This window comes from Eschscholzia californica, unplaced genomic scaffold (assembly GCF_041429995.1).
Source record: "Eschscholzia californica isolate CP2 unplaced genomic scaffold, dmEscCali1.0.p SCAF_2, whole genome shotgun sequence".
Taxonomy (NCBI): domain Eukaryota; kingdom Viridiplantae; phylum Streptophyta; class Magnoliopsida; order Ranunculales; family Papaveraceae; genus Eschscholzia; species Eschscholzia californica.
The window spans coordinates 38,309,617-38,381,705 of NW_028238309.1; the positions used below are offsets into that span (position 1 = coordinate 38,309,617).

The following is a 72,089-nucleotide window of genomic DNA, read 5'->3' on the forward strand; positions in this document are numbered from 1 at the left end:
TTCTATCACGAGAGATATGCATGCCAAGAATTTGTTTTACTGGGCCCAAGTCTTTCATATTAAAATACTTGTTTAGTTCCTTCTTTAACCTGCTAATTTTATTAGCATCCTGACCAACAATCAACATATCATCAACATAAAGCAGAAGTATAATCAAATCTCCATCAGGAAATTTATGAACGAAAACACAATGATCTGAAGCCATCCTGTGATACCCTTGATCCTTCATGAACGATTCAAACTTTTTGTACCACTGTCTTGGTGCTTGTTTTAGCCCATATAAACTCTTCTCTAACTTGCAAACCAAGTGTTCCTTACCTTTAACTTCAAACCCTGTTGGTTGTTTCATATACACATCTTCCTCCAAGTCGCCATGAAGGAAAGCGGTTTTGACATCTAGTTGCTCAATTTCTAGGTTCATACTTGCAGCCAATCCCAATACTAACCATATAGAGGATATCTTCACCACCGGGGAGAAAATCTCATCAAAATCAATACCCTTCTTTTGCCCAAATCCTTTCACCACTAGGCGTGCCTTGTACCGTGGTTGTGAATTTCTTTCTTCGGTTTTGATTTTGAAAACCCACTTATTTTTAAGAATTTTCTTATTCTTAGGTTTTTCAACCAACTTAAAAGTGTTGTTCTTATGCAATGATTCAATCTCATCTTGCATAGCTTTCAACCACTCCTTCTTGTGTTCATCATCAAGGGCTTCTTCATAACACTGTGGTTCTCCACTATCTGTTACCATCACATACTCGTTTGGAGGATACTTGGTAGATGGTGCTCTCTCTCTAGTCGATCTTCCAAATTCAACTGATGGTTCATGTTGAACTTCCATTCATTGCTCAACATCATCACCCATATGAACATCTTCATGAGCTTCATCTTCATGATTTTGTTCTTCACCTGCATTATCATGCATAACCATAGAAGAGATATGTGGATCTACATCATCAAGCTTTGTTCTTTGATCTTTAGGTATATGCACAAAAGCTCTACAACCAAACACCTTCAGGTGTCCATAACTGACTTCTTTCCCAGCCCACACTCTCTCAGCTACATCTCCATCTAATGGTGCTCAAGGTGATAAATTGATCAGATAACATGCAGTACGCATTGCCTCACCCTAGAAGCTTTTAGGCAGTTTTGCATACATCTGATCCTCTCCACAATAGTGTGGTTCATGCGTTCTGCTACACTATTTTGTTGTGGAGTTTTGGAAACTGTCTATTCATGTCTGATGAGTCATGAAAATGCCTCATTTCAATCTCTTAATTGGAGCTAGTTAGTCCATATCGAGCCGTTACTCTGATGAACTGCTTGATTTTCTTTCTCAGGTGTCTTTTCCGGAGTTTAGTGTGAAAAACAGGCGAAATCGGGAGAAATTGATGTTAGGGGCATTTTGGTCATTTGGTGACAATGGTAGCATGGTAAGTTTGGATAATGTTGATGCTCGGATGAGAAGAGGGGTCCATGACGAGTCCGTGGGCGAAAACGGGAGTCAAATCGGAGTTCGGACGAGCAAATTAGCCAAAGTCAAAGTTGGAGTCAAATTTGGTTGACCAAATCACTTAAATACACGTGGCGTGCAATCTAACGTAGGATGGAATTTTCGGTACACAGTTGGGCGTAAATGAGACAAATTTCGGGATTTCTCCAAGCGGCTGCTAGCACGCATCTCAGCGCAAGATAAGTTTGTGGCCTTGACAGATCTAGCGGTCAGCTTCATATCAGGGACACGTGGGACCATTCGATGATCTGTTGTAACGTTTTCTACACGGCTGCGATGTACGGGATCACTCCTATAGCCAGCTGCACTTAACCAACAACCACTGTTTAGTTCCACATTAAGTGGAATCGTATTCTCTCTCTCTTATCTCTATTGATAAATCTTAGAGATTTGAGAGAGATTTCTCTCCTATAAAACAAAACAGAGAGACCCGAGAGAGAGGGATTGAAGGAGGATATTGTGGTTAGGATTGTAGAGAGAGAGAGAGAATGCTGGTTAAAATAGAAGGAGGAAAGAGAGAGACCCGAGAGAGAGATAAAGCTGGAAATCGAAAAGCCGAGATTGGAGGAAGATGAAACTGAATTGGGAGTCGGTTAGAGGAGATATTCGACTTGTCTTCAGGTCTATAAAAACAAAAGAAGAAGCAGAGAGAAGGGGACGAGTTTTATAAAAGAGAACAGTAGAGAGAGAAAGAGAGGGGGCAGCTTATCATTTTCAGTTTGTTTCTTGAATTTTTGATTTTCTTCTTTGTTAAACTCTGTTTCTTAGTGAGAAAGAGAGAGAGATTACAGAGGAAGAGAGAAAGTTAGAGAGAGAGACAGAGAGATATTGTAGAGAGAGAGAGACTCGGTTGTGAAAATTAAGTTCATCTTTATTTTATTTTTGATTTTCTCTTTCTTTTTGTTTCCTGTTTCTAGTGAGAGAGAAAGAGATAACATAGAGAGAGAGATTAAAGTAAGAGATAAAGAAAGAAACAGGAGGTTAGAGAGAGAAAGAAAGTTGAAGAAGATGAGAAAATAAATTTCCCAGAGGGAATCCATTTCCGGGAAGACGAGAAAATCGTTTTCCCATGCGTTTGGCAGAATTCTTGGAAAAACAGAAGGAAATCACTTCCTTAAGGCTCTGTTTGGCTGCAAAATCAGTAAGAAACTCAATTTTTCTACTTTTCTCCCACATTCTATATAGTTAAACTTCCATCCTTTATCATGAGTAGCTAAATCTTATCTATCTAGGGTTTTAGATGAAGTCCATACTGAGAATGTTATCGTTTTGATTTATATGCAAAGTCAATTTTTAGATTAAATCTTCATATCTTTTAAAGTTCTTATTGATTTTAATGACAACATCTTCCGGATTCTAGAACGTTCATGTGATAGAACCCGAGTAAAACAAATAACTTAGTTGACTAAGGCAAATACATCATCTTTAGGATTATCATGTGGACGGATTCGAAAACCCTAGGTTCCCCTTTTCTGAATATCAACTTATTTGTTTTCTTTTGAGTTATATTTGCTATTCTTTTTATTTGAATCATATTACCAATCAAACCACTTTTGAAAATCACAATAGTTTTAAGATTAAATTGAGTTTGACTTAGTCTCTGAGGAACGAACCGGTCTTATCGAAAAATTACAACTTGACACCCGTGCACTTGCGGGTGTAGACCTATTTAGGGTAACCTTTTAGGCCCATCATGTTTTTGGCGCCGCTGCCGGGGACTTAGTTTAAATTTAAACTAATTTTATTTATATTTTTGGTAAGTTTATATTTTTGGACACTTTTACTTACTTTTCCGTTTTTGGTGTAGAAAAAACACTAAGGAGCAAAGGAGAAGGCGCAACAAGGAGAGGAGCTCAAAAAGAAGAATTTACATTTTTTGTTATTTTTTATTTTATTTTTTGGTGAGAGAGAGACTTTTAGACTTTCTAGTTTTATTTTTTTATTTTTTTAAGTTTTGACCCTAAATTGGAGGGCTTAATTAAATTGTAACCGAAAACCAAAACGAAGCCTCGGGTTGGAACACTCGCGGGTCATCTACAAAGGTCATCGCCCGTCTTGAACGGGAGGTAAATTTCTTGAACACCCACGAATCTCCTGTCAGTGGGTATTTGTGTGAATTCGTGTGCTTAATTGCTGTGACCGAACTGTTTAATGTAATCATTCTAGTAAGGGCACTAAACCCAGTTACAAGATAGGAGACAGATTTCATCACCGTTCTCTTGCCCACATAGGTAACAACATTCACGATCCTAAACCTCACTTAAAAAGCTAAAATCTGATTTAGACATTAGCCCCTAAGATCTCGAGCTCATAGGATCTTTGAAACGATTCAGGGACTTAATATTTATTTGGGCATTCCTAAAGGGAAAGTTCATTCAACTCTTTATAAGGTCGCCTCAAGAAGAGGAAACGTTACCAGGTTGGACGGCTATCACAACGTTTATCGTTGGTCGTCTCTAGGAGTTGTTTGATCGTAGTACTTGGACGGAGTAACCCTCATAAACATTATAGTTCAAGCTTCGTTACGAAGTAGGAGTTGTCTAGATTTGTAGGGTGAATCTGACAAACCTGTCTATTGTCTAGATTTTGTTTAGGTTGCTTGGTGGAGTCAGCCTGATTGTGTTTGCTTTCCTATAGGTTCCTCGTAGTGATTCTTTGGTTCGAATATCCTTGGTCGTTGGGCTCTAGTTTATGCCCAATAGATATCGTGATAAGAGAGGTTGTTTCATCAGTAGAGAAGCACATTTAAGTAATCTTTTAGCAAATCTCTCTTTAAGTGACACTATGGGTGAAAATCTAAACCAAGCCAGGGATGGAAATCAGCCTATTACACTCAGGGATTACATGAATCCCACTAGAACGTGCCAACCGTCATGCATACAGTTACCCCAATGCACGACTCAATTCGAGTTGAAACCGAGCACTATTCAAATGCTCCCTGTTTTCCGTGGGGTTGAGAACGAGAATCCCTATTACCATGTTAGGGATTTCGAAGAAATCTGTGGGACTATAAATTTCCCCAATATGCCTGACGAAATTTTGAGACTTAGGTTGTTCCCTTTCTCACTGAAGGAGAAAGCAAAATCTTGGTTGTATGCCTTACAACCTCATTCCATTACTACATGGGAAGAATTGAGCAGTGCATTCCTTCTGAAATTCTTCCCGAAACACAAAACTACCTCTTTAAGGCAAAGTCTTAACAGTTTTGTGCAGCAAGAAGGACAATCTCTCTATAAATATCTTGAGAGATTTAAATAAATCTTACTACAGTGTCCACACCATGGTTTTGAAAAAATAAGATTAGTCCAGATTCTTTATGACGGACTAGATTACCCAACTACATCCATGGTAGAATCATTCTGTAGTGGCGGGTTCATCAGTAAAACCGCCTATGAGTGTATGGCATTTCTAGAAGAGTTGGCTGAGAAATCCCAGCAATGGAAAACTTCTAGAGGACCTCCTACTAGGGCTAATCCTACTCCGAATAAAGGTGGCATCTATAGAGTTGATGAGTCAGATCTTAAACTCGCCGCCATGACGAGAAGGATAGAAGCCCTAGAACTTGGTCAGCCTAAAGCATTCAGGGAGGATCCCACTCAAGCCATGAGTGTTGGAAATGAATCCATCTCTTATCCGTGCTCGGTCGGTGGAGACCCATCTCATACTGGAAATAAGTGTACCCTATTCTTTGTTCCTGACGAGAAAGAGCATGCTAATGCTCTTTATCTAAACTCTAGGCAAGATAACCGTCAGAAATATGATCTTTATTCGAACACTTATAATCCGGGTTGGAGAAATCACCCCAATTTTTCTTGGTCAAAGGGTCAGGGTCAGGGTCAGGGTCAGATTAGTAGTTCAATGAACCCTCCTGGGTTTAATGCTCCTAGGAATCCTTATGCTCAAAACCAAGGTCAATCTAGTACCCAATATCCTCCCCAGAACAAGGAGTCTTTAGAGGAAACCATGAAGCAGCTAGCTAAGGCCCAAATGGAGTTTGCACAACAGACCAACCAGACTATATCTAGTCTAAGAACCGAGGTAGGTCAACTTACAGAAGCCCTTAGGCAGAGAGAACAGGGTATATTTCCTAGTCAACCAGAGCCAAATCTGAAGGGTAAAATGACGATGGACCAGGCTAATGCAGTAACCACCCTTAGAAGTGGTAGGGCAATTGACAATAAGGTAAGAGTTCCCGAAGATAGTGAACCACCAACGTTACCAAATAGTACCCCTAGTAAAGAGCCTGTGAAGGCTCCTGAGTCTGAAAACCTACCCATTGTGCCTGAGCCATATGTTCCTAGAGCCCCTTATCCTCAGCGTCTGGTAGAACCTCAGAAGAAGTCTCAGTTTGAAGAGATAATGGAAATGTTCAAACAGGTTAGTATTAACATTCCATTATTAGATGCTATTAAACAGATCCCATCTTACGCTAAGTTCCTTAAAGACATATGTACTAGAAAGCGTAAGATGAACGTGCATAAGAAAGTCTTCTTGACTAATCAAGTGAGTTCTATTATCCAACAAACCCTTCCATCTAAGTACAAAGACCCAGGAAGTCTTACATTACCATGCACCATAGGGGAACATGAGATCGAACAAGCATTATTAGATCTAGGTGCTAGTGTTAACCTTCTTCCTTACTCTGTGTAATTACAGTTAGGTTTAGGAGAAATAAAACCCACTCCTGTGGTTCTCCAGTTGGCGGATCGGTCTATTAGGCGACCACGTGGAATAGTGGAAGATGTTTTGATAAAAGTTGGTGAATTCATCTTTCCTGTAGATTTCATCATCTTGGATACCGACCCAGTTCGTGATACCCAAAGTCAAATTCCCGTCATTTTAGGACGACCATTCTTAGCTACATCTGATGCTGTCATATATTGTAGGAGTGGACTCTTAAAATTGTCTTTTGGAAACATGACTGTAGAGATGAACATCTATAAAGCTGGACTTTTTCCAGATGATGTTGAGGATTTTACCGAGTTGAATCTGATAGATATGTTCGTTCAGGATTCTTTACCTGAAACTTTATCTGAGGATCCCTTAGAAACACTGTTGGCTCATTTTGGCTTAGACTTTGATGAGGAGGGAAGTATCAATGAGGTAAATGCTTTGCTGGATTCTACCCCATTACTGGATACTGATAAGTGGAAAGCGAAAGTTGAACCCCTCATTTTGTCAAAGCCAATTGACTCGCCAACTTTAGAGACAAATCAACTATCATCTACCAATGAGTCATGTGGTCCATCTATCCCAGAGTTGTCTACATCCACAGAAAAACCACCTTCCTTAGAATTGAAACCCTTGCCTGACAATTTAAAGTATTCGTTTCTAGGCCCATCTGAAACTCTACCTGTCATTATTGCTTCTGAGTTAGAAAAAGAACAGGAGAGTAGACTGTTAGATGTCCTTAGAAACCACAAAGAGGCCTTAGGGTGGTCAATATCAGATTTAAAGGGTATAAGTCCTTCTGTTTGCATGCACCATATCTACCTAGAGGAAGATGCTAAACCGTCAAGGGAAATGCAACGTAGACTTAACCCTCACATGAAGGAGGTAGTTAGAGCTGAAGTCCTGAAATTATTAGGTGCGAGTATCATATATCCTATTTCAGATAGTACTTGGGTCAGTCCTGTTCAAACTGTACCCAAGAAATCAGGCATTACTGTAGTCAAGAACGAGTCAAATGAGTTAATACACACAAGGATGACCACTGGGTGGCGTGTTTGTGTTGACTACAGGAAATTGAACACGGTCACGAGGAAAGACCATTTTCCTCTTCCTTTCATTGATCAGATGTTAGAGAGACTAGCTGGGCATAGCTACTACTGTTTCTTAGATGACTATTCTGGCTATAATCAGATCCCTATAGCCCCTGAAGATCAAGAGAAAATCACTTTCACCTGTCCATTTGGAACTTATGCTTATCGTCGGATGCCTTTTGGGTTGTGTAATGCACCCGCCACTTTTCAACGATGTATGATGAGCATATTTTCAGATATGGTAGAGAGGTTTCTCGAGGTCTTTATGGATGATTTTTCAGTCTTTGGCTCATCATTCGATCAGTGTCTGCATCACCTCACACTCGTGTTGGTTCGATGCAAAGAGAAGAACTTAGTTCTTAATTGGGAGAAATGTCACTTTATGGTTCGCTCAGGAATAGTCTAAGGCCATGTCATTTCTGAAAATCAATGAGAAAAGTCGAATTCTTCCTCCATTTTTCTCTTATTTATGTTACCATTTTAAATCTCGATTGATTAGCTAACCATCTCTATCTAGGGTTTAGATGAAACCTTGATCATGTTTGATATATATATCGCTTTTTCATCATAACATCGTTGTTTAAACTTTTACCATAATCTTAGTGATTTCTTTCATTGTTTATGCTTCTAGGCTTGATCTACCATCATTAGATTAAGTTCTTTTATGGTTGATGCTTGATAGGTTGATAGACAATAGTTAGTATCCATGATGTGGTTGATGAATTCCAACTTGTCGAAGATATAGTTTTCATTAGTTATGACTCCGATTTGATCTATCATCATTAGGTTAGATTCTTTTATGGTTGATACTTATCAGTTGTAGCTTAATAGTTGACTTATCATCGTGCGAGAAATTTAGTTATGTAATGTCATTTGATGATTAGGTTGGTATTTGACCATGATTAGGCGGATTCGAAACCCTAGGCCTTTCCCCCATTGACCCATTTACTGTTATTATTTGTCTTTATTATTTTAACATCTATCACCAAAAACAGTTTTGAAAAGAAAACATTTTAGTTCTAGGTTTAGAATAGGTTTCACTTAGTCCCTGCGGATCGACTCGGTCTTACCGGAATTATCACTTGACGCCCGTATACTTGCAGGTGGAGACCTCTTAGGGTAACATTTTAGGCCCATCAATTAGGGACGTGTATTTCTATCCAAATGACAAGGGTTTGGTTCCCTCAGCCAGCATACTTTTTACTGTTTTGGGTTTATAGTTCTTGGTTGGGTGGGATCTATAGGAGCCATTAACTATTGTTTCTAGCGCCTCTTTAACTACAAAATTTCGTAATTAGACCGTCTAAAACAACTTTATAGGGTAACAAATGTTAGACATAAACTCAAAAAATTCGGAAGTCTTAAGTTTGATTTCCACGCGAGGTGGAATCCATGGTGTTGAGTTATTAAAGGTATAAAATAATGTGTTAAGTATATCGGACTTTAGACCTCTTTCATGTTGGCGGGGTTTAGACCTCTTTCATTATAAGTTTAACTTAGGCGGTTATCGTGTTTATATCACATCTTCATGATCAGAGGCGGAAACAGGACCCGAAATCGTCGGGGGCCGATATTAAATATTCTTTCAAAAATTGTACTCTAAAGAAAGTTTTGGGTTTACGATTTTACTTGGATCGAGGAAAACATTGTCGAACTATCAAAATTTTGTAACTTTAAATGATTCTTTTCATTTACTTTTGGATTCATTCATGAGATAAGATTAATTAATGTCATCGATTAAAAAGTGTCAACAAAAATACCATAAAAAGATGGTGATCCCGGTTTTGAACTCACGACCCTCTTGTTGCCAAAGAGGCATAGCTACCACCCGGCCATTCCTGCTATCGGTTTACCTTGGAGTTTAAACAATATTTAATGCCATAATAATACTTCTTAATTGTAAATGCAGCCAACCAAGGGGGGTCATGGCCCCTCTTGGCCTGGCTGTAGATACGTCTCTGTTCATGATGTATCAATGTCTTTGTAACGACTATTGTAGCCGATTTCTCAGAAAAAAAAAACAACTATATGTGGCGCTTATAGACGTTTCTTTTAATTTTGGCTCCTTGTGAGATTAAGGGTACAATGGTTAAATCAATCTTTATTTATGCTATGTTACACTGTTTCTTAACCATTTTTTATTTTCGATTCGTTTCTTTCAACTTTTTATGTTTTAAGAAACAAATATCTAAACTATATATCTTTTACTATAAAAGTTTATTTCTTTTTATCATTTTAGGCTGACCATGTCTATCTATGGTTTTCATTTACCGACTGATAAATTATCTTGCATTTTTTTTTTATCTTTTTTTATAAATTTTATTACACGAAAGGCCCATATTCAAATTTCGCACAGGGTCCCTGAATTCTCAGCCACGGTCCTACTAGTAGGTGAATAACGAGAATGTTTTCTCAAAAGTAAAACAAAATTAATACTATCCTACAACTCGTTTGAGAAGTGCGATCACTATTTTCTTTCTCTAAAAATAAACTTTGTAGAGAGATGAATATTTGAACCAAAAAATTGGTTCATTAATTTCAATTAACAAGAACCTCTACCATAACAACATTAAGTACTGAAAAAACATATCCATTTCTTCTTTATACCATGAATCAATTAAACATAAAATAGAGTACTCACATAGTTGATGTAGAAAAAAAAAAAAGCTTTATAGAGAGACAATTTGGATGAGAAAACTGATAGTTTTTGAATCTTCAATTAACCAAAACATGTAAAATCATCAATGTTGGACTTTGAAGAAAAAGTAATTTTTTCTCTAACATTAGCAAAAAATCAAGAACGTAGTTCTTTTTTTTATCTAATGTAGGTTACCAAGACATAAAATCATGAAATATTGAATTGTTTTTATTGTAGTCACCAAATCAATGTTTCCTTCAAGAGATTGAAGATCAATATCAACCTTCTTAAAACCATAATTAGTTGAAATCGTGAATAAGAGAAAAAAGGAGAGAAGGGTGAAAACCCTAGCTGAAGATTTTTACGTTTTGAAAGAAATCTGTCTATCTAATATATAAAAACAGGTCAGTCGGTTATTTTGGATAAGTCTGGTCGTCCATTTTTGTTGGGAGCTTGATAGAGTTCACCTTCTGCTTATTCTGCACTCTAAAATAACTATAATTACTGCCCCACTTTCTTCTCATTCTGCTCCAACAATAGAATTGTAATTCTCTCCCTATTGTCTGTAATAATATTTCTCTCTCTATTCTCTGCAATTCTCTCTTCTCTAAAATTATCGAAGTTTTTAATTTGTAGGAAGAATTGAGAATGTTACGGTGTTAGCCAAGAGGGATCTGTCGCGCACCTAAAACCCGGTGGGAACCTAGTTCACGTAAATCAGCGATACATCTCGAAAAAGCTACACGCAGCAAGGCAGAAATTTGTGGCTTTTGCTTTTGAGGTAAAATGGGCTTTTTGAGCCTAAAATGCAAGCACGAATAATTTTCTATAAGCGCTTAAATAAGCAGCATCATATGTGGGGGCGCCTTTAGATCTATCTTCCCTTAATTGATTCTTGAAGAAGCAGAAGGGAAGCTAGCTTCCCTTCTGACGTTTTCCCGCGAATCCTCCTTGCAACAACCATCGACGGCTCCGTCTTTCTCTGCCGGCGATGACAAGGTTTGTGCATGCTTAACCCCTTTAACCAAACTCCTCTTCGTTTCTTTCAAGGGTTTCTGTGAAGGGTAATAGTGATCATTTTCAGATTTATATTTTACTTACCGTCTCTCGTTTAAGATTTTAGGGATTTGTGTAAGAGGAGAAATTTGATGATTTTCTTCAGTATTGTGTTCACTGATTTGTTTACTAATTCTTTAGTGTTTGTCTGACGAAAAGAAACACATTTTTTAGTCTTAGGTGCTGTTTGTTTTTTTATATTTTCAGATCTGAAGATGTTCGTTTTTTAATTTAATAAAATCTGAAAAACTTGGCTGAATTAGAGTGAGGTCTGAATTGGCTGAAAAGTACCCTACATTTTTCAGACTTCAAAACAAGTCTGAAAATAAATGTCCATGGCTGAAATATGTTAAATGTCAATTATACCCCATAAATGAGAAACATTCTCATACTCAAATATTCTATGTAGCACCACCGCCGCCACCACTACCGCCGCCACCACCACTACCGCCGCCACCACCACCACCACCACCACCACCAATCAAACACCCACTGCCACAGGTACAAACCACCAAGACCACCACCAATCAGACAACCACCACGATAGGTATGAACCACCAAGAACACCACCACAGGAACACACCACCACCACCTGCCAGACAGCCACCACAATCACAAAATAAACACCACTGCATCAGGAAGCTTGGTTGTGGTGAACCATTTGCCGATCTACTGTTAGAGAGAGAGCGAGAGAGAGAGAGAGAGACAGAGAGAGAGAGAGAGGGAGAGAGATAGAGAGATAGAGAGAGAAAGCAACTGAGAGAGAGAAAGCGATTGAGAGAGAGAGAGAGAGACGAAACCTTTGTTGAATACTGTTACAGAGAAAGAGAATGATTGAGGGACGGAACCCTTCGCCGATTTACTATAGGCAACTCGACTGAGAGAGAGGGAGAACGATTGAGTGAGAGAGAGTGACTGTAGAGATGGAGAAAGAGGGAGGCAGAAACTAGGGTTTCTTAGAGAAAGAGGGGGGCAGGAACTAGGGTTTCCTGGAGAAAGAGAGAGAGAGAGAGGGTAATTAGGGTTTCAATTTCCTTTTATTTAGAAAAAGGAGGAGTAGATAAAGCTTAAGGGGATGTTTGTTAAAAATACTATGAAATAAGGGTATTTATGTCAAAGTACAAATTCAGATATAGTGCTTCAAATAGGGAAAACAAACATTCTAACTTGTTAAACAATTAAGCTAATTCAGATTCAGCTAATTCAGTTCAGCCAATTCAGATTCAACAATTTCAGATTCAGACATTAAAAAAAAAAAAAAAAACAGCACCTTAGAGTTTATCTGAAATCAAAATATTTGGAGGTTTACGAGTTTGAGTCAAATTATCATTGTCATGAATTTACAACCGTATAAAAGAAAATGTTTGTCCACCTCTGTTGAAATCTGGAAGCCCTTCTCACACTTGTTCAAAGCTAATAGTAGATGTCATTTTTAACGACCCAAGCTCATTCCCTGCAACATCTCTATGACCCGTTCACATGATAACCCTCTAAGAGTCGGATGATATCCATAGTCTTGCTGCTTCAACTCTTCATTCGATTATTTTAAGTCTCCAATATATGTTTTGGGTTCTCATTTTCAATAAACTTTGATCTTTTTAGCAGAATCTGGACCAAAGACGAAGATTGGGGCTTCGAGTTAGTTGATAGCAATACAAAGAGGCAGGGGTCAATTTTTGTTTGTCTCATACAATAGAGGTATAGGTGATGATTTTGTACTATCGAAGGAAAAAAAAAAAAACTTAGCAATTTCTTTTCCTCTGTTAGAATATGTTTCACTTTGTATGTGTCCGCCAGATGTTCACTCAAAATCGTGTACCTCGGAATTTTTTTTAGGGGCAGAGAAGAAACTTAATGTTTATGTGCTTAATTTTGGCCGTATGATAGATCTAGGGTTTAGAGCATCCTTTGCAGTTTATGCGTTCAAGTTCAAGATGAAACTACCTTATTTCAATATCTTGATTAGCAATAATTTGTGAAAAGTTTGGTACAATTATAAAATTCCTTGGTTGAAATTGTGGCCCCAGTTGGTTACTTACTGTTTCATAAAGCAGCGACAAAGTTCAATGGGTTACTTGTGTTGTTGGAATGGGACACTCTCCTCTAGTGAATTTGGTTTTGCTGCAAAAACTCTTTCTGAGAAATGGGAAGTTGTGAATCCTGGACTTCCACCATGGAAATGGATACCTTGTCCGAGATCCTTTCATCTCTCTTCACCTGAGGTAAGCTTTGTTGTTTTCTTGCCAACGCCGACAGTTAGTTCCTATTTTATATGTTTTTTTATTTGTTTTCTTCCTCTTCTAGGTTGTTGGGGAAGAGGGGTACTTATCTCTGGAGAACTTACATCAGCTCAGTTCTAGAGGGTATGCAAGTTCTTCTCCGCCTGAGAAACCAGAGAATGAGGATGAAGAATTTGTTGATAGTGCAACCTTGGTATTACTTCTTTAATCCCTAGTTCTGGCCTATAGTCTGTCATTACACATCTCATTTTGAATGGAAAAGTTTGTCGTAGATTAGACATGGAAGTAGTCTTTAAAGAGGCAAACGGCGTATAATTGGTTTCTTTTAATACATCTTTCTCCTGTAATATGCACCAGGTATGCGAGAATGTTTCCAATGTTTCGCCCCGTGTGAGGTGCGAAAGTGCCCCATTACGGTGCCGAATCGCACCTTTGCACGTGGGTTTGTGGTATCAATTCTTACATAAACCTTATTCATAAATAATTAAATATACCTGTATTACCTAATAAAGGGATCAAGGGAGTGATGACTTACATCCCGAACTTTAAAATCTCTCCCAAGCAATGGGTAGAATGTCAAAGAGAGAAAGAGTTAAGAAACAATACCTGAATAGATTGAAGCACTATTAAAAACAAAATCTACTAGTGAAGAAATGACCAACCTCTTTGCTTTGTTTCCGGTCTTGTTTTTCATATGTTTTCCTTTGTTTTTCTTGGGGGTGTACTATTTCTGGTGGAACCATGCTGACTTCTGATTTATGAAGTTGTCATTTGTAACTTGTACCATGATCCCATTTAGCGTATATTCTTTTTGCTGTTTAGAGAAAAAGATGACCTGCTTTTCGTCCGTTTTAAAGGTTCAGAGTGATGATAAAGAACTACATTCCTATGATTTCCACATTATCTATAGCAGTTCATACAGGGTGCCCGTGCTATATTTCCGTGGTTACCGTTCTGGTAAGTCCTATCATTTGAACTATATCATTTATAAAGTAATAGAATTCTTACCTATAAATGGTTGAAGTTGTTGAAGTAGTAATTATTAGGAATCGAAAATTCTAATCTCAGTTGTGAAAGTTAACGGGTCGGCTTGGCAATTATGCAACCTCTAGAGTCTTAGAGTATTCTAACTTGGTAGTCCACTTCTGGCAGAGGAGAGGATTGAAGTTCCAAAATCTACTTGCTAGAAGACTTTTAGAGAAAACTAGCATCCTTTTGATATTTTACTGAAAAAAAGAAAGTATTTGGGCTATCCCGCATTGGTATATTTTATCTAGTTCTTTAATTGTTATAGTTTCTTAACACACTTCCCTTTTCGTCGCTGCTTCTTCGTTCTATAAGTCGCTTTGACAATTGTGTTGGAAATACTGGATATTGCATTTTAATAATGTAACTTTTCTGGACACAGTAGATTTAGAATTTTGGTTCAGAAAACTCTTCTATTCCAAGAAATGAGCAGGTAGTTTCTAGTTAGATCTAGAATTTCATAGATAAAAAGTTCAAAAGGGACTTCCCACTATTGTAGTGTAATCAGTGCCCTTATTTGTTGTAATTCTCACTGTCTCTGTATATTCTTCTTGATATTCAAATTGCTTGGTTGAATGCATTTACAATATCGAAGTGAATATTATACACTAAGCTGCTGTGTGTGTAGATGGACAAATTTTAGCATTGGAAGAAATTGAAAGCAACCTTCCTGTGAACTCGTTGGAGAGACTAAGAGAATCAAAGTGGACATTTATGACTCGAGAGGTATGACACCACTCTCTTTCCCTCCCCATCGTCTTATAGCTTTTCTTTAGAAGTGCAATCACTATGTATCAGTCGAGAACTCTAGAACCAACATTTGTTATCTAATTCGTCTCAGGAACATCCTTATTTGAATCGGCCATGGTACACATTGCATCCTTGTGGTACCAGTGAATGGATGAAGCTAATGTTTCGAGGTGGTGGTGATTCACTCGATCAAGAAGGTGTAGCTTCGCAATATTTAGTTTCTTGGTTATCAGTTGTTGGTCAGGTTGTTGGTCTAAGAGTCCCTCTTGAGATAAATCTAAGTAGCTCTTGTCAGTTGACCGCTGTCCAGAGTGTACCTTCGTCTACTCAAGTAGATGACTAGTTTTTGCTGCCTTGGATACATTAAGAGTATCTGTATGAGAAAACAACTTATGAGAAATTTGAAGGAGATGTTAATAAATTCACTATAGTGCCTCCAAAAGAAAATTGAATGTGTCATAACAGTTGGTAATCGAGTTTACCCCCTAATTAATTGGTAATTGAGTATACCTCCTTGGCAACTAAATTTCCTTCAAGTGATTTTACAAGTTCCCTTCAAATGATTTCATAAGTAAAGATGGTGTACTCTATTATCACGGCAACTAGACTTTCGTTAATCCTGAATCAAGGTGGAAATACATAGTGGTGCATGAATATCACGCCTCATTGACTTCTGGATACACTGGTTATACGAAAATATTAAAGAGAGTGACTAAACTCTTTTATTGGGTTGGAATACACAGAGAGGTTATTTATCCTTCTGTTATTTATCCCACGGATCCAACCAACCCGCAAGATCCATGTGCTGGGTTTTCCTCCTAGTGGGGAAACCCAGTTAGGTTTGGATTAAGAAACCAAACCGGTACCCAAGTCGAGTTTCTTAGGGTCGGTTACTTAGGTCGGTGAATTAGGGTTAAAGGAAGTCTATAAATACTTCCTTAATCTTAATTAGAAGCAAGTTGCACAATTAGAAACGCACAAGAGAAGAAGGAGAGAGAAGAAGGTTGCTGAGAAGAGCGGGGCTGATATGTTTCAGCAAGCACAGTCTTCGTTGTTCGGAAAATCCGACGGTGAGTTCTTTTCCGATTAAGTTGAAATTTGGCAGAAGTGTTCTTAACCTGTTCATCTAGTATTTGTACGATGGGATCGTTGATTGGTGGCCGGAATCCTAGTGAATTTAGGGTCGTTTTAGACTGAATATTTCTGGGTTGTTTTGTTCTTGCTTGTGAGGTTTTCTTCGTGTTTCTTCGTGTTTGAGATTGATTCTTTTGGGAAAGGTCTGAGTCTCGGGTGGATATAACCTGTAATTACTTTGCTTATTATAGTTGATTTGGTTGCACCACGAGTCCCGTGGTTTTTACTTCTCACATTGAGGAGGTTTTTCATGTTAAAAATCGTTGTCTTATTTACTTTCAGTTCTTTGTTTATTGCTCCCACATATTCTTCATATTATCCTCGTAACTAAAACAAAGGGGAAAAAACTCTTGTTTCCGTTGCGCCTAAGTGCCAGTTTTTTCCCAACAAGTGGTACCAGAGCTCCATGTTAGAGAGTTCTTTGGATAGTGATAACTTTCGTTATTGGTTTGTTTGTGTTAGTGATGGAAAATATGGGTAGAATGATAAGTTTGAATGGTGTTAATTATCATTTATGGAGGGGTAAGATTGAAGACTTGCTTTTTGTGAAGGAATTTCACGCTCCAGTGTTTTATTAGAAGAACCCCAATGAGAAGATAGATGATCAGTGGACATTGCTACATCGTCAAGTGTGCGGCTTGATGAGGCAATGGGTAGATGATAATACATTTTTACGCCTCGAGGTTTGAAAATACGTTTTTACGCCTCGAGGCGTAAAATACGAAAAAGAGAAATTGTTAAAGACAATGAAATAAATTATGTAAAAACATATAATAACAAGTTTTCTACCTTACTTCCATAGTATAAACTCTGAAATGTTGCCAAACAACTCAAAAATAACAATGAAAAGCAAAACACAAAATTCTAAAGAGTTCTTCTAAAACAATAAACGCAATGCATTAATAAATCTTTCTCATCAACCAAGGATCTGATTATCTTCTACGTCATCACTACTTCCATCGTCATCACATCTAACGGCTTGTTCATCTTCTTCATGTGATACCAACTCTTCCCAATCATCTTCGACATCTAACAACTGCATAGGTTGTTTTCCTTTCCCTATTTTGAAGAGAAAATATTAAGTGAACATATAAGTTTCTTTCTTAGAACAATAATTGTTTTGTAATAATAATTACAATACCCTTAAAAAGTTGTCTTACCTGTATTTTTCTTTCCTCTTTTACTAGATTCTCCCCTACATGTAGTATTTTCCCTTCTTTTCCAAACTAGTTGTGGTATTTCTTCATCAGATTCCGCAACCTCCCTCTGAAGAGTGGTGATATCCAACTCATGAAGATTTTCCTCCCAATTAGTATTACTTGTATCAACTCCCACTTCAACGTTCGATCCAACAACCCATTCATCGTCACTATCAATTTCATCAACAACTAATGTATCCTCCCCATTCTTTTCTTGTCTTATCCTCTTTGTTAGTTGTTTTATCCTTAGCTTCTTGTTGTACATTACGAAAACTAAAGCATTTAGCTTCGTTGTACCCAATCTATTCCTTCTCTTTGTATGAATCTAAAATTACATAAACTTACACATTAATAGTTTGTTGTTAACACCTAGTAATTGGACATCTTGCGTGTAATATAAAAATAAATTACCTGATTAAAGACTGACAAATTTCTTTTCCACGCAGATGAAGTAGTAGCCTTTAGTGAATATATTAAACTTGGCCAGAAAGTGTTGTCTCTCAATATTATTTTTTTGACAGTTTTTCCTTCCTCTTTTTTCGCCCATGAACAATTGTTCCACTTACTGGAACTAAACATCCCTTCTAACCGCGACTTACTTTGCAACATACTTTGTAGAGTGAGATTTGCCGTAGCAAATCGTGTTGGAGCGGGCCGAATCAACTCTCTCTTCAAGGTTTTCCTCATTAAAGCAAGCACCCAACCATGACTATATATGAAGTTACTCACTTGTTTTGCTTTCCGATAAGCATTTGCAAGTTGAGGTAACTTATATATCTTCTCAAGCATTAAGTCGATACAATGGGCAGCACACGGAGTCCAATATAAACCCTTTCTCTTTACCATTAATTTTTCTCCTGCTTTTTTGTAAGCGGCTGCATTATCTGTTACAACTTGAACAACATGCTCTTCTCCTACCTCTTCAACAATCTCATCTAGAAGCTTAAATATCATGTCAGCATCTTTAATTAAGTCCGACGCGTCAATGATTCTTAAAAAAATTGTCCCTTCTGGACAATTAACTAAGAAGTTAAGCAACTGTCTACCTCTAATGTCTGTCCAGCCATCAGACATTATGCTAACACCAGTACTTGGCCATGTCTCCTTTACCTCTTCAACCATCTTGTTTGTAGTATTTACCTCCTGTTTAAGTATCCAAGTAGTCAACTCATAACTCGATGGAATTTTCAACCCACGTCCATACTCACCAACTGATCGAAGCATATTAGCAAAAGATGGACTATTTGCTACATTGAAAGGTATCCCATTTTCAAAAAAAAAATCGACCAATATCCATGCATACTTTGTTCCTGTGTTCCTTGCTATTTGCTGGTAGAATTACACGTGGCCCACTTCCATCTTCATTGTCATCATTTATAACCACAAATCTATCCATAGGGCCTCTTATCCCACGATCCGATACTCCACTTGGACCACTACTGACAGTACTTCGGTTGGTATTTAAATTTTGTTGTTCTTCTCCACCAAAATAAGAACCTTGATTAGCCATAAATTCAAAATTCTCTTGTGCTTGATGCTTTGATTTAACCCCTTTATTCATGTAAGCTTTGATCTCTTCTTTTACTTCGGGTGGTACTTTATCACATGGTTTAACATCTCGGTGATTACACGATAGATGGTTCTTCAACCTCGTTACTCCCCCCGTTATCCTCTTACTACAAAATTTGCACTCAAAATAAGAGTAAGCTTTTCCGGTGATAGTCGGTCCTTGAGTTTGAACTCCATATTTCCGAGCTGGATCTTTTCTATTGTTACTACTCATTCTCACTTTCCTAAATAAACAAAAAATAAATAATTAACTAATCAATCACTTACGATGCATATGAATTAAAATATTATATGAACTATAAAATAATAACACTACATGTAAACTAGGTTGATGTGTACTTTCAACCAAAAAAAAGGTTGATGTGTCATGTTAAGACCAAAAACAGTAGACAATAATCATGTGAGTTTTATCATATTTCAATACAAGAACACACCAACAAAAAATGATAAAATAATATATACTTTTAGCCTTTAGGGATCATGTGATATGTAGGGAGTAGGCTAATAAAAATATACAATATTACTTACATAATAGTATAGTACTATAGTACAACATGACATTAGGTTAGTGGTATTATAACACTATAAAATATTCAAACTTCTTTATGAAGAGGGGTAAAAAGATAAAGAAGTACAGTGAGGTGAGTGAGTCAGTAACTTTTTTAATAAAGAAGCAAAAAAAGTAGAAGATCATGTAGAGGGAGGATCGGTATTTGTAGAGAGAGAAACAATTATAACTTAGAGTAGCAACTAGAGACTAGAGTAGCGACTAGAGTAGAAAAAAAGAGACAAAATCTTATCAAAGAAGTACAAAGACAGCCTTACCTGTACCAGCAAACAAAGTAGAAGAAGAAGAAATAAATTATGATCAGAAAGTAGAGAGAGAGTCTGACATTTTTGTAGCAATCACCAAAGAAAAAAAGTAAAACAAGAAGAATAAAGTAAGAGAGAGAGTCGGTCAAAAGGAAAACCTAATTAGAATATGGAAAGTTGTACTTTTTAGCCTATTTTTTATTTTATCAAGTTACAAATTTGCCCTTCAACCAAAAAAGTTTTTGTTTTTTTCTGACTTAGGGAATACGTACGCCTCGAGGCACCTCGGGACCGCCTCGCCTCGAGGCGTACGCCTTGACCGTTTTTTCAAACCTTGACTGTTACTAAAGATGAGTTTCTTATACTCTGTGAGAGTGATGCTATTAATGTTGCATGCCATGAATCCAGTTGGGTTATTGATAGTGGAGCGACTACTCATGTTACATCGCAACGGGATTTGTTCTATTCCTATACTTCGGGTAGTTATGGTTTCGTGAAGATGGGTAATGATGGTTTGGCTCAGGTTGTTGGCATTGGTGATATTTGTTTGGAGACTAGTATTGGTACTAGGTTGTTGCTTAAAGGAGTTAAGCATGTCCCAGACATTCGATTGAATTTGATTTCTACGGGGAGACTTGATGATGAGGGTTTCTATAGCTTATTCAGAGGGGGTAAGTGGAAACTTTCACGAGGTTCTATGGTGGTGGCTCGAGGTGATAAGTTTTCATCGTTCTATTGGATGAAAGCTAAGGTCTCCATGGATGTTGTTAATGCAGTGGAGAACGATGACGCCATGGAGTTATGACATAAGAGTCTCGGTCACATCAGTGAGAAGGGATTGTCTGTGTTATCCAAGAGGGATGCCATTACAGGTATTTCTGGTTTGCGATTACAAAAGTGTGAACATTGTTTTGCAGGGAAACAACACAGGGTCTCGTTCAAGTCTTCTGGATCTTCTAGAAAACCCGAGATACTTGATCTGGTGCATTCAAATGTATGTGGTCCAATGAAGACAAAATCTCTTGGTGGTTCATCATATTTTGTCACGTTCATTGACGATCACTCTAGAAAGTTGTGGGTTTATCTTATGAAGTCCAAATATCAGGTTTTGGGATATTGCAAGCAGTTTGTGGCATCGGTTGAGAGACAGACAGGTAAGAAGTTGAAGTGCATTCGCAGTGATAATGGTGGTGAGTATTCTAGACAATTTGATGTTTACTGTAGGGAACACGGTATTCAACATCAGAAGACGCCACCCAAGACTCCACAATTGAATGGGTTGGCTGAGAGGATGAACAGGACCATTGTTGAGAGAGTTAGGTGTTTGATTTCACAGTCAGGCTTGGCACAGACTTTCTAGGGAAAAGCTTTGAGCTCGGTTTTTCATGCGTTGAACCTGTCACCAAGTGCTCCGTTGGAGGGTGATAGTCCAGAGAGGGTATGGACCGGTAAGGATATTTCTTATGGTCATCTGAAGGTCTTTGGGTGTAAGGCGTTTGTCCACATTCCCAAAGATGAAAGGTCTAAGCTGGAGACGAAATCGCGACATTGTGTGTTCGTCGGTTATGGTCAGGATGATTTTGGGTATAGATTCTATGACCTAGTGGAGAAGAAGCTCTCATCAGGAGCAGAGATGTTGTGTTCATGGAAGATCAAACGATTAAGGACATTGCCAAGTCCGGAAATCCAGCTCTGGGTTATTAAGGTTTGATTGATCTGGAGGTTGCTCCTTCTACATCTGTCGATGGTCATGTCGAGGTTGAGGTTCAAGTTGATACACCCGGTGCTGATGCTCCCGCACAAGAAGATGGTACCGGTGGTCATGGTGACAATCATGATGGAACACCAACTACCGAGAACCTCCCTACTGTTAGGAGATCTGCGAGAGGTCTGAGACGTTTGACAAGGTATGATCCTAGTGAGTATGTGTTACTTACTGATGGAGGGGAACTTGAAAGCTTTAGCGAAGCTTTGGAAGATGAACATAAACATGAATGGTGGAAGGCCATGAGAGAAGTGATGGATTCTATGGAGGAGAATCAAACTTTTGAGATGGTGGAGTTACCTAAGGGTAAGAAGGCATTGCTTAACCGGTGGGTGTATAAAGTTAAGCATGAGGAGACCATGTTGCTCCCTCGATACAAGGCTAGGTTGGTTGTGAAAGGATACAGCCAAAGTAAGGGAATTGATTTCGATGAAATATTCTCTCATGTTGTGAAGATGTCATCCATTCGGGTTGCAATTGGATTGGCAGTGAGGCTTGATCTAGAGGTGGAGCAAATGGATGTAAAGACTACTTTTCTCCATGGTGATTTGGAGGAAGAGATTTACATGATGCAACCGGAAGGCTTTGTGAAGAAGGGCAAAGAGGACTATGTTTGCCGCTTGAAGAAAAGCCTTTATGGATTGAAACATGCACCGAGATGATGCACCCGAAAAGGTTGCACACCCAAGCAGAGGTATCAAGTAGTAATCCGGCAAAGCCAGGATCGATCCAAGGATAGGAAAGTAGTTTGAATGTCGAAGGGTCTTATCCCCCGGTCTAGATATCAAATGCTAACTTAGACTAAAAAGGAAAGGAAACAAAGACAAATGGGGGTTTTGATATGAAAAAGGAATAAGAGAAGAAAACAAGTAAAGACTAGATAATCTAATGTAAATAGGCGAGAGAGATTCGAGAGAAGTGTCGGAGGAACAAGAGTCGGGAGACAATAAGACTCGATTCGGGCAACAAATAAGTGAGAGAGGTGTCGAAGTCCGGGAATCCATAATGATAAACCTACGACTATGTGTAGTCCGATTTAATGTGTCGAGGTACAATTGATATTCGACTCCTAAAGTAGATGTCTCTAAGTACTACGTATATCCGGAGATCATACTTAGTCAAACAAACGTCTAAATCGGTTAATCCCGAGTCATCAAAAGCGTCGTCTAGTCGCCTAACTATGTGAAGTGCATGACAAGACACATGAAATTATGACTTAGACTACGATCGATATCGAATACTTCGTTTCGTCTATTAACTATGCGGTGTGCTTGACAAGACACATGAAAATACGATCAAAACGATAATCGAAATAAATGAACATCAATTTATAATAAAACATCAAATCATATTAAACATAATCACGAATTCATCACATTTCATCTCATATAATCGACACATTAAAGTTAGCTAAACATGATGATTGAATAAGAAATGGAAAGGAAATGATGAGAGAATCCCCCTTTTTCGATGATGGTTCGAGGCTAAGATCGTCGGAAAATATGAGTTTTTAATTGCAGCAGATCTCCCCTTAGCAATTTTCTGGGTTCCCCATAGCGACCACCATCATCTTCTCCATTTAGAACAGAACCTCCATTAAAGCTAACCCTAGCTTTCTCTCTCTAGAAATTTGTAACCCAAAATCAAATCAAACCATATGGGAAGCTAGCCAAGATGATGGGGAGTAAAAGCCCTAAGGTTTCCGGCCAAGAAAGTGGACGGAAACCCTAGATAATTGCGGCCAAAGAAACAAGAAATCCGGCCAAGAAACATGGAGGTTCCGGCCACATAGGTGCTGTCCCGGCCGTGTTCATCCGTCCCGAGCTGCTGCCGTGTTGTGCGCGCGTCCCTAGTGCCGTCCCGAGCGAGACCCACACAGTCCGAGCTTGCTGCCGGCGTGAAGCTGCTGTCCCGAGCAGCTCTAACTGCAGCCGCGTCCCTGCTAGCACAGCTGCTGTTCGGCCGTGCTCTGTGATGCCTTCCCTTCTCTGTCCGAGCCTAGTCCGGCCAAGCTTTGGCCGGCCTTGGTGATGGCCGGCCTAGCTTGACCGGCCACTTCTCTCTCTTTCCCTCTCTTCCTTCAAACCCTTTTGCACTTGAAACCCTAAGAACTCAAGAACTCTAGCCTCTAGCCTCTAGCCTCCTCTTTTCTCCCTCTCTTGGTTGTTTCCAAGGTAGAAGATGATGAATAGTAAACTCCCAACTTGTGTTTACTACTCAAACCCTAGGGTCCCTTGACTTAGTCAAACCCATAAGGTTATTTTGACTTGGACCATAAAGAAGGGTGCCCATAAAATCTTTACATCTTTCTTTCTTCTTCCTTTTCTTTGTGGGGTTTTGGCTGGTCTTTGGGCTTGACTTGATTTCAAATTAGAAACAAAGGAGAGTGCCTTCAAATAAAGACCTTGGCTTCTTTCTTTCATATCTTTTCCTTCCGAACTCGGAATTGACTTCCGTTTTCACCGTCGGACTCGTCATTGCCTCCACTTGTAATTTGATTTGCTTGAAGTCATTTTCTCTCATTTTAGGCACATGAAATGATAGTGATAATTCGCTCCTTTTATTTCAAATATCATGTTTAACTCCAAAATAGGTACCTAACATGAAAAACACATAAAATATTATTGATAACACTCGAAAGGAATAATTAGTCTAAGTTAGACTCTCCAAATGTGACATTTTGGTGTCACATCACGAGACAGTGGTATAAGGAGTTTGCGTCAGTTATGGGGGAGCATGGTTATAACAAGACTACTTCAGATCATTGTGTGTTTGTTCAGAAATTTGGTGAAGATGATTTTATCATCTTGTTGATGTATGTTGACGATATGTTGATTGTGGGCAGGAACTCTGGGAGAATCCAGGAGTTGAAGAAGCAGCTTAGCAAGTTCTTTGCCATGAAAGATTTGGGTCCGGCGAAGCAGATTCTTGGTATAAGAATTGTTCGAGATAGAGAGAACAAGTTGATTCACCTATCTCGGGTGAAGTACATTGAGAAGATACTTCAAAGGTTTTGCATGGACAAATCTGAAGCTGTCAGCACGCCTCTTGCTGGACACTTTAGCAGTCAACATAGTCCGAGTACAGATTCAGAATGAGGAGATATGGAGAGGGTTCCTTATGCTTCTACAGTTGGTAGTTTGATGTATGTTATAGTGTGTACCAGACTTGACATAGCTCATGTGGTCGGTACTGTTAGTAGGTTTCTTTCTAATTCGGGGAAGGAACATTGGGCTGCAGTGAAGTGGATTTTGAGATATCTTCGACGGACTTTCGGTTTGAAGCTTACTTTCGGAGGTGATAAGTCACTACTGGTCAGTTATAATGACGCTGATATAGATGGGGACATTGATTCAAGGAAGTCTACTTCGGGTTACTTGGTAACATTTGCAGGGGGAGTTGTAGCATGCCAGTCAAGGCGGTAAAAGTGCGTTGCACTTTCTACCACTAAAGCTGAGTTTATAGCCGCAACTGAAGCTTGTAAGGAGTTGTTGTGGATGAAGAATTATCTTGAGGAGATCGGATTCAATCAACATAAGTATGTATTGCTTTGTGACAGTCAAAGTGCAATACATCTCGGCAAGAATTCGACATTTCATTCACGATTGAAGCACATCGATGTGAGGTATCATTGGATACGAGATGCGGTTGCTTCCAAGGAGTAAGAGCTGGTTAAAGTTCATACAAACGATAACGGAGCTGATATGATGACGAAGGTTATGCCGAAGGGGAAGCTAGAGGTCTGCCGAGGGATAGCGGGGTTGGTTGTTCAGGGTTGTCGAGGAAAAGCGGAGCTGGCTGTTTTCAGGGTTGTCAAGGGGACAACAGGGTTGGTTGTTTCTCCCACCTAGTCGAAGGGGGAGTTTGTTGGGTTTTCCTCCTAGTGGGGAAACCCAGTTGGGTTTGGATTAGGAAACCAAACCCGAACCCAATTCGAGTTTCTAGGGTTGGTGACTTAGGTCGGTCACTTAGGTCGGTGAATTAGGGTTAAGGGAAGTCTATAAATAATTCCTTGATCTTAATTAGAAGAAAGTTGCACAATTAGAAACGCACAAGAGAAGAAGGAGAGAGAAGAAGGTTGCTGAGAAGAGCGGGGTTGATCTGTTTCAGCATGCATAGTCTTTATTGTTCGGAAAATCCGACGGTGAGTTCTTCTCCGATTAAGCTGAAATTTGGCAGAAGTGTTCTTAATCTGTTCATCTAGTATTTGTACGATGGAATCGTTGATTGGTGGCTGGAATCCTAGTGAATTTGGGGTCGTTTTAGACTGAATATTTCTGGGGCTGTCTTGTTCTTGCTTGTGAGGTTTTTTTCGTGTTTCTTTGTGTTTGAGATTGAATCTTTTGGGAAGGGTCCGAGTCTCGGGTGGATATTGTCTGTAACTACTTTGCTTATTATAGTTGATTTGGTTGGACTACGAGTCTCGTGGTTTTTACCTCTCACATTGAGGAGGTTTTCCACGTTAAAAATTGTTGTCTTATTTACTTTCAGGTTTATTGCTCCCACATATTCTTCATATTATCCTCGTAACTAACACAAAGGGGAAAAAAAATTCTTGTTATTTTATCCAACACCATGAAACAACAGATTTAGATGGATCAACTAAAGATGATGACTACCAAGATTGTATTTATCCTTCTGTTATTTTCTCTTATAAATACTGTATCCTGTTATGTACAAACAACCAAGTTAATGTAATATCATATCATCTCCATCTCTCTCTCGGCTACCTCTTCACAAATAGTATGTTTACAAGTTAATTTGTAGTACTCGGTAACCACATTTGAAATACAATAGTTATCATGAATTAGAGGGATATAACAAGATATACCAAATCATTTTTATTTCTATATATTTCCTCAACCTTTTCATACACAATTGTCTTCATTTATCCATAACAATGTGGGAAAAGTATAAAATCTTCAAGTTAGCCAGGGCTTGGTAATGGGCTGGAATGCTTTGGCAGGAATTTGATCCCAACATATATATACTATTTGAGCACAGTTGGGGATGGCTGAAATTTGGTTTATTTCAAAGAGAAAGTGGTATAGTGTTAAACTTTCTTGTTTAGACAGTAGTGGTTGAAATCTGAACCAGTTTCATTATCTATCTCTATCTGATGTCTCTTTTCTCTCTTCTTTATCATCCATGGGATCTTTAGGTAATTTGGATGGTTGGTTGGACACGGATTCGATACATCCTATTCGTGCAATTTATTCTTCCCGCGAGTAGCAATGAGCTTCCCGCGAGTAGCAATGAGCATTTACAGGTCGAACATGCTCATCTAACCTTCGCCTTATCACAGCTCCCAAGCTGCAAATACTACACACTAATGGCAGAGTTCTCAGTGAAGGCTTTTAGTCAAATTTGAGATTGTTAACATCCACCATTGTCCAGAGTGGAAGAACAAAAAAATGATGATTGAGTATTGGTAGGGGGTGTGCCAGGCCAATGCAATAGTGCAACGCAAAGGCGACACTTGAGAGCCCCAGTAGCAAGCTTTCTGTGGTGGACTCTCCCCCATGAAAATAATTAATTTAATATCGTGTGATCCAATGGACCACATATCAGATATTAAACTGATAAGAACAGATACTACACTTGATCTTAGCCAAAAGGCCGAGAAAGGTATGATTTATTCATTGTATCTAATACGATTTTATAATAACTTCCAACTTCCATGCTCATTCAAACTCATCTTTGTGGGACTATTTCAACCAACACTAGGCTTGAGTGTCTTCATTGATTGATTTGATTAATTTCCAAACATGACTTCCTCCTACTATGGATTGTTGCTCTTGAGTGGAACAATATGGATAGACAACCTAGTTCCGTTAAATCTATGAAGAGTAAACAACTTCTTCTTTAAGTACAGAAACCATTCAATTTTAAAGACGAATAAACTTATACAAGCAAATGAACGATCCAGAGACATAGTCTTGAAAATTTTTAAGATCTTATGCGAGTGCCCCTTGATCAACCATTGACCACCCCGTCCAGGTATGGCTATGTCCTTCTTGATCAACCATTGACTCCGTCCAGGTAAGTATGTTCTTAACTGATCGTCAACTTTCTCTTGTTCTGCTACAGTCTTTAGCTTTCCATCTTGTTCTACTACAGTCTTTAGCTTTCCATTTCTCTTCGACGATGTGGGGCTATGAAGTTTGGAAATGGAATATTGAGTTTTGGTTGGATTATAGTTCATTAAAACAACTGAGTCAATTATATGGTAGATAAATTTGACAAATATTTTTTTCTTTTTTTGAAGGTCGGTGTGGATCCGATTCAACAGTGAATATAAGACCCTCTTTATGTAGATCGACACGAAATGGAAGGATATCTGTGTCAACAATCCATACCTTTCTCCAATGTTTTTTTAATATACCAAAACCGATTACAATTTCCCTAAACAATTTATATGAAAACCAAATCCAATTCACACGAGGTGGTGAGATACTTTTGTCTGGCACTTTCCATTAGTATTTAATTGATGAAGAAGAATTTGCAGTTCTCAAGCGAGTTACAAGTCCCGCAACCACCGAGACATAGTCAACTGCAACAGCTATGTTGGCATCTCACATATTCATAATCGTAGGGTGTTACCAAAAGAGACCTACGGGGCTACGGGCGCGATGGAGACCTACTGTATTTTTTTCCTTACTTTTTTTGTTTCAAAGTGCATAGTAGCATTAATTACTTAAAGTATTAATACATCTGAGAAATAACAACGCGAAGTCGGGAACCAATTTCATATCTTGTCCTCCTGATGAGTTCTTACTCATTTTGCTAATTTATCTGTTTGAACGTTGCTCGCCCTTTAAATACGAGAGGATCGAATGTCATTGAATGCTTACTTAGCTGCTTTATCTTCTTAGTTGTCGATATGATTGATGATATTCAAGTTGTCACTCTCTATGTTTTTGAATTTATATGTTTTGTCTGCCTCCTATTTGATGCCCCTTAATATTGCTTTAAGTGCACTTTCTTCGCTTGGTTTCGCCTGGTAGTTAACAGTTCTTGCTACAATGAATTTAGTTTGGCGACCATGAATAAGAAAATTTAGTCATATTTTCTCATTACTGTTAGTGGAAGAGACATTTGTATTAACTTTGAGATACGGATAAGCAGAAGGCCACCATTCACTCTGGTTGTCTTCGGTATTGGCTTTACGAGTTTTGTTTATTAATGATAGAAATGCAAGTATTTCATCTATAACTTGATCGGTTGATGTTATCGTATGTTGGAAACAGCAGTGACATCTGGATTTGAGATGATAAAAAAAACACCAACAGTCCAAAACAGAAAAATAAAACATTGGCAATTGAGTATTGGTAGGGAGTGTGCCAGGCCAATGCAATAGTGCAAAGCAAAGGCGACACATGAGAGCCCCAATAGCAAGCTACTGTGGTGGACTCTCCCCCATGAAAAAAATTAATTTAATATCGTGTGATCCGATGGACCACATATCAGATATTAAACTGATAAGAACAGATACTACACTTGATCTTAGCCAAAAGGCCGAGAAAGGTATGCTTTCTTCATTGTCTTTGATATTGTTTTGTAATAGCTTCCAACTCCCATACTCAATCAAACTCTTTTGTGTGGGACTATTTCAACCAAGGCTAGATGGCTCATGTCTTGAGTGCTTTGATTGATTGACTTGATTAGCTTCCAAAGACGACTTCCGCTTAGCATGAATTGTTGCTTTTGAGTGGAACGATATGAATAGACAATTTTAATTCACTTAAATAAATCCATGATGAACTACAAAACAAAGCCATTAGAACTGCCTAAACAACTTAAATACAACTTATACAAGAAAAGATTTGATTTCAAAGACGAAACAACTTCTCTGATACAAGGAATGATTTCATTCAGAGACATAGTTTTCTCTATATATGCAATTTATGTATGGGTCTATTAGTCTAAGACAATTTCAGGTTTGACTTAGAAGAAAAAACAAAATAATACCGAAATCTATCTCTCTACTTGAACACCTGATCTCCTTTGGAGCTTGATGAAGAAATTTTTCTAAGTGACGAAAAAGGATGATGGCGGTGGTCATGTACTCATGTCCTTCGCGTATTTTCTTTTCCCTGTAGTATTCTTCGGATCTTTTAACACACTCTTCTTGTTCGGTGTAGCTGAAATGTTGTTGGTGTTGGCATTTGTGCTTGCACTGTTTTAGCACTGGATCTTCTATCTTCTCATTCTTACTAGTATCTTTTTCATTGATAGAATATGAAGATGTTGTATTTGTTAAGAGTATTAATAATATTGAGGGTAAGGGTATCACAAGAAATGACAACCTTCTTTCGGATATCACCATCATCACCACTTTAGCTATCCCTCCTTCGAACCCATTTATATATATATATATATATGTGTGTGTGTGTGTGTGTGTGTGTGCGCGTGCGCGTGTTGATGAGGGCCGCATGCAGCTGAGACAAGGGATTATTCCATGCGTTGATGAAGGGAGATGTTATCAGTCATGGGTTTCGACACCACCACCTTGGGGTGCCTGCGAGGGTTCATTGCTCACAGCCATCTGTTTCCCCTGTTTACTTTGTTGAGAATGTAACAGTAGCATGAAATCAAGACTCTTGGGTCATATCTAAGGGTTCCTTGTAATGTGAAAACTAGAATAACAATCTTATCACAGACCAGGCAGCAAACTAAAGATTTTGATAGTTAAGTATTGCTAGGGGGTGTGCCAGGCCATTGCAATAGTGCAACGCAAAGGCGACACTTGAGAGCCCCAATAGCAAGCTACTGTGGTGGACTCTCCCCCATGAAAAACATTAATTTAATATCGTGTGATCCAATAGACCACATATCAGATATTAAACTGATAAGAACAGATACTACACTTGATCTTAGCCAAAAGGCCGAGAAAGGTATGCTTTCTTCATTGTATCTAATATGATTTTATAATAGTTACCAACTCCCATGCTCATTCAAATCATCTTTGCGGGACTATTTCAACCAACGCTAGACTGATCATTTGTTATTATGTCTTGAATGCCTTCATTGATCGACTTGATTAATTTCCAAACATGACTTCCTCTTTGTATGGATTGTTGCTCTTGACTGGAAAGATATGGATAGACAACCTCAGTTCCGTTAAATCCCTGAAGAACTACCACATTGCGAGCGATTAGAACTGCCTGAAACAACTTCTTCAAGTACACAAGGAAGTGACTCGATTTCAAAGATGAAACAACTTTTCTCATATGAGGAAATGAATTGATTCATAGACAGTTTTCCCTACATATACAACTTTTGTACACTTCGATCAAGGATGACTACTTCACATCTATATTGAAATTCAGAGAGAAGCAGCTGCTTCACCATTTCAAACTATGAACGACACTCAAAAAAATTAAGATGAAGTTGGCAGGGGCCGCGCAAACGCGTAAAATTAAGATAAAGTTGGCAGGGGCCGCGCGAACGCGTACCCCCTCTATCACAAATTATGACGTAGACTCCACCACTTGGGTAGATCTTAGGCGAGTGCCCCTCCTAAGTGCAATGGAGGTCACTAACCTAGGCCATGGTCCTTCTTGATCAACCATTGACCCCGTCCAGGTAAGTATGTTTCAAGGTACCTCAACACACTTCTTTTGTATGGCTATGTTGTATAGCTATCTTTACCACTTTGACGATGTGGGACTATAATACTAAAAAAATATTAGATGTTGAGTAGTATGCCACAACCCACACGTTTGGAGCACCAAACAGCAGCTTGCTTGGCCCCGGGACAGCAGCTTCCTTTGCCAAACAACAACCAGACTTAGCCAAACAGCAAGCATGGGCAGGCTGCATTGCACCTAGTGTTGGAATTTTTGTACAATTATCAACTAAAATCAGAAATTAGTTTTATGATATTGAATTTAAAATTTATGTCTAATAGTTATATCTTTTGAGTTTTGATATATTTATTTGGGGAGATATCTCTCTTTGTGAAAAGATTTTTCTACTTGAAAAGAGTCTTTTTGTTTTCCATAAATAATGTTTTCTCTAAACACATTTCATGTAATGGAAAACCATGTAGAAACTATGTCGGAATATCCTTTTCCATCTTCAATGTGTTCTAATGCTCCTTAAGTGAAATCTACACAAGTTACTTGGTGTAGTTTCACAAAGGCTTGTCATATCTTGGGAAGCAATTTGCCTCGTAACCTTCAAGTAATCTCGATCGAGAGGGGGCAGATAATGCTTTAAGGAAAGTGTACCTAGTACAGGTTTCAAGCCTCTAATCTCCAACCCTCTTAAATTTGTGTATCAAAGATAATTTTTCTAACACCTAGTTGGAGCTATCTGGCACATTCTTTGGCCCAACCCAAGGAGTATTTTGGAGGAGCTTGGAGATATTTTGAGGAGTCTTGAGAGTACTCTAAGGAGTTCTAGAGATCACCATGGAAGGATCCACACAATTCCAAGCCATTAGATAGGTTACATGTGATTGAATCTTAGCCAAAATTGTAGCCCTAGAGGTTCTAAGTTAAGTTACTTGGGAGTTGTGCCCAAAAGCCTTCTTGTATACTTTGAGTTCTTATCAATAAAGATCAAGTTCTCTGAAGTGTTTGCATATTTTGAAGCTCACCTTTCTTGGAGCATCAGTGTTGGAGCTTGGATAATAGTCTAAGGTTAATATAAGTGGGAAGGCTTAGACTTGTGCTTAGAGAGGAGCCTAAGACAAGTGCGGCACGGAGTTAGATTCCCCTTCTCTTGCTTCCACTAGATCGGACGAAAGGAGTAGCCGGGCCGATGAAGCTGATTCCTTTATCTAAGTACTTGCAAGCAAGCGACGGTTCAGAAGAAAGAGCTAGGGAAGGAGATGCTTAGATGGAGATGGAGACAAAGGGAGCGGAGGTGGGGCTTAGTTCCGCAAAACATAGTTGAAACTTTATCCCTTGACAAGTAGCTTAAACTACAATAGTGATTGGAGGCATGAAAAGTCGAAGTTGACCAGCAGTTGAAATGGTCAAGACTGACTAAAATGTTACCGTTAACTCTCTACTTCTAAATGGATTCTCTCTCTAAATCTCACCATGTTTCCCTCCCTCTGGGCTTGTAAGCTTTACTTGAACTCAGAATTTTATTTCCAATCTAAGTTTATTATCATTACAATCTCTTATTTATTGAGATTGAAAGTAAAGAAGTAACAAACAATAACAGAAAGAATGATATCAAGAAAGTTAGTTACTAATCTTAACTAACTTTTCTTTCACAGATAATACTGTTGGGAGTTCCTTTAGCAGATTGAATAGAGTTGGAGTAGACTATTGACAGGGAAGAGGACCATGACTTATTGACTCTTGACCGAGACCTTGTTCTTTCGCAAACCCTAGTTCTCACAACCCCCCTCAAACCGATGAGGAAGAGAGACGATGAATCATTAGTTTGTGTCGAAGGGTTTGAAAGATATCAATAGGTAAACCCTTAGTGAAGATGTCTGCAAGTTGATCTTTCGTTGGAACATGATGAACAGTGACAGTTCCATTTAAAACGAGATCACGAACATAGTGAAAATCCACCTCGATGTGCTTTGTTCGTGCATGGAAGACCGGATTCGGGGCCAGATATTTTGCACTAATGTTATCACAGTAGAGATCGAAGGGTTTTTGCAACTTACAATGGAGTTCTTCCATCAGGTATGATATCCAGACCACTTCTGTTGCCATATTCGATAATGCTTTATATTCAGCTTTTGTGGATAACCTAGCCACTGTGGCTTGTTTCTTAGAACTCCATGATACTAGGTTTGAACCTAAGAAAACACAATACCCTCCAGTAGACTTGCGAGAATCTGGACATCCTGCCCAATCTGAGTCTGAATATGCAGTGATAGTTGATAAACTACTCGAAGAGAGTCTAATACCAGAACCCATAGTCCCTTTAAGATATCTCAATATCTTCTTGACCACCATTAAATGAGTAGAAGTTGGTTGATGCATAAATTGGGATGTATAATTGACAGCATAAGAGATATCTGGTCTTGTTAATGTTAGATATTGTAGAGCTCCTACAAGACTTCTGTACTCTGTTGGATTAGAAAGTATATCCCCATCATTGATAGAAACTCTTTGACCACTGCTCACAGGAACCTTTGAAGGTTTAGAATCAAGTAAATTTGCCTTATTTAGTAGTTGTAGAGTATATTTGTTCTGTGATAGAATCATAGCAGTAGAAGTTGGCTCATAATTAACTTCAATACCCAGAAAATAGGCTAAGGGACCCAATTCCTTCATTTTGGACTTAATGCTCATATCACAAATGAGGGTAGATAATTGAGCTTCTGAATCCCCAGTCAAGATTATATCATCAACATATAGTAAGAGAACCATAGTTGAAGAGGAAGAATGTAGTACAAACATTCATTGATCACACCTGCTCTTTTGAAACCCATAATCATAAAGAAAGTTGGCAAATTTTGTGAACCAGGCCCTTGGTACCTGCTTTAGACCATATTGAGCTTTATGTAAAGCACAAACATGACGTTCCTTCACTTTTTGTATAAACTCTGGTGGTTGGATCATATAAACTGCCTCAGATAAAGTCCCATGCAGGAAAGCATTAGAGACATCCAACTGTTTGATATGCCAAGACCTAGTAATGGCAATAGAGAGAACTATTCTGATGGTGTTTGCTTTTACAACAGGACTAAAAGTTTCGTCATAGTCCACCTCTTCTTTTTGATGAAAGCCTTTTGCTACTAAACTTGCTTTATATCTCCCTATGGTTCCATCACTTTTCTGCTTCAATTTGAACACCCACTTGCACCCAAGTACATTCATAGTACTATTATATGGTACTAGAGACCATGTGTCATTATTTTGAAGAGGTGTATACTCCTCATTCATAGCTTGAACCCATTCACTGTGTTTTGCTGCCTCTTTATAAGATGTGGGTTCAGTAGGCAATTGAAGGATGGACAAGTAGGCTACATTTAAACTGTGAGGTGATGAAAAATGAGCAACAAAATCAGCTGGAAGTTGTTTTTGTTTTATAATGCCATTTCTAGCTCTAGTAGTGATAGACTCAGTCTGTTCATGGTGTATAGGAACTATTGGGGCTGCTGGTGTATTAGTAGGATTACCATAAATGCCCTCCTCATGTGAAACTAGACACCTACACACTGGATTAGTTGGTGAGCTGGTGATCAGACTAGATGTCCCTAATTCAGTAGTATGAGATTGAGAATTGTCTACTGATGGAAAAGGTAATGAGATATGCTGCTCATTTATCTGATCACTACCACACTGTGCTTGGCTGATGTTGGCATAAGGAAAATGGCCTTCATCAAAAGTAACATGTCTGGAAATATATATTCTTTTAGTGACAGAATCATAACACTTATAACCCTTGTGCTCATTGCTATATCCCAAAAATATGCACTGAATGCTCTTAGGACTGAGTTTGTCCTTTCTCAATTCTCCTAAATGTGGATAGCAAGCACACCCAAAGGTTTTGAGTGTAGTGTAGTCAGGAGAAACATGGAAAAGGGTTTCAAAAGGTGTAGAACCTTGTAATGTTGGAGTGGGTAATCTATTTATGATATAAACAGCCGTATTGAAAGCATCAAACCATAGGAATTTAGGTAATGAACAATGAAAAGAAATTGTATTACCTAATTCAGTGATATGCCTATGTTTCCTCTCAACCTTGCCATTTTGCTGAGGAGTATAAGGGCAAGAACATCTGAATAGAATCCCATTTGTATCTAGGAAAGATCTGAAAACCCCTTGCTTGAGTTCTGGAGCTCCATCAGATTGAAGATAAATAATCTTTTCCTTTAGTAAGTTTTCACATGTAGCTTCAAAATGAGTGAAGCACTTCAGACTATCAGATCTTACTTTCATAGGATAGATCCAACTGAATTTACTGAAATCATCCAGAAAAAGAATGTAATACCTAGCACCATTAGGTGTAGGTGTGGGGGCAGGACCCCAAATATCACAATGGACTAGGTATAAGGCAGTATTGGTAGTTGTGGAAGAGTTAGCAAATGGTAAACATTTACTTTTGCCTAACTCACATGATTTACAGAACTTTTGAGCATTAATATTTGCTACTGCTATCTTGTTTTCAGAATGTAACTGTTTAATAACACCATGATGAGAATGCCCAAGTCTAGCATGCCAGACATCATAGGAAGATACTGTCTGAGATACATTAGCTTCAATATTTCTATGTTGTAGAGTACTAGTATGTATCTCTATTGGATAAAGATTATTTTTGATAGGACCTTCAGCCAAGACCTTCTTTGACCATATATCCTTTATATTGTATCCCCAAGGTAAAAACTCAACAGAACAAGAATTGTCCTTAGTAAACTTTGAAATAGAGAGAAGATTTCTCTTTAAGTGAGGAACACACAGTACCTTATTTAGATTGAAATCATGATTAGATGTAGACAATGTGGGTGAACCTGTACTAGTGATGGATAGGAACTTTCCACTACCTACCATTACGGCCTCTGTACCTTGATAAGGGGTAATAGAGCTTAAGTTGTCTGGAGTATGAGTCATATGACTGCTGGCTCCTGTATCTGCTAACCAAGATTTATCCTTGCTTCCCTCATTGATAGAGTTACTGGTCACATAACATGTATCACTATCTAAAGAAGTAGGAAAATCATTTGCTAAGCAATCTAGAAATATATCAGCATCATCATCAATATCTTTTTGACCCATAATAGCAGTGTGATATTCATGAAACACATCCTCATTATAATCCTCATACACATAATCATATAAAACAACATTGTTACACTCTAAAAGAGTTTCATCTTCATAAAGGTATGATTTTGATTCTATAGGTGAGGATTTTGAATCAGTCCCTTATTCTTCTACCTGAGGTTTTGAGTCTGTAAAATAACCTGAGTGAGGTTTGTTTGGTTTATACCTAAAATAGCACACACCAGCTGAATGACCCCATCTTTTACATATTCCACAGGGTACAGTAGAAAAATCAAACTCTTCTGCCTTTTGATTCTTATGTTTAATCTCTATATTGGTAGAATTTTGAGAATTTGATGTTGCCCATCTTTTCTATAAGCTTGATTTCTATAGTAAGATGGAGAAGGCTTATTATGCTGATTTGAATTTGTTCTCTTAACATAGTATACTTCTTCATCTTGTTGTTTAGATAATAACCATTGTTCATGCATAACAAGTCTTGACTTAAGTTGTGCTAAGGTAAGATGTTCATTATTAGCTCTTAAAGCAATAGTGAACTGATCATAATCAGAATTCAAACCCTGAATAGCAATTCTGACAATTTCAGTATCACTAATCCTATCATGAACAGAAATGAGAGAATCTGCTAGCATCTTTAATTCTCTTAAATACTCAGTTATAGATGCAATACCCTTCTTGATAGACTGTATTTTCTTTCTAAGTTGGTATTTTCTTGATTCAAGACCCTCATTATAGGTAAGATTTATACAGTCCCAAATTTCTCTAGCAGAATTTAGACCATAGGTATCATAATAGACTGATTTAGAAAGAGTACTTTTAAGATAAGACTTTACAAAACTCTCTTTACTTCTCCAAATTTGAAAGTCAAGGCTAACTTGTTCAACCCCATGAATGATCTTGAGTTGTGGTGGAATATCAATAGAACCATTCACAAACCCTAAAAGATCATAGGTGCTCAGTAGTGTTTCCACTTGATCTTTCCACATCAAGAAATTAGTATCATCAAGTTTCTCAGTTATAAAACTAGTAACAGCAGAAATTGGTGGAAGATTACCTTGATTAGATGCTGCCGTGAAAGCTGCAGAGAAATTGCTGGCGAATTGCTCGAAAAAACAGTAAGTAACTTCTTAAAAACCTAAAAACTCTTATATTGCTTTAATTTTTGATCAATTTGTTGCATAAAGATGATCAATCTTCTGAATTTTATATATCTTCTTCTGAATTTTAACTCTCTTTTGAATTTTAATGAATTTTGCGAGATGATGATGCTTGATTGTTGTTGGAGTTCATAGAAAAAGCCCTAATATCTTGGATCTAAGCTGAATCTGCTACCATGTAAGCTTTACTTGAACTCAGAATTTTATTTCCAATCTAAGTTTATTATCATTTACAATCTCTTATTTATATAGATGGAAAGTAAAGAAGTAACAAACAATAACAGAAAGAATGATATCAAGAAAGTTAGTTACTAATCTTAACTAACTTTTCTTTCACAGATAATACTGTTGGGAGTGCCTTTAGAAGATTGAATAAAGTTGGAGTTGACTATTGACTGGGCAGAGCACCATGATTTATTGACTCTTGACCGAGACCTTGTCTTAGGTTGTTGACTGTATAAGTATCAATGTTAACCCTAATTTTTCCTTACTTGTTCTTTCGCAAACCCTAGTTCTCACAGGGATAATTACTTAAAGTATTAATACATCTGAGAAATAACAACGCGAAGTCGGGAGCCAATTTCATATCTTGTCCTCCTGATGAGTTCTTGCTCATTTAGCTAATTTAACTGTTTGAACGTAGCTTGCCCTTTAAATACGAGAGGATCCAATGTCATTGAAATGCGTACTTAGCTGCTTTATCTTCTTAGTTGTCGATATGATCGATGACATTCAAGTTGTCACTATCTATGTTAGTGAATTTATATGTTTTGTCTGCCTCCTATTTGATGCCCCGTAATATTGCTTTAATTGCACTTTCTTCGCTTGGTTTTGCCTGGTAGTTAACAGTTCTTGCTACAATAAATTTAGTTTGGTGACCATGAATAAGAAAATTCAGTCCTATTAACTTGGAGATACAGATAAGCAGAAGGCGACCATTTACTCTGGTTGTCTTCGGTATCGGCTTTGCGAGCTTTGTTTATTAATGATAGAATTGCAAATATTTCATTTACAACTTGATCGGTTGATGTTGTCGTATGTTGGAAACATCATTGCCATCTGGATTTCCAAATGAAACTTTAAATGGTAGTGAATTTAGTCAGTATTGTATTACTGTTATTATCATATGTAGGGTCTATCTAGTAGAGCGCCTGAACATCACTTCCATATAGATATAGGTATTCAGAAAATAGTATTGGTTTTCCGTATCAAATTCTGTTGTTCAATTTGTATACTATATTATCGTCTTGTTTTTTTCAACAATGATAATATCCTTCTGAAACTTTTTCAGAGATAAACAGTCAGTATTTTAACTAAAATTCCTTAAATAAAAAACAAAAGGTTAGTACTCTATTTTTAAATTTCAGATACAAATTGTATCTTTAAGTAACAAAATAAGAAAGAGGATAAAGAACAGAAATTATATTATTTAGAACCGAGGCGAGTGATCTCTTTCCTTAAGACAATAATTCGCCCTGTTTATTGTACCAACCGTATAGGCGATTTGTCTCCCAGGATACAACGGATTACCTTTTCGGATCGGAGGTACTTGGATCTGAAAACTCTTTCGAACGTCAGTAAGTATTGAAAACTCTTGAATGCCTTAAACTCTCTTAATTCGAAGTGAATCTTGAAGTCAGGTTTCATGGCTTATTTAAAGGTGAGAGGTGACTGTTTGTTAACAGTCACATTTGGAGGGAAAAGTCACAACCCTCACATTTGGGGGGAAAAGTCACAACCCTCTTGAAGAAAGGAGGTACTGATCCACGGGTTTAATCTGGTCCGTCGGATGTAGATTTTATCTTGTCCGTCGGATTGCCTTTGGTATTAAAATAAAAATAAAGGCTTCTATGCTCCTAGCGACGATGCGCACGTGCAAAGTGCGTGTGGGCGCCTCTAAAGCGCCCTAAACGCCCATTCGCCCACACGCGTGCGCGGTTTGCGTGGTGCCAACCACGCAAATCGTTGGACCTTTATTTCATTCATACTATAGTATGGAGAGCAACTTATTATAAACCCTACATATTCCTTTAACTTACCCGATATGGGACTTTCCTTAAATATTTCACATATTTCCATATTTAAACCCAAACTTCGAAAATTAATATCTTATTCATACGGAATCGGTTTTGAGCAAACCAAAGCTTGAAATTCAAGCCCTCGACGAGACGAACGGTACGTTATTTGAGTTGTTTCGACAAAGGGAACCTTGTCAAAAGGACAAAAAAAGCTCCTGCTGGAAAGTCGATTCCAACAAATTCCACTCTACATCCTGCGGATAACTAGAGAGTGGAACAATAGTTAGGGGTTGATACATCGAGTTAACTGTGAAGTTATCAGATGTCTTTTTTTTGCCTCGACAATCTTCCTTGGAATTAGGTTTGTCCACAATCTTTCTTGGAATTAGGTTTGTGGAAACGGTAAAACACTGGTGTATGCTCTTAGATCTTGGACTGAATTCTACAGGCACCACACTAATCAGTGGCTCGACCCGGTCAAGTTTCCAGTAAAGGCATTGAGTCAAATTTGAGATGATAAAAAAAACACCAACAGTCCAAAACAGAAAAACAAAACATTGGCAATTGAGTATTGGTAGGGAGTGTGCCAGGCCAATGCAATAGTGCAAAGCAAAGGCGACACATGAGAGCCCCAATAGCAAGCTACTGTGGTGGACTCTCCCCCATGAAAAAAATTAATTTAATATCGTGTGATCCGATGGACCACATATCAGATATTAAACTGATAAGAACAGATACTACACTTGATCTTAGCCAAAAGGCCGAGAAAGGTATGCTTTCTTCATTGTATCTAATATGATTTTATAACAGTTACCAACTCCCATGCTCATTCAAACTCATCTGTGTGGGACTATTCCAAACAACGCTAGACTGATCATTTGTTATTATGTCTTGAATGCCTTCATTGATCGACTTGATTAATTTCCAAACATGACTTCCTCTTAGTATAGATTGTTTCTCTTGACTGGAAAGATATGGATAGACAACCTCAGTTCCGTTAAATCGTGAAGAACTACAACATTGGGAGCGATTAGAACTGCGTGAAACAACTTCAAGTACACAAGGAAGTGACTCGATTTCAAAGATGAAACAACTTTTCTCGTATAAGGAAATGAATTGATTCATTGACAGTTTTCTCTACATATACAACTTTTGTACACTTCGATCAAGGATGACTAATTCCCATCTATATTGAAATTCAGAGATAGAAGCAGCTGCTTCACCATTTCAAACTATAAACAACACTCGAAAAAATTAAGATGAAGTTGGCAGGGGCCGCGCGAACGCGTACCCCCTCTATCACAAATTATGACGTAGACTCCACCACTTGGGTAGATCTTAGGCGAGTGCCCCTCCTAAGTGCAATGGAGGTCACTAACCTAGGCCATGGTCCTTCTTGATCAACCATTGACCCCGTCCAGGTAAGTATGTTTTAAGGTACCTCAACACACTTCTTTTGTATGGCTATGTTGTATAGCTATCTTTACCACTTTGACGATGTGGGACTATAATACTAAAAAAATGTTAGATGTTGAGTAGTATGTCACAACCCACACGTTTGGAGCACCAAACAGCAGCTTGCTTGGCCCCGGGACAGCAGCTTCCTTTGCCAAACAACAACCAGACTTAGCCAAACAGCAAGCATGGGCCAGGCTGCATTGCACCTAGTGTTAGAATTTTGTACAATTATCATCTAAAATCAGAAATTAGTTTTATGATATTTGAATTTAAAATTTATGTCTAATAGATATCTTTTGAGTTTTGATATATTATTTGGGGAGATATCTCTCTTTGTGAAAAGATTTTTCTACTTGAAAAGAGTCTTTTTGTTTTCTATAAATAATGTTTTCTCTAAACACATTTCATGTAATGGAAAACCATGTAGAAACTACGTCGGAATATCCTTTTCCATCTTCAATGTGTTCTAATGCTCCTTAAGTGAAATCTCCACAAGTTACTTGGTGTAGTTTCACAAAGGCTTGTCATATCTTGGGAAGCAATTTTCCTCGTAACCTTCACGTAATCTCGATCGAGAGGGGGCAAATAATGCTTTAAGAAAAGTGTACCTAGTACATGTTTCAAGCCTCTAATCTCCAGCCCTCTTAAATTGTGTATCAAAGACAATTTTTCTAACACCTAGTTGGAGCTATCACTTTGGCACATTCTTTGGCCCAACTCAAGGAGTATTTTGGAGGAGCTTGGAGATATTTTGAGGAGTCTTGAGAGTACTCTAAGGAGTTCTAGAGATCACCATGGAAGGATCCACACAATTCCAAGCCATTAGATAGGTTACATGTGATTAAATCTTACCCAAAATTGTAGCCATAGAGGTTCTAAGTTGAGTTACTTGGGAGTTGTGCCCAAAAGCCTTCTTGTATACTTTGAGTTCTTATCAATAAGGGTTATTTCAACTAATGGCCCCCTACTTTGTGACCAGCTTCCCGCCTGACCCCCCACTTTACGAGAAATACCCATATGGCCCACTTCCGTTATAACGCCGTTACTCTCTTCCATTTATTTTCTCTCTCCTCCAGCATGTTTTCTCTCTCTGCCACCTCGTTAAAACCAGCCACATCATCGTCTTCACCGGCAGGGTCGTTGGCCGGCCAAATTTCCGGTCGGCGACCTTCAAATTTTTTTTCTCTCTCTCTCTCTCTAAACTCCGGTGAAGGGGGTTTCCCTTCGCGATGAACAGACCCTAATCTGGTCTGTTCGTGATGAACAGACCTAGCTCCGGCAAAGGGAAACCCCCTTCGCCGGAGTTTAGAGAGAGAGGAGATAATTTTAAAAAAAAAATTGTTTTTTTTAGAGAGAGAGAGAAAAAAAAAAAAAAAAGTTTGAAGGTCGCCGGCCGGAAATTTGGTCGGACGGCGACCCTGCCGGTGAAGACGATGATGTGGCTGGTTTTAACGAGGTGGCAGAGAGAGAAAACATGTTGGAGGAGAGAGAAAAGAAATGGAAGAGAGAGAGAGAGTAACGGTGTTATAACGGAATGGGGCCATATGGGTATTTCTCGTAAAGTGGGGGGCCAGGCGGGAAGCTGGTCACAAAGTAGGGGGCCATTAGGGAAATAACCCTATCAATAAAGACAAGTTTTCTAGTGTTTGCATATTTTGAAGCTTACCTTTCTTGGAGCATTAGTGTTGGAGCTTGGATAATAGTCTAAGGTTAATATAAGGGGGAAGGCTTAGACTTGTGCTTAGAGAGGAGCCTAAGACAAGTGCGGCACGGAGTTAAAGCATAGTTGAAACTTTATCCCTTGACAAGTAGCTTAAACTACAATAGTGATTGGAGGCATGAAAAGTCTGTAGGGTTTTGGTGTATCCTATACACTACCTAGTGTTGTAAGCGGAATCTCAAACATCTCATGTTTAACACTAGATTGCCCAGGACCTATATGCATAAACTAATCAATGAACTAGAGAGGGATAAATACCTTAACGCGTTTTTCCCTCGAACCATTCCAATCGCATGCAAAGATCGAGAGCTCCAACTGTAGCTCCTCTACTTGAGACACCGAGTGAATAGACTTGATCTCCCTTCCTTTCAGACTGCTAGGACTTAGTAGAAGGTTGAGAAGAACTCTTCTTCTTGACTAGATTGATAGAATGGGAACTTTTTCTCTATATTCCTCTCTCTCCAATAGCTGTATATTCAGAGAGAGAGAGAGAGCTGTATATTTTTCCTTAGAGAAAAATCCACACCTTTTCTGTTCTCAACTGACCCAATTATATAGACAAACCCTAATTAGAATCTCATTCAGATTAGGTTTTCTATTTTCTGGGTCACAGAAAAGATAATTACCAAAATACCCTTTTTGGGGTATTTTGATAATCCCCTTAAGTGTGGCCGGCCAGGGCAGCCCACTATGGGCCTTATATGGCCGGCCCACTTACTCTGGTCGGCCATCTCATGGCCGGCCCAAAGAGCCTCTTTTCTATCTTGTCCCGAATCTCCATTCGGACCCTTTCGGCCTTTCCAGTTGAATCCCATCCAACTTTAGCCAGTTCCCGTCTAGTCAAATCTCTCCGATCAAGTTACCACTCTTATGTGTAACCCGTTGTAGGATCCGGTCTATGTTAGCCTCGAATCAACTCCTTGATCCGATGATCGTAGTTGGCTTCTAGCAAAGCATTACGACCCCTAATTGGACCGGACTGGATGATCTTTACGTGTGGTCATCGTTATCCTAACTGACAAATTGATCGCATTGCCACCTTGGTCGAAGGACACTCCTTCGGAAGGACATCTCCTTCAGACCGAACGGATAAATCCTTCAGTCTCCCACTTGTACTTAGAACAAGTGCAATGCTCGATTCCCATGTCGCTTAGTATCCCATCTGATACGTCACACGTTTCAGACTTTCTTGATCCAGAGAACAACTGTCAATTCAAATGATTAACTCTTAATCCATTTGAGTGCGGCCACACATTTCACAGTTGCTTATCCTCAAGTGGCCCGGAGATACTTATTCCTAACTTAATAGGAGGATATCATCCAGTCTTGTACTCCCACTTAACTTCATGTCTATCCTGTCTCCCCCAGTATGCTGCCTTTATAACCTCCTTTTACGGCGCGGCGTTTGACAGTACCAAAGCTCGACATTCCTTACATAAGATGAGTGGGGCACTCATGTTTACGGAATCTCTCCAATCTTGCCTATGAGAGTTTGTGACGCCTTTTTCAACTTATTGAAAAAACTCTCATCTTTGGGTTAATCCAATGTAGATTCCCCAATCTACATCCATGTAATTGACTTAAATACCATATTCCTATAGCCCATGGAACTGCGCTATCAGTCAATTCCCATGCTAGTCTTCTTGAGTCATTGTTGTCCATGCAATGACCTGGACTAGGGACTCAATAATGAATCTATTCCACGTTCACTTAGTAGAGTTCCATTTACCAGATCACGTATCTGATAAACCTACCTGGAATTCCTCATTATTTTGGACCGTCATTATACACTAAACCATTATTTAACGACAGAAATAAACTCCTTTATTTCTTTTTATTGAATGTAGCTAATTGATTACATGAAAACCCCTTTTCATTAATCCAATTACAACCTAAAGCCATTCATCGATGCGCTTTATACCTATGCCCCTTCTATGACTCTCATACTTGGGCTGAGGCAGTGGTTTAGTTAACGGATCGGCAACGTTGTCGTCCGTATCGAGTTTGCAAATGACCACATCCTTTCGCTCAGTGATTTCCCTAATCACGTGGTACTTCCTTAGGATATGTTTGGATTTCTGGTGCGCCCTTGGTTCCTTAGCCTGGGCGATAGCTCCATTGTTGTCACAATACAGAGTAACCCCATTTTCTATGCTAGGAACTACACCAAGTTCGGAGATAAACTTCTTTATTCAAACTCCTTCCTTCGCTGCTTCCGAAGCGGCAAGGTATTCTGCTTCTGTGGTAGAGTCTGCTACAGTAGTCTGCTTTGAGCTCTTCCAGCTTACTGCTCCTCCGTTTAGACAAAAGACATAACCCGACTGCGATCGGAAATCATCTCTGTCCGTTTGGAAGCTCGCATCCACATGGCCTTCCACGATTAGTTCGTCTTTCCCGCCATACACCAAGAAGTGATCCTTAGTCCTTCTCAAGTACTTCAGGATATTTTTGGCTGCGGTCCAGTGTTTCTCCCCTGGATTAGATTGGTAACGACTACACATACTCAAAGCATATGAGACGTCTGGGCGAGTGCAGACCATGGCGTACATGATAGATCCTATTGCCGAAGCATAAGGCACCTTCTTCATGTGTGCTAGCTCATCAGGATCTCGGGGACACTGAGTCTTGCTAAGCGTCGTACCATGTGTCATGGGTAGGAATCCTCTCTTAGAGTCTTCCATCTTGAACCTCCCAAGAACCTTATCTATATAAGTCTCTTGACTAAGTCCAATCATCCTCCTCGATCTATCTCTATAGATCTTGATGCCCAATATGTATTCTGCATCTCCTAGGTCTTTCATTGAAAAACACTTCCTAAGCCACTCTTTCACGGAGTCAAGCATAGGAATGTCATTTCCAACGATCAGTATGTCATCCACATACAGGACCAAGAAAACTAGGTTGCTCCCACTAACCTTCTTGTATACACAAGATTCCTCTTCATTCTTCAGAAAACCAAACTCTTTGATTTTCTCGTCGAATCGAAGATTCCAGCTCCGACTTGCTTGCTTCAACCCGTAGATGGACCTTTGAAGCTTGCAAACCTTTCCAGCATTCCCGGAATCCTCAAAACCCTCAGGCTGTGTCATGTACACATCCTCTTCCAGTTTACCGTTCAGGAAGGCGGTTTTGACATCCATTTGCCAAATCTCATAATCATAATGAGCTGCAATTGCTAGAATAATCCTAATGGACTTAAGCATCGCGACAGGGGAAAAGGTTTCTTCGTAGTCTATACCCTGGACTTGTCTGTAACCTTTTGCCACCAGTCTAGCTTTGAAAACGCTCACGTTTCCATCCTTGTCTGTTTTCATCTTGAAAATCCATTTGCATCCTATGGGTTTTACTCCATCGGGCAAATCAACCAAGTTCCAAACTTGATTCTCAGACATGGATTCCATTTCGGATTTCATGGCTCCCAGCCATTTTTCGGAGTCTGGGCTCGTCATAGCTTCTTCGTAGGTGCTGGGTTCGTTATCCTCTACCAACAACAACTCTTGTCGTTGAGACAACTCAATCAGCCTTGCGGACGTACGCGGGGCTTGAACAACAGGTGAGACACTCTCAACTCCTTGAGGGTTCTCCTGCGAATCACATTCGCTTTGCGCGGGAGGATCTCCGAGATCTACCATCTCATCCCCTCTTTCCTCTTCTATCGGCTCATAATAGTTAGGAATCGCGACTTCTGACATCGTTGCAACGGTGCCAGTTTGTTGCTCAGATCGAACCTCTTCGATCTCTATATTTCTCCCACTTGTCTTCTTGGAAAGGAACTCCTTTTCAAGGAAGACACCATCACGAGCAACAAACACTTTGTTCTCTGACGGGTTGTAGAAGTAATACCCCTTTGTCTCTTTCGGATAACCGACGAAGAGACACTTGTCTGATCTTGGTGCTAGTTTATCTCCTTGTAAACGCTTTACATAAACATCGCAACCCCAGACTTTGAGAAAAGACAACTTTGGAACCTTTCCAGTCCACATCTCATGTGGCGTCTTTTCTACAGCTTTTGACGGAGCTCGGTTAAGTGTGAAAGCAGCCGTTTCTAGAGCATACCCCCAGAAAGTGTTAGGAAGATCGGCTAAGTTCATCATCGATCGAACCATGTCCATCAATGTTCGATTCCTCCTCTCGGACACACCGTTCATCTGAGGTGTTCCTGGAGGAGTGAGTTGTGAAACTATTCCACAACTCCGAAGATGATCCTCAAACTCTTGACTCAAATACTCACCACCTCGATCCGATCGAATGGCTTTTATTTTCTTGCCAAGCTGATTCTCCACTTCATTCTGGAATTGTTTGAACACTTCAAACGATTCCGACTTATGCCTCATTAGATACACGTAACCATATCTAGTGAAGTCATCAGTGAACGTAATGAAGTAGCCATAGTTACCTCTTGCAAGTGTACTCATAGGTCCGCATACATCCGTATGTATCAGTCCTAAGGGTTCACTCACCCGATCTCCTTTCCCCTTGAAGGACGATCTTGTCATCTTGCCCACTAAGCATGGCTCACATGTATCGTACGATTCCAAATCACACGATCCCAGAAGTCCATCTGCATGAAGCTTCTGCATGCGTTTCATGTTAATGTGACCCAAACGACAATGCCAGAGATAACTTTGGTTAGAATCATGAGTACGAATCCGTTTCGTGTCTATGTTCAGGATTTCGTCTTCTATGTTCACAACATAAAGACCATTACGCAGCTTAGCACTGGTGTAGAACATCTCACCCTTGTATAAAGAACAACTCTTGTCCTTTATTATAGCGTGATATCCCTCTTTGTCTAACACCGACGCAGAGATGATGTTCCTCGATATAGTCGGTACGTAATAGCAATTACGTAGCACTAATATCAACCCAGTCTCTAAACTGAGCTCGAAAGTTCCTACAGCCACAGCAGCAACTCTTGCCTTGTTTGCGACTCGTAGAACCATCTCGCTCTTTGTCAGATACCTGACCTCCTTGAGCTCATCTAATTCTGAAATTATATGAGCTCCACATCCGGTATCATATACCCATGAGGGAGAGTCAGCCATATCTGCCAAATTGACCTCTATAACATAGGCACCGACTTCCACTTCCCTTTCTGGTAGCTCTATTACGCTTTATTTCTTTGAAGCATCGAGAACTCTTCTCTGATCTTCTTCCCAATCTAGAAAGTCGTATAGATCTCTATCTAAACGTGAACTAATCCTATTTGCCATCTCTACTCTACAGAAACAAAATAAGGATTTTGCTAAGTACTACATTCAATGTTTACGCAAAAACACTTTTTGCCATATTATTCAACGAAAAAACGTCCCCCTATGAATAATACGATTCCAAGACCCCATTCCTGTGAAGCTAAGCGTACTTTGGCACTGCCCTTAACTTCACCCTCCTGGGTGAGTAACTCCTTACTGATCATATCTCATATGACTCTTGGTTGATGAATAACACTTATGTGTTAAATTCATCCTTTTGCCTCGAAATCCAAAACTCTTTTGCTGACTCGTTGAGAATAACCATTTAGACATGTAGACCTCTTCATAGGTCTACCCGTATTGTCCCGAGGTAAAAGATGGCACCCTGCTTTGGCATGACCCACCATCGATGAACAAGGGCGCAACAGGTGTCTTAATCTGGGTAGGCATTACTCAAAATTCTTTTTGGGGACTCTTACGTTTTTGTTTGCATGCATTACTGTGAACTCTAACATAATCATACACCACACAAAACGTAAATAAGTAAATGCGCGCGAGAAAATAAATCAAGCAGATATGATCCTAGTATGGCCCCTAACCTAAAAGATCTAATCTTCTTAGGTTCTTCGCTTGTTTAACCTCCGTTCGCCTGAATCTCCATCCTCGAACATCCATTGAATTCTCCCACTCGAACCACGATCTCATCCTTTGGCTCTTCGATGGACTCAATTGTACCCTTAAACTCTAATTACAAGACTCAACGATTCGCAGATCGTATAAAACTTGAAATTAAATTAATTACAACGGGCACCCATCCGTGCTTAAAAACAAGATAGAACAATTCTATGGCCATACTAGAACCCGCATTCACATCCATACACACATAATAATATGACATTCATAAAACACCCAAGTATGTATGAGATTCGCTTACTCAGGTCGAATCTAGGTTTGCTATGTTCTAGATAGCTATTCGGGAGATACTACCGACATCTCTATGTCTAACGTGCCTTAAGTCCCACTAATGGCTCGTTTGGTTTTATCTTAAAAGATTTTTGAAATCGTTTTGAAAAACTCCGATTCGGGCTTTGGTGGGCCCGGGTCGCTTTCGGAAAAAATATGGTCAAAGTTGGCAGAAGAAAGTAACCTCCCACTTAAGTCAAGGCCCAAAAGACCCGAGTCTAACTCCAAAGACTTAAGTCAAACTTGGTCAAGGGACCCTTTGACTTGACCCAGTCAAGTCTCGGTCAAGGTCTGAACCAAGGTCAGACCCGGACTGTCACGTTCCAGACCGTGCCATGTCCCTCGGGTGGTCGCGTTCTGGCCCTAGGCCAGACGCTTCCAGCCTAGCAGACGCGTCCCAGACGCCCTGCCCAAGTCTGTGCTCCTCGGACTCCCAGTCCGAGGTAGCTTCTGGTCTCACCAGACGCGTCCCAGACGCTATATAGAAGGTCTGTCCTGGTCGCGTCCGGATTCTCAATCCGAGACGCGTCCGGACTTGTCTCTGTGGTCGCGTCTGGAAGACGCGACCTCAGGTGCTGGACGCGGATCCTTCGGGATCCCTGTCCGAGACGCTCTCGGACTCCCAGTCCGAGACGCTCTCGGACGCGTCTTCTGTCCGAGAAACTCTCGGACGCGTCCTAATCCGAGACGCTCTCGGATTCCCAGTCCGGGAAGGACTGGGACGCGTCCGCGACTGGCCAGACGCGTCCTGGGACGCGTCCTGGCCAGTCCGGTCTCTGGACAGCACCCAATTTTCTTCCAAATTTCTCAAAAATTCCAACTTTTTGCTGTTTTTGATGAACTCTTCATCCAAAAATCAGCAATTTGAAAACTCTTTTCAAAAAACCATCTGCTTTAAAATTTTATTTTGAAAACTCTTTTCAAAAACACCAAATTTTAAAGTCTTCCCATTGAAACTCTTTCAATTTTCTATCAGATTAAGTCTAAATCTAATTTAAACTAATCAATTCTATGTCTAAATCCCTATTTAAACATAAAATAATCTAATCAATCAAGCTCGAATCTAATTCGACTAGTCAGAGATAGTTTCATGCAACCGGCTCGTGATGCCACTGTAGGGTTTTGGTGTATCCTATACACTACCTAGTGTTGTAAGCGGAATCTCAAACATCTCATGTTTAACACTAGATTGCCCAGGACCTATATGCATAAACTAATCAATGAACTAGAGAGGGATAAATACCTTAACGCGTTTTTCCCTCGAACCATTCCAATCGCATGCAAAGATCGAGAGCTCCAACTGTAGCTCCTCTACTTGAGACACCGAGTGAATAGACTTGATCTCCCTTCCTTTCAGACTGCTAGGACTTAGTAGAAGGTTGAGAAGAACTCTTCTTCTTGACTAGATTGATAGAATGGGAACTTTTTCTCTATATTCCTCTCTCTCCAATAGCTGTATATTCAGAGAGAGAGAGAGCTGTATATTTTTCCTTAGAGAAAAATCCACACCTTTTCTGTTCTCAACTGACCCAATTATATAGACAAACCCTAATTAGAATCTCATTCAGATTAGGTTTTCTATTTTCTGGGTCACAGAAAAGATAATTACCAAAATACCCTTTTTGGGGTATTTTGATAATCCCCTTAAGTGTGGCCGGCCAGGGCAGCCCACTATGGGCCTTATATGGCCGGCCCACTTACTCTGGTCGGCCATCTCATGGCCGGCCCAAAGAGCCTCTTTTCTATCTTGTCCCGAATCTCCATTCGGACCCTTTCGGCCTTTCCAGTTGAATCCCATCCAACTTTAGCCAGTTCCCGTCTAGTCAAATCTCTCCAATCAAGTTACCACTCTTATGTGTAACCCGTTGTAGGATCCGGTCTATGTTAGCCTCGAATCAACTCCTTGATCCGATGATCGTAGTTGGCTTCTAGCAAAGCATTACGACCCCTAATTGGACCGGACTGGATGATCTTTACGTGTGGTCATCGTTATCCTAACTGACAAATTGATCGCATTGCCACCTTGGTCGAAGGACACTCCTTCGGAAGGACATCTCCTTCAGACCGAACGGATAAATCCTTCAAAGTCGAAGTTGACCAGCAGTTGAAATGGTCAAGACTGACTAAAATGTTACCTTTAACTCTCTACTTCTAAATGGATTCTCTCTCTCTAAATCTCACCCCGTTTCCCTCCCTCTGGCCTAATTACTTAAAGTATTATTACATCTGAGAAATAACAACGCGAAGTCGGGAACCAATTTCATATTTTGTCCTCCTGATGAGTTCTTGGTCATTTAGCTAATTTAACTGTTTGAACGTAGCTCGCCCTTTAAATACGAGAGGATCCAATGTCGTTGAAATGCGTACTTAGCTGCTTTATCTTCTTAGTTGTCGATATGATCAATGATATTCAAGTTGTCACTCTCTATGTTAGTGAATTTATATGTTTTGTCTGCCTCCTATTTGATGCCACGTAATATTGCTTTAATTGCACTTTCTTCGCTTGGTTTTGCCTGGTAGTTAACAGTTCTTGCTACAATGAATTTAGTTTGGCGACCATGAATAAGAAGATTGAGTCCTATTAACTTGGAGATACGAATAAGCAGAAGGCGACCATTTACTCTAGTTGTCTTCGGTATTGGCTTTGCGAGCTTTGTTTATTAATGATAGAAATGCAAGTATTTCATCTATAACTTGATCGGTTGATGTTATCGTATGTTGGAAACATCAGTGACATCTGGATTTCCAAATGAAACATAAAATGGTAGTGAATTTAGTCAGTATTGTATTACTGCTATTATCATACGTAAGGGGGTCTATGAATGAAGTTAGCAATTCAGATAACAATACTAGTATATTTGTGGACATAATAAGTAAAACCATATCTTTTTAGTTAATGTGCAGTGCAAGAGAGAATGCTCAATGGTTTCATTACTTACAAGATTGACATTCTAGTTGATTGATATATATTTACCAATTCTTTGACGGACTGGTAGAGCGATGTAAGAGTATAAACCAGTGTTTTACCGTTTCCACAAACCTAATTCCAAGTAAGATTGTAGAGGCAAAAAGAGACATCCGGTAGTGATAGATATAAAAACACAAGATTGACATTCTAGTTGATTGATATATATTTACCAATTCTTTGACGGACTGGTAGAGCGCCTGAACATCACTTCCATATGGATATAGGCTATTCAGAAAATAATATTGGTTTTTCCGTATAAAATTCCAGTTTACATCACTTCTTTAGTCATTCCATTGGAAATGTAAACGAGAGTAGTCCTTGTGTTTTTATATCTATCACTACCGGATGTCTCTTTTTGCCTCTACAATCTTACTTGGAATTAGGTTTGCGAAAACGGTAAAACACTGGTTTATACTCTTACATCTTGGACTGAATTCTACAGGCACACACTACTACTCATTAATGGCTCGACCCCTTCCAGTTTCCAGTGAAGGAATTGAGTCAAATTTGAGATGATAAAATAGCACCAACAGTCTAAAACAGAAAAATAAAACATTGGCAATTGAGTACTGGTAGGGAGTGTGCCAGGCCAATGCAATAGTGCAAAGCAAAGGCAACACGTGAGAGCCCCAATAGCAAGCTACTGTGGTGGACTCTCCCCCATGAAAAAAATTAATTTAATATCGTGTGATCCAATGGACCACATATCAGATATTAAACTGATAAGAACAGATACTACACTTGATCTTAGCCAAAAGGCCGAGAAAGGTATGATTTATTCATTGCATCTAATATGATTTTATAATACTTACCAACTCCCATGCTCATTCAAAACTCATCTGTGTGGGACTATTTCAACCAACGCTAGACTGATCATTTGTTATTATGTCTTGAATGCCTTCATTGATCGACTTGATTAATTTCCAAACATGACTTCCTCTTAGTATGGATTGTTGCTCTTTACTGGAAAGATGTGGATAGACAACCTCAGATTAGAACTGCCTGAACAACTTCTTCAAGTACACAAGGAAATGACTCGATTTCAAAGACGAAACAACTTTTCTCATATAAGAAAATGAACTGATTCATAGACAGTTTTCTCTACATATGCAACTTATGTATGACTTTGATCAAGTATGACTATATCCCATCTATATTGAAATTCAGAAAGAGAACCAGCTGCTTCACCATTTCAAACTATGAATTAAAACCCTAAAATGATTAAGATTAAATTGGCAGGGGCCGCGCGAACGCGTACCCCCTCTATCACAAATTATGACGTAGACTCCACCACTTGGGTAGATCTTAGGCGAGTGCCCCTCCTAAGTGCAATGGAGGTCACTAACCTAGGCCATGGTCCTTCTTGATCAACCATTGACCCCGTCCAGGTAAGTATGTTTCAAGGTACCTCAACACACTTGTTTTGTATGGCTATGATGTATGCTATCTTTATCACTTTGACGATGTGGGACTATATTACTAAAAAAAATATTAGATGTTGAGCAGTATGTCACAACCCACACGTTAAGAGCACCAAACAGCAGCTTGCTTGGGCCGGAACAGCAACTTCCTTTGCCAAACAATGACCACACTTAGCTAAACAGCAAGCATGGGCCAGGCTGCATTGCACCTAGTTGGAGCTATCACTCCGGCACATTCTTTGGCCCAGCCCAAGGAGTACTTTGGAGGAGCTTGGAGATATTTTGAGGAGTCTTGAGAGTATTCTAAGGATGCTCTAAGGAGTTCTAGAGATCTCCATGGAAGGATCCACACAATTCCAAGCCATTAGATAGGTTACATGTGATTAAATCTTAGCCAAACTTGTAGCAATAGAGGTTCTAAGTTAGTGACTTGGGAGTTGTGCCCAAAAGCCTTCTTGTATACTTTGAGTTCTTATCAATAAAGATCAAGTTCTCTTAAGTGTTTGCATATTTTGAAGCTTACCTTTCTTGGAGCATTAGTGTTGGAGCTAGCCTAATAGTCAAGGTTACTTAGGCATATAAGTGGGAAGGCTTAGACTTGTGCTTAGAGAGGAGCCTAAGACAAGTGCGGCACGGAGTTAAAGCATAGTTGAAACTTTATCCCTTGACAAGTAGCTTAAACTACAATAGTGATTGGAGGCATGAAAAGTCGAAGTTGACCAGCAGTTGAAATGGTCAAGACTGACTAAAATGTTACCGTTAACTCTCTACTTCTAAATGGATTTTCTCTCTCTAAATCTCACCCCATTTCCCTCCCTCTGGGCTAAGACTTGGATTTTCGACTTCTTTTTCCTCCCAGGTTCCTGGGTTTTAAAATTTAAAACATTTCTAAGGATGTAATAAAACCCCACAAATTCACAAATAAATATATGTATGGGAATTGAGATAGACACACCATATCCAGCTACAGAGATCCAAAACAAAGTAAGAATTTTACACTCCAAAGGAAGATGAATCAAATACAAAATAAAACCCAAAAATAAAGGATGGTAACCTAACTTTTTTGATGAACCTAACTTGGTAGAAAACTATATACAACCATGTCCCTAGTTGTTCCCTTGAGAATAACATAATTCCTAAGAACACCTTCTTTAATAAACCCAACTTTCTCTAAAACCTTTTGTGAACCCAAATTTTCAACATCAACAAGAGCTTCAACTCTCTCTAAATGAGACCAATCTTTGAAAACTCAATCCAAAACCATTTTCACAGCTAAAGTTGCAATTCCTTTACCCCAATATTTTGATGCTATAACATAACCAATCTCACCTCTGCATCTATCTTATTCTTCGCCTTGGTTGGGTGTCACCGAAATTGCACCAATAGCTCTGTTTTCTAAACAAATTGCTTTGAACCAACTATGAGGGATTACTATATTCTTGATGAAATCTAATGCATCTTCTTTAGATGTGTATGTTTCCCATCGGAAAAAGTGTGAAACCCGATCATTGGTCGCCCACACCATGAAATCGTCTATGTCGGAGAGATCCAACGGGCGGAGAGAGATATCTAGTTTTGTTTTTTCACCTTCTTCTCCATTCATTTGGAAGAACTTGTTTCCACTTTCTCAACTAGTTCTTGGTGGAATAATTATTCTTTGGTTTGATGATGAGAAGTATACATGGAAATTTTGACTACCCTTGTATTAGGGTTTTAAATTAAAATTTAAGATATTTCATTGCATTTTTTCAAGATTTTGGATATTATTAATAATAGACACCAAGAACAGTATAATGTAAGGACATAATGACAAAAACTTTTATCTATCATTTAAGGGTTTGAACTTACATTTTTTTTTTGCATATTTGAGATGATTGGAAAGGGCAGAGTAGTGTTGTTAGCATATCAAATATGGTGTGCTAATGTTACTAACCAACTTACTTTCTAATGTAGAAGTGGAAGGGCTATAGAGTATTTTTCCCTAGTATTATTTGTTTTCCACAATCAAATTTTGATATATGGTTCAAGATAATTGAATTCACATGATATATTAAAGGGGTAATTTTGACATTCACATTATTTAACGGTTCCTTCTCTGTACTGCAAAATGCAGTGGATGGATCATGGAGGGGCATGGTAAGCTGCCATTGTGGACTACTCTATTGAATCCTGGTGACTTCAACCCAACGGCTGCCTTAGCATCAGTACCCTACTCCAATTTGAGTCCACCCCGTTTGATTCATACTCCTTAGTTAAGGGTATCTATGGTCAATTGCTCTCCTATAATCGATGGGGTGAGAATGTATTCTTTTATATTTTCATGCAAAAGGTTTTATGTTGGATCAGTATTTCGGGTAATCTCCTCAACCTAATTCTAAGTTGTGTTTCAATCCCTACTTATAGTGTATTAGTTAATGGAAAAAAATATGGCAAGTTTGCATCCTCAAGAGGTTTACGTCAGGGTTGTCCGTTATCTCCCTATCTCTTTATATTGATCTCTCAATCTCTATCACTTCTCACAGAAAAATATGAAAGAGGTGCACTATTAAATGGGTATCAAGTCGACAGTAGAGCACTACAAGTTTCCCACTTCTTATGTGCAGATGACTAACTTATCATGGGGGGGGGGGGGGGGGGGGCTCCTTAGAAAAGCTAGAGGCAATACTCTTGATAGTCTATACGTGCGTCTCAAGCCAACTGTTAATTTCTCTAAATCCTCTCTATATTTCAGCTCCGGAATGCCTTCAGAGCTAAGGGATTTGTTCAGTAATCTGCTACAGGGCCCACCTATGGAAGACGGTGAGAAGTATCTGAGGGCCCTAATCCCGGAGCCTAATTTGCAGATTCAATCTCATGAATTTTTGGTACAGAAATTCATAGCAGATTAGAAGAGAAAGTTTGTCTCCTAGACAGGTCGTACAACTCTGATTAAGGGGGCATTGAACCCAATATGCCTTACTTCATGGGGCTGTCGTTACTATCTCAAGGCACATTAAACCAATGCACATTAAACCAGTTGAAGAAGTTGGAGAAGAATTTTTTTTGTGGGACCAAGATGAAAATGAACGTAAAATGCACTTCCTCCCCTGAGAAATTCCCAAAAAACAAGAAACACTATGTGGTATGGGTATCAGGCATTTATCTAAAGTCAATCAGTCTATTGTGGCTAAACTAGGCTGTTAGTCCAGCCTAATGCTACTTGGGGATAAGATTTTCACTGCTAAGTATTACAATACGGTTACATTCTAGAATGCAAAGAAAAAAGATAGTGCTACTCCACTATGGAATGCACTTATGGAGGTAAAAGATAAATTCAGAGGTCAATGTTGCTGGCAAGTTGGGGACGGTTCGCCTCTGAAAATTACTTTAGATCTGTGGATTCCGACAACACCAAACTTCAAACCCCATATTATTGAGCAACTTCCTAGAAACATATACTAGTTTCAGATTTAATAGATCACACAAACGTTTCATGGAAAATGGAAGTAATCAATAGATATTTTTCAAAGGCTATTGCAAAGGTTATTTCAGAGGTTAAGCTTTCAAGATATATGTTATTAGACAGACTATTGTGTTCATGTCGAACTCCCTTGAAGGGAATCAGGGCGAAGGTGACTTCGAATTGATTCCCTTCAAGACGGAATAAAGATTTTAGTCAGTAAATATTAACTCGGGAGCATATATTTTTTTAGTCCAAAAATTGACTTAATCAAACATTGCCCCCCTAATCTTCATCTTCTTTTTATCTCTCTCTCTCTCTTTTTCCCGTTGTCTCGCACCATCTCCCTCTTCTTCTCTTCGTCTATCTCTCAATTCCTCATTGTCTATCTCTTACTATTGATGGGCCTAGAAAGGTTACCCTAAATAGGTCTACACCCGCAAGTGCACGGGTGTCAAGTTGTAATTTTTCCGGTAAGACCGGTTCGTTCCTCAGAGACTAAGTGAAACCTATTCTAAACCTTGGAAGTAACTCGGTTTTGAAATTGATTTTGGTTTTGGTTTTGAAAATAAATAAATAAATAAAATATTAAAACGATTAAAAAGGTGAAACTCAAATGGGGAGAAGTCAAATGGGAGAGAGTCTAGGTTTTCTGAATTCATCCATATAATCAGTTCTAACGACAATTTAATTTGGTCTAATTCGATTGTTCTTTGTATAACTCAGATTTTCAGTCCATGGATGGTCTAAAAACCCGGAAGATATTATCGTTAAAATAATAAAAACTGTAATAAATTAATCATTAGAATAATTATTGAAACTTCATCTAAAACCCTAGATAGAGAATTAATTACTCATGGACATTAAATAAAAGAAATTGGAAAATAAAGTAAAGAGAGGGAGAAGAAAACTTAACTTTTTCACTATTTCAGAACCAAACAGGGCCTTAGGGAAAGATTTTCCTTCTGTTTTCCCAAAATTCTGCCAAACAGACCCTTAGAGAAAATTATTTTCTCATCTTCCCGGAAACGATTTCCAGGTGAGAAAATAATTTTCCTTCCCTGGTTTTTCTTCTCCTTCTCTGTTTTCTCTTTATTTATCTTTCCAAACTTCTCTCTTTCTCTCTCTAATTAATACAGAAACTCTCTCTAATAATTATAACCGAGTGATGATAAAGAAAGAAGAAGAAGAAGATGATAATGAAGTTTATAAATTTGATTCAATCTTTCTCTCTCTACAATATCTCTCTCTCTCTCTCAACTCTTTCTATCTAACTCTCTCTTTCTCACTAAGAGAGGAATTAAAAGAAGAAGAAGAAAAGAAAAACAGAAACTTGAAGATTTCTCTCTCTCTCTCTAGCTCTCGGCTATAACATCAATGGGCGAGAGATGATGAATGATGGTTTCTGTTTCTCCTCTCTCTCTTTCTATAATATATGTAATGAAGCTCAAGAGAAAAGAGGGAGAAGTATGAAGAACTCTGCTCCCCAGCCGAGATACACCATCAGTTGTTCTTCTCTGTTTTTTTATATTCCATGGCCGACTCCCTCTCTCTCAAATCTTTGAACATGGTAAGAAAATAATAAACCCAACTATCTCCTTGTCGGTTTTCATTCTCTCTTTCTAAACATTTAAAAACTTTCCTTCATTGATCTCCTCGGTTAGGAAAGTCTTCATCAACACAGCTCTCTCTTTCTACTGTTAAGAGAAAGATTTCATCTTCTCTCTCTCTGAATATCTTCTATCCATTTCGGTTTAGCCGAGAGATTATCTCTCTAAATCTCGGTTTGTGAAACATTCCTTTCTCTTCTCATTATTTCCTTTTTCTTCTTTTGAATCGTTGAAGTCGGTTTTTGATGGAGTCGGCTAAGAAAAAAATGGAAACTCCCAAAAAATGGGAAGTCTCGGTTTTAAGCTGAATAATTGGTGATGAAGGTGATGATGCTGACGTCATGATGACGTCAGCAGAGGCTTTGACTCATGGTCCACCTATTTTGACCCGAACTTTGACTTGCTCTAATTTGCTCATCCGGACTCCGATTTGACTTTCGTTTTCGCCTACGGGTTCGTCTTGGTCTCTACTTTCCATCCGAGCACTAATCTCGATATCAGAATCAACAAATGACCAAAATACCCCTCGTCTGCGTTTTTCCGACTTTTATCCGTTTTGCACATATAACTCTGAAAAAGGTACCTGAGTAGAAAAAGAGATAATTCATGAGAGTAGCTTGCCCTAGATAGACTAACTTGTCCAAATTAAGAGACTCAGATGGGACATTTTCATGTCTCATCAAACATCCCCAAACTTAGATTTTGCTAGTCCTCGAGCAAAACAGAAAAATAAAACTAAACCTAATTCACCACTTTCGTAGGGAAACACAAGCCGTTAAACCTCTAGGTTACCCTAGAGGACGAGTTTCGTCTCGTGAGGGTTTGCAGTGAATATACCCACAAAATTCGAAAATCTCAAAAATGCAGAAGGGTCTAAATATGATATGGACTAAAAAATGTTTATCCGGTAGATTTTCAAAAGTTAATAGAAATAAAATCTAAGTCGACCAAACCATACAAACGCTAAAAATGCCTTCACTAGTAATCAAGACCTAAAGTGCACGTGACCAGCCAATATGAGTATCATTTCGGTTCTGAAAAGACAAAACCTCGATTACCGTCTCGATACATTTCGCCTCGACTGTTGCCTCACGGTCATACACTCAAAAATTAAAGGCACTCAGAACTGGTTCACTCAATGTGTGAGTATGAACATAAAGGAAAACTCAACACATGGAAAAGATGGACTAAAAATTTGGTGAACGACTGATCTCAAAGAAGGAAACAACTACTAATATGGAATGGGGAAGCTAACCAACTCTTCTCACCTGATCTACTGTCTAACAATGCTTCCTAGAGTTCGATAGACACTAATGAGGAGGTGACTAGAACTCCTGAGAACTCAACGTCTTCAAATCTTCAAGAACTACTTCAAGGGATAAACACTGAAATACCACTAAACAAACATTTTTTTCTATTTCTTTTTTTCTTTTCTTTTTTTTTTTTTTTTTTTTTTTTTTTTTTTCACTTCTGGTACTACAACTCAAAATACAAAACATACTTTCTTCACATTATTATTTCTTTGGGTAAAATTCTTTCATTTTGCTTCATGCCTTATTCTCAGGGTTCTAAATGATGAGGTTCCTATCTTCCTCTAGTTGACACTGTTTTCAAGTTTCCCAGATTACAAGAGTAAGGTTTGCATTCCTGAGGACATCCCTAGTGGTTGTAAAATTTGAACTCAGGAGATCAAATGAGTTCTTCTTTCAATATTGCGAGGTTGAGTAGCTCTTCATTCTACTCAGAATTAGCTCAGAAGAGATCACTCAAAACAACAAGAAAGGCTCAGAATCTCACATAGGTTAAGTCTCCACTAATGATCGATTAAGTTGTCTCAGAAAAGTCAACTCTTCACCTACCTAACACTCACATGGCTAGTGCACAGACAACTTCAAGACTCGAAATTCATGAAAAAAACCTTTAGCAAAAGTGTAGTACAACCAACTAGACTCTATAACTATTAACAAACAAAAACAACTAGACTCACATTTTCAATCCAAAAATTTAAAATTTTGAAAAATTTTGAACCCTTTTGAATTTTTGAAATAAGGACTTAGCAAAAAATTCATTCCCCTATCCCCAAACTTAAACCGAACATTGTCCTCAATGTTCTGAAGACTATGCAAAAAATAACAGGGTGAAGGGAGAGATATTACCCGATTCAGCGTCCTCTGCATGGGTTGCCTCCCAGAAAGCGCTAAGTTTAACGTCTTCAGCCAGACGAAACAGATGATTAAAAAAAAAATAGAAAAGATTTAACCTACTGGATTACAGATATGTGATTAACTGTAAACCAATATTCGATACATCTGTGGGTCCACCCAAAACACAAAGTTTTCAGTGAACGATAGTCTCACATTTTTGTGAATTGCAGAGAGTGCATGTGAGACTATCAAAGAAGAGGGGCAATCCCCAAACTTAGTGGATGCACAGTCCACTAAGTAAGCATAAATACTCGGACCAATGACTAGAAAGTCATCAAAAGGATCGACATAACAATGAAGGGCCAATATATCCGTCGAAGGCAGAAAGTCATCTGCAAGTTTAGTGGATTGAATATCCACTATTTCCATAGACGTTCTCGAGGAGACATCTGAAGTGTCCCAAAAGGGATCAACAACCGAGTCTGAGACCATGTGAAAGGTCAAACTAGACTCTAAGGGTAAGGCAATATGCTCGGGGACCACGTCAAGGTCCATGGTTTCCTTAGGTAAACAGTCTGACAAACTATCCAACATGTCTCTATCGTAATTAATGTCCTCAAAGACATCTGCGGCCTCGCAGTTATTCATAATATCATGCCTTCTTAGCTTTTCATCTAAGACTGGCTCCTTACAAATCTCAAATGTCGGAAAGTTCAGAATTGTGTCATCCCCAAACTTGCTCATTGAGCCATCATCATGGATATCAACGTCTAATGCAGTCCTATCATGGTGAGATGACATAGGTGGAGGAAGCAAGATAACATCAGACCTTTCAGGCTCTAGGATATTATAAGTAAATTCGTCGACATTTAACTTAGTACTAGGGTTAGACGTATTACCCTCGTCATCGTACCTAGTACCCTCTTGAGTTTGGGGTGGTGAAACCCCTTCCTCGTCGACAAATGACTGTGACTCGAGCATCTCTATCTTTTGAGTTAAGGACTCAATCCTCTGCTTCGTTTGACTAGCAAATTATGACATCATCTCAATAAGACGACTCTCGGACTCTGATCGAGATCTATCTTCAAGAGTCTCCTCATAATAAGGCTCACTAGTGTAATTAAATGAAGACTCTTGATAATAACTTCCTCCGTACATATTAGGATCATACCTGTCTCTAAAGTCATTGGTCTCAGAATAGTGTGGACTATAAGGTCTCTCATACATATTTGGTGTCGGACCATATCCATCACTAATCTGACCATCTCTATACATTTGTCGGTGTTCTCCCAATGTCATACGAGATCGATCAGGTTCTGGTCTACTCCACTCACTAATCGGTCTGTTTCCAGACATTCCTTGATAATCCCCAAATGTCATACCCGGTCGGCTAGGCTCGTCTCTACACATCTGTTGGTACTCTCTTAGGGTCATACCAGTTTGGTTAGGCTCAACTAGCCTATTCCCCTCGTTAAGTCGTTGATAATCTCTTAGAGTCGTACCACGTCGGTTAAGCCAGTCTTTACGCAATTGTTGGTATTCTCTTAAGGTTATATCAGTTCGGTTGATGACGGGTCCCTTTAGATCAAGGTCATCATCATCAGCAGGGTACGTCCAACCATTAGAAAAATGTGCCATGATGGTCAAGCACGATCACAAGATGAGAATTGACACTTACAAAAACTACACTTGATTCCTTTCTATTGGTCAATTTTTTTTTTTTTTTTTTTTTTTTTAAACACGAAAATCGAGGAAGCACTACGAAGATCTTATAAAAAGTACCCACTAACAGGGGATTCGTGGGTGATTAGAAAAATTACCTCCCGTTCAAGACGGGCGACGACCTTTGTAGACGACCCGGGCCACTCTTCCCTTAAGTGTCCGAACCCGAGGCTTCATTTGATTTTCGGTTACAATTTAAAAGCCCTCTAATTTAGGGTCAAAACTTTAATCCAAAAGAAAGTACTAAAAGTCTAAGTCTCTCTCTCACCAAAAATAAAAAATAAAAATAAAACTGTAAATTTCTTCTTTTCGACTCCTCCTCCTTGTTTGCGCCTTCTCTTTCGCTCCTTAATGCCCTACACACCAAAAATAGAGAAGCAAGTCAAAGTGGCCAAAAATCAAAACTTACCAAAAATAAAAACTTTCCAAGATTGGAACAAATTTTGAACTTAGTCCCCGGTAGCGGCGCCAAAAACTTGATGGGCCTAGAAAGGTTACCCTAAATAGGTCTACACCCGCAAGTGCACGGGTGTCAAGTTGTAGTTTTTCCGGTAAGACCGGTTCGTTCCTCAGAGACTAAGTGAAACCTATTCTAAACCTTGGAAGTAACTCGGTTTTGAAATTGATTTTGGTTTTGGTTTTGAAAATAAATAAATAAATAAAATATTAAAACGATTAAAAAGGTGAAACTCAAATGGGGAGAAGTCAAATGGGAGAGAGTCTAGGTTTTCTGAATTCATCCATATAATCAGTTCTAACGACAATTTAATTTGGTCTAATTCGATTGTTCTTTGTATAACTCAGATTTTCAGTCCATGGATGGTCTAAAAACCCGGAAGATATTATCGTTAAAATAATAAAAACTGTAATAAATTAATCATTAGAATAATTATTGAAACTTCATCTAAAACCCTAGATAGAGAATTAATTACTCATGGACATTAAATAAAAGAAATTGGAAAATAAAGTAAAGAGAGGGAGAAGAAAACTTAACTTTTTCACTATTTCAGAACCAAACAGGGCCTTAGGGAAAGATTTTCCTTCTGTTTTCCCAAAATTCTGCCAAACAGACCCTTAGAGAAAATTATTTTCTCATCTTCCCGGAAACGATTTCCAGGTGAGAAAATAATTTTCCTTCCCTGGTTTTTCTTCTCCTTCTCTGTTTTCTCTTTATTTATCTTTCCAAACTTCTCTCTTTCTCTCTCTAATTAATACAGAAACTCTCTCTAATAATTATAACCGAGTGATGATAAAGAAAGAAGAAGAAGAAGATGATAATGAAGTTTATAAATTTGATTCAATCTTTCTCTCTCTACAATATCTCTTTCTCTCTCTCAACTCTTTCTATCTAACTCTCTCTTTCTCACTAAGAGAGGAATTAAAAGAAGAAGAAGAAAAGAAAAACAGAAACTTGAAGATTTCTCTCTCTCTCTCTAGCTCTCGGCTATAACATCAATGGGCGAGAGATGATGAATGTGTTGAGAAAAAATAACCACTCCTTATAGGTGATCAGTCTACTTAGAGTTTTTCTCTAATCTAATGCGGAAAACCAGGATCTTGGATGAAATGGTGAATAAATCGAACATAACCACGAAGCAAATGAAGAATAATGACACACAAGATTTATAGAGGTTCGGAGCAAGTCCTACGTCCTCTTTCAGCCGCACCAAGCAAATCCACTATGAATATGAAGTTACAACTTACCCGAGTTACCGTACACAAAGTCTAGTGTACTCCCCGGTTACAATTCTCACTACAACTCTCACCCTCACACACTTATACAACTCTCTGTTGATCTCAAACTCTCTTTCACTCTCTCACTTATACAAAGGAGAATTCACTTGAGATTGGATACAGAACTTGTGAATGAGTATGGCTATTTATAGCCTTCATTCACCACCCGTAAGATCAACCAACAATAAATGCTTGCCCCTTTTTTTCTCCACCCATTAATGTCAAGTTTCATTTTTTCTTCCTTGAAACAAGGATGGCAGGACATAGGGTATGCTAACAATGCAAAGGAGTTGCATTTGTTGACTTTTATGGCCACATTAATTTTATCCTATTTGGCCCCACCATATTGACAATCTCCCACTTGGGGTCAAATAAACCTGTGACCTGGAATTGTAGAATTTACCACTTCTCTTTCAACTTGGATTGGTGCTAACGTAACCTTCTTGATGCGGCTATCCGACTCTCTCAGACCGAGAGACCTACTGAAGCCTTGCAGAGCTTCAGCTTCTCAATTGTGACCCCTTTGGTAAACATGTCTGCTGGATTCTTCGAACCAAGAATCTTTTCCAGTAGTAGCTCACCATCTTCCAGAAGCGACCGAATGAAATGGTAGCGAATATCTATATGCTTTGTCCTTGCATGATAGGCTGAGTTCTTGGCAAGATGAATAGCACTTTGACTATCACTGTACAAAATACTATTCTTCTTCTCGTGCCCCAACTCTGCTAATAAACCTTTCAACCATATCATCTCCTTGCTTGCTTCTGTCACTGCTACATACTCTGCTTCAGTTGTTGACAATGTTACCAGCTTCTGTAACCGTGAGTTCCAACTCACTGCAGTCGATCCCAAGGTATAAACATACCCTGTCGTACTTCGCCTTTTATCAAGGTCACCTGCGAAGTCTGCATCTACATATCCATTTAAAACAGAATTTCCCCGTCCATAGCATAAAGGTACATTGGTGGAACCTCTCAAGTACCTGAGAATCCACTTCACCGCTTCCCAGTGCTGCTTACCAGGATTGCTAGAATACCTGCTCACTACTCCCACTGCATGGGCAATATCTGGTCTTGTGCACACCATAGCGTACATAAGACTCCCAATGGCTGATGCATATGGCACACCTGCCATAAATTCTTTTTCCACATCTGTCACAGGACTCTGCAACTTGGAAAGCTTGAAATGACTTCCAAGTGGCACACCGACTGGTTTGGCACCCTCCATATTGAACCTTTTCAGAACCCGTTCAATATATTCAGCTTGACTAAGCATAAGTGTACCCTTAGACTTGTCCCTGCTGATTCTCATGCCAAGAATTTGTCGAGCTTCACCAAGATCTTTCATGGCAAATTTACCTGCCAACTGACCCTTCAAGTTCTTGATTTCCTGTAGAGATGTTCCAGCCACTAACATATCATCAACATATAGTAACAAAATGATGTAACCAGAATCAAACCTTCGAACATAGCAACAATGATCTGCGTTACATCTTGAGTAGTTGTTCCTGAGCATGAAGTTATCGAACTTCTTGTACCATTGCCTCGGGGCCTGTTTTAAACCATACAAGCTCTTTTGAAGCTTGCATACCATCTCCTCCTTCCCTTCTATAACGAATCCAGCTGGCTGCTTCATGTAAATTTCTTCATCAAGGTCTCCATGAAGAAATGCTGTCTTTACATCTAGCTGTTCAAGGAAGAGATTTTCTGAAGCCACTAGACCGAGTACCACTCTGATTGTTGTCATCTTCACAACTGGGGAGAATATTTCATTATAGTCGATACCTGGTTTCTGCTGAAACCCCTTCACTACTAATCTCGCTTTGTAGCGAATGTCACCATTTGCTTCAGACTTTCTCCGATAAACCCACTTGTTCTCCAATGCCTTCTTACCTCTTGGTAATTTTGCCAACACCCATGTGTTGTTCTGCACAAGTGAATCCATCTCGTCTTTCATGGCAAACTCCCACTTGCTTGAGTCCTCGTCCTGTAGTGCTTCATCAAAATGTTCTGGCTCACCATTATCTGTCAGTAACAAATGATCCATCACATTAGCATATTTTGGATTCGGCTTTGGTACACGTGATGATCTCCTTGGGACGAACACCGTAGATGTCTCGGTCTGAACACCTGACTGGTCCTGTGGAGCTGGGGAAGAAACTCCCACTGCTTGTGGAGTGTCTCCCTGTTGCATCTGAGATTCCTCTTCACCTGGAGTCTCTGCTTCTTCCACCACTTTACTTGTCATCCCTGTAGTATCACCCATGTCAACATATTTTTCTTTGTCGACTTGAGTAATTGATCCTTCACCTATGACCCGTGTTGCATCCTTGTCCTTGTATAATACATCTTCATTGAAGGTTACATCCCTGCTCCGGATTGCCTTGTGACTTTCATAGTCCCACAATTTATATCCAAATGCATCACCTCCATAACCAATGAAAATGCATTTCTTTGCCTGTGGCCCTATCTTTTTCCTTTCTGTAGGATTAAGATGAACATAAGCAACACATCCGAAAACTTTCAGATAAGAGAGGTTTACCTTCTTGCCGGTCCAAACCTCTTCTGGAATCCTCATATCTAATGGACTGCTGGGTGTCCGATTGATTAAATAAGCAGCCGTTTCTAAAGCTTGTGCCCAAAAAGCTTCAGGCAACCCGCATTGCAGTCTCATGCACCTTGCTCGTGCATTTAGTGTCCAATTCATACGCTCAGCTACTCCATTCTCCTGTGGTGTCCCTGGGAGCGTCCTCTCCATACGTATCCCATTAGTAGCACAGAGCTGTAAGAATTCCTTCTTGTCATACTCACCACCATTATCCGACCTTATACATTTTAGCTTCAGACCAGTTTCTGTTTCAACCAATGCCTTCCATTTCTGGAATGCATCAAACACGTCAGATTTATGTTTCAAAAAATAAATCCATACCTTTCTCGAGTGGTCATCGATGAAGGTAACAAAGTATTGAGCACCACCATGAGAAGAGACATCAGCTGGTCCCCATACATCTGTATGAACCAGGTCCAACTTTTCTTTTCTCAAGCTTCTGCCGCCTCTGTTGAAACTCACCCGCTTTTGCTTTCCCAGAACACATTCTTCACAAAAGCCCATTTCTACAGATTTTACCTCCGGCAAATGACCCGCCGAATGCAGAATCTTCATGTTCTTCTCACTCATATGTCCCAACCTTTTGTGCCATAGTCTGACATCTTCAACACTGCTAGCCACTGCTAGAGTAGGTCTTTCTGAAGCTCGGTAGAGAGTACCATTTCGAAGTCCTCGAGCTAATACCATAGCTCCTTTGGTCACTTTCCAATTTGTCTTAGAAAAGTGAACCTCATAGTCGTCGTCACAAACTTGGCCCACAGAAACCAAGTTCCTCGTCAAATTTGGAACATGTCGCACATCTTTCAGCTTCCACATCGAACCATTGACTTTCACGTTCACATCACCTACACCGATGATATCACATGCTTCACCATCACCAAGGAAGACTTGGCCAAAGTTCCCTTCCTTGTAAGAGGTCATGATCCCCTTATTTCCTGTAGCATGGAAAGAAGCTCCTGAGTATACTATCCAAGACTCGTTCATACCGTCCTCGGAGAGTAATAGGAAACTCTCGGTGATCACATTGTTGTCATTAACAATGAAGACTGCATCGTCCTCTGCAGCTGCAACTACATGGACCTCTTGATCACCCCTATTTCCCGTATTGTTAACACCCTTTCTTTCTGGACAGTCTTTCTTCATGTGCCCTTCTTTATTACATGTCCAACACACACCTCTAGGCCTGGATTTCGATCTCCCCCTAGATTTGCCTCTAAATTTACCTTTAGATTTATCTGAATTTTTATTAAAATTCCTGCCTCTATCATATTGCATGCTTAAGACGGATCCTGAAGAAGAGCTAGAAGCGGTGTAGCCTCGTTCTAGTCTCCTCTCTTCTTCACCGAGTATCATAGCCGTTACATTTTCTAGCATTAGTTTTTCACTACCCGCCGAGTTGCTTATAGACGTCACAGCCGTATCCCAACTCGACGGTAATGATGATAACAACCTTAATGCTTTAACCTCATCCGAAAATGTAATGTCAACCTTAGAAAGTTGGGAGATAATTGATTTAAACTTTCCAAGGTGAGCAGATACTGTCTCGCCTTCATTCATTTTTAAATTAAATAATTGTTCACACAACATAATTTTACCTGAGGCTGACGACTTCTGATAGAGTCTCTCCAAAGTGTCCATTAAGTCCTTTGTTGTAGATATTTCTTCGACATTGTTGTAAACTTCCTCCGTAAGACACCTACGGATCACGCCAACACACTTGCGGTCAAGAATAGCCCATTCTTCATCATCGAGTTTACCCTTCTTAGCCACTTCATGTAATGGAGCATGAAGATCTCTCTCATATAAATAATCCTCCATCTGTGATTTCCAATATGAGAAATTTTTACCGTTGAAAACCCGAACCCTTGCAACGTTATCTGATTTATCATCCATAGTTCCAACACCGATATAAACACTATTCACGGCGAAAACACTATTCACGCCGGAAAACACTATTCACGTCAAAAACACTATTCACGTGAATAGTAACTCCGTCCACCGACAACAGAAAAAATTCAGCAATTCCTAACCCGGAAGCTCTGATACCAGTTGTTGAGAAAAAATAACCACTCCTTATAGGTGATCAGTCTACTTAGAGTTTTTCTCTAATGCGGAAAACCAGGATCTTGGATGAAATGGTGAATAAATCGAACATAACCACGAAGCAAATGAAGAATAATGACACACAAGATTTATAGAGGTTCGGAGCAAGTCCTACGTCCTCTTTCAGCCGCACCAAGCAAATCCACTATGAATATGAAGTTACAACTTACCCGAGTTACCGTACACAAAGTCTAGTGTACTCCCCGGTTACAATTCTCACTACAACTCTCACCCTCACACACTTATACAACTCTCTGTTGATCTCAAACTCTCTTTCACTCTCTCACTTATACAAAGGAGAATTCACTTGAGATTGGATACAGAACTTGTGAATGAGTATGGCTATTTATAGCCTTCATTCACCACCCGTAAGATCAACCAACAATAAATGCTTGCCCCTTTTTTTCTCCACCCATTAATGTCAAGTTTCATTTTTTCTTCCTTGAAACAAGGATGGCAGGACATAGGGTATGCTAACAATGCAAAGGAGTTGCATTTGTTGACTTTTATGGCCACATTAATTTTATCCTATTTGGCCCCACCATATTGACAGAATGATGGTTTCTGTTTCTCCTCTCTCTCTTTCTATAATATATGTAATGAAGCTCAAGAGAAAAGAGGGAGAAGTATGAAGAACTCTGCTCCCCAGCCGAGATACACCATCAGTTGTTCTTCTCTGTTTTTTTATATTCCATGGCCGACTCCCTCTCTCTCAAATCTTTGAACATGGTAAGAAAATAATAAACCCAACTATCTCCTTGTCGGTTTTCATTCTCTCTTTCTAAACATTTAAAAACTTTCCTTCATTGATCTCCTCGGTTAGGAAAGTCTTCATCAACACAGCTCTCTCTTTCTACTGTTAAGAGAAAGATTTCATCTTCTCTCTCTCTGAATATCTTCTATCCATTTCGGTTTAGCCGAGAGATTATCTCTCTAAATCTCGGTTTGTGAAACATTCCTTTCTCTTCTCATTATTTCCTTTTTCTTCTTTTGAATCGTTGAAGTCGGTTTTTGATGGAGTCGGCTAAGAAAAAAATGGAAACTCCCAAAAAATGGGAAGTCTCGGTTTTAAGCTGAATAATTGGTGATGAAGGTGATGATGCTGACGTCATGATGACGTCAGCAGAGGCTTTGACTCATGGTCCACCTATTTTGACCCGAACTTTGACTTGCTCTAATTTGCTCATCCGGACTCCGATTTGACTTTCGTTTTCGCCTACGGGTTCGTCTTGGTCTCTACTTTCCATCCGAGCACTAATCTCGATATCAGAATCAACAAATGACCAAAATACCCCTCGTCTGTGTTTTTCCGACTTTTATCCGTTTTGCACATATAACTCTGAAAAAGGTACCTGAGTAGAAAAAGAGATAATTCATGAGAGTAGCTTGCCCTAGATAGACTAACTTGTCCAAATTAAGAGACTCAGATGGGACATTTTCATGTCTCATCAACTATCTCTCTCTATTTCTCTCAGTATCTATGTCTCTCGATCTCCCACTGTTAATTTCTCTCTCAATTACTCATTGTTTCTTAATTGATCTCTCATTGCATCTTTCCTTCTCTCGCACATACACCACTCCGACAAAGTGGAGTGTTCCCTTCGTTGGAACCTGACATCGAGGAGGGTTTCAGGTGAAACACTCGAGGATTTTGTGGCCACAAATCATTTTGTGCTGACGTTTCGTGACCGCACAACGTTACGTAGCCACGAACTCTGTGATTTCCAGAGATCTATACAGACAGAGAGAGGGACTGTGAGAAAGAGAGATAAAGACTGCGAGAGAGATATAGATAGTGAGAGAGAGGTATGGCTACAACGAGAGAAATAATGAGATTGACCTACAATGAAAGAGAGGGTGAGATATCTAGAGTAAGAACGACAAAGAGTAGTCAGTGAGAGAAAAGGAGAGAGAGAGTAGCAATGGGTTAGAGAGGATAAGGGAGGAAAAAGAAGAGGTGGCAATGGTGATTGTAATGATGGTGATGGGAAGTTGTTATGGTGAAAGTGATAAAGAGGTCGAAGATTAGGGGGCAATGTTTGATCAAGTGAGTTTTTAGACTAAAATAAAATATGTCCCCGAGAATATACAAAAAAATATGGATTCATTAGAAAACTTATTCCCCGGAGATTATTCTTTATTCCCCAAAGTTGCGGCCTTTTCTAAATTCTCCAACCATACAAGCACACACTAGTCTTATGAAAGAGGAAATATATTAAGTTGAAATCTTATCTTGGGACTGAAAAATATGATATGCACGTGTATAAGTTCCATAAAGGGGTTTTAACTATATAGGTCAAAATAATACAGAAAATCTATCATATTAAAACAGGTCAGTCGATTACTCAGGCGATAAGTCTGACCGTCTATTTTTATTGGGATTTTCATCTATTATATTAAAACAGGTCAGTCGGTTACTCAGGGGATAAGTCTGACCGTCTATTTTTATTGGGATTTTCATAAAGATCAGATCTGACGGCTGTTATAAAATCCCTTTTCGTGTAAATTCAGTCAAAAGAGAACGGTAATAGTATCAAGAATGAAGTATTTTTGAATATTTGGTTACAACCTCCCTAGAATAACTACACCCACGAATCTCTCTACTTTTCTCTCCCATGATTGCACACACTTCCCCTCAATATCAATTCGGTTAGACTTCAAATTCTGTTCAAAATCCCCACTCCTATATTCTCTCTCACAAGCATGCGGTTGTATCTCTCTCCCCCTTCCTCTCCTCTGTTTTGAATTTAAGAATTAAATTGAAGTTAATTATATTGATTGTAATTAATTTTGGATTGTTTTTAATTTGCAGAGGATAATTTTGAAGATGTTAGAGGTAAGTTATTCGTTTTAAATTGTAGTTTAATTTTATTTTTTTCTTCCTGAAAGGCGTTAGCCAAGAGGGATCTTTCGCGTCCGTAGGACGCGGTGGAAACCTAGCAATAAAAAAAGCACAACATATTTGAAAAGGTCGCGGCTTTGGGGAATAAAGAAAAATCTCTGAGGAATAAAGACTCTAGTAAAAAATATTAGACTTAGGGGTCCTTTTTATTTTAGGTCCAAAAGTTGACTTTATTATATTTCAATCCCTGGTCTTCATCTTTGTTAGTGGTCAATAAACAAACAACAACAGTAAAAGGAAGCATCTAAGAAGTTGGGTGATCAGCAACAACAGTAGAAAGAAAACAAAATCAGAAGAAAAAAAATAATACAACAAGCAACTGTGATGAACTTGCCGGCAGAAATCTATAGTAACAATGATGCAAAAGTACTATTTTTATTAACTGAAAAACAAATCTAGAGAGAAAAGGATAAGTAATTTATTAGGGTCGCGGCTTTGGGGAATAAATAAAATCTCTAGGGAATAAAAATTCTCTACAAAATTGGTCAACTGAGATTGACTTTTTTTATATCTATTTGTCGTTATAGGGCTCCCAATTTTAGAGTTAAACAAAACTAAATTTTTAGAAGATCCTATAAACGAATTTAGAAAGAACTTTTATAAATTTAAGCAAAATCTTTCTAGGGTTCTAAATCCTAAACTCTTTCCAAGTTTCTTCTTTTCTTCATCTAATTTTTCAAAGCTTTGTTTTCTTTTAATCACTAAACCCTAAAAACATAGGAGAACAACCTAATATGTTTAGAAGTGAATATGTTTTAGGG

General features: G+C 39.0%; 1 protein-coding gene and 8 non-coding genes across 18 annotated transcripts; 1 reads left to right on the top strand and 8 right to left on the bottom strand.

The window, feature by feature from the left end:
* The first annotated feature begins 10,725 nt into the window (after positions 1–10,725).
* ATG10 (autophagocytosis-associated family protein) lies at positions 10,726–15,432 on the top strand. 10 transcript variants are annotated; one of them, XM_086659339.1, is made up of 7 exons: positions 10,726–10,912; positions 12,575–12,667; positions 13,024–13,191; positions 13,274–13,402; positions 14,067–14,166; positions 14,864–14,961; positions 15,077–15,432. In XM_086659339.1, exons 3-7 carry the CDS (start codon positions 13,036–13,038, stop codon positions 15,326–15,328), a joined length of 735 nt encoding a protein of 244 aa, XP_086515465.1. In that variant the 5' UTR covers positions 10,726–10,912; positions 12,575–12,667; positions 13,024–13,035; the 3' UTR covers positions 15,329–15,432. The 10 variants fall into 10 exon arrangements, with proteins under 10 accessions (XP_086515465.1, XP_086515466.1, XP_086515470.1 ...); XM_086659340.1 differs by having other exon boundaries at positions 10,728–10,912; positions 12,997–13,191; XM_086659344.1 differs by having other exon boundaries at positions 10,790–10,912; positions 12,572–12,667.
* An 11,466-nt stretch (positions 15,433–26,898) lies between these two features.
* LOC147557735 (U2 spliceosomal RNA) lies at positions 26,899–27,097 on the bottom strand. Its single transcript, XR_015235552.1, has one exon. It is a non-coding gene; the product is annotated as a U2 spliceosomal RNA (small nuclear RNA).
* A 1,701-nt stretch (positions 27,098–28,798) lies between these two features.
* On the bottom strand, positions 28,799–28,996 carry LOC147557736 (U2 spliceosomal RNA). The gene has a single exon (XR_015235544.1). It is a non-coding gene; the product is annotated as a U2 spliceosomal RNA (small nuclear RNA).
* Positions 28,997–30,168: 1,172 nt separating this feature from the next.
* LOC147557737 (U2 spliceosomal RNA) lies at positions 30,169–30,366 on the bottom strand. Its single transcript, XR_015235549.1, has one exon. It is a non-coding gene; the product is annotated as a U2 spliceosomal RNA (small nuclear RNA).
* Positions 30,367–30,901: 535 nt separating this feature from the next.
* LOC147557738 (U1 spliceosomal RNA) lies at positions 30,902–31,061 on the bottom strand. The gene has a single exon (XR_015235523.1). It is a non-coding gene; the product is annotated as a U1 spliceosomal RNA (small nuclear RNA).
* An 8,860-nt stretch (positions 31,062–39,921) lies between these two features.
* On the bottom strand, positions 39,922–40,119 carry LOC147557739 (U2 spliceosomal RNA). The gene has a single exon (XR_015235545.1). It is a non-coding gene; the product is annotated as a U2 spliceosomal RNA (small nuclear RNA).
* Positions 40,120–40,614: 495 nt separating this feature from the next.
* LOC147557740 (U1 spliceosomal RNA) lies at positions 40,615–40,774 on the bottom strand. Its single transcript, XR_015235525.1, has one exon. It is a non-coding gene; the product is annotated as a U1 spliceosomal RNA (small nuclear RNA).
* Positions 40,775–52,220: 11,446 nt separating this feature from the next.
* Positions 52,221–52,418, bottom strand: LOC147557741 (U2 spliceosomal RNA). Its single transcript, XR_015235546.1, has one exon. It is a non-coding gene; the product is annotated as a U2 spliceosomal RNA (small nuclear RNA).
* Positions 52,419–52,882: 464 nt separating this feature from the next.
* LOC147557742 (U1 spliceosomal RNA) lies at positions 52,883–53,042 on the bottom strand. The gene has a single exon (XR_015235526.1). It is a non-coding gene; the product is annotated as a U1 spliceosomal RNA (small nuclear RNA).
* Positions 53,043–72,089: the final 19,047 nt, after the last annotated feature.

Coding starts and splice junctions, on each gene's coding strand:
- ATG10 (XM_086659339.1), top strand. CDS start 13,036: ATGGGTTACTTGTGTTGTTGGAATGGGACACTCTCCTCTAGTGAATTT. Junction 14,167..14,863: donor TTTCCGTGGTTACCGTTCTG/GTAAGTCCTATC, acceptor CTGTGTGTGTAG/ATGGACAAATTTTAGCATTG. Junction 14,962..15,076: donor GGACATTTATGACTCGAGAG/GTATGACACCAC, acceptor AATTCGTCTCAG/GAACATCCTTATTTGAATCG.